The sequence below is a fragment of the Pinus tabuliformis genome, chromosome 7 (genome assembly GCF_031772625.1).
Source record: "Pinus tabuliformis cultivar Carrire ecotype Pingquan chromosome 7, CPIR1, whole genome shotgun sequence".
NCBI classification, from domain to species: Eukaryota; Viridiplantae; Streptophyta; class Pinopsida; order Pinales; family Pinaceae; genus Pinus; species Pinus tabuliformis.
Window position 1 is genome coordinate 14,571,013 of NC_142293.1, and position 72,089 is coordinate 14,643,101.

Sequence of the window (72,089 nt, forward strand, 5' to 3'; positions counted from 1 at the left end):
TATATATAGAAAGGAGGTCTTTTCATTTGTATCATCCAAGAATTGCTCATTTGTGTAATGTAAAGGAGGTTGCCCCCTCGAAGAGGTTGAATTCTAAGGCGTTGATCTCTCTTTTCTATCTTTTTGTGAGCTGGTTTCATAACAGAAGCTCATCTCATGGAATGTAAGAGGGCTAAACAGTCATGGGAAATACATAATGATAAAAAACATGATACATAATGAAAAACCACAAATCTTCTTCATGCAAGAAACAAAATGAAACAGTAAGACTTTGAGTTCTATATTATCCAAAGCTTGGCCAGGATGTCAAACAGTCACGGTGGATGCTTCTGGCACCTCGGGAGGACTTGCTATTGCTTGGAATACGCAAGCTATCATACTTACAGACTTTCATGCCTCCCATCATCTCATACAGGCCACTTTCCATATTATAGGAACCAACATACATGGGCATCTGTCAAATGTATATTTTCCTCAGGACTCACTACAAAAGATGGCGCTGCTAAATACGTTGGAAGCTCTCAACTCCACCAGGACCCACCCACTATGGATCACAGGCAGAGATTTCAACATGATTACCAAACTGAGGGAAAAAAAAGGGGGCAGAGTTAAACTGGACATTGAAAGCAGCCACTTCAGAGAATATATACAAACCAACTGGCTAATAGATCTGCCATTCAATAATGGCATCTATACTTGGAACAACAAAAGGATAGGATCCCAACAAATTGCATCTCGGCTAGACAGATTTCTCATTTCAGACAATGCCATTCACCTGGGAGGAGATATCACCACATCAATCTTGCCTCTGTCAGGTTCAGATCATTGGCCCATCTCACTCAAATGGCAAAGACCGGGAGATTCTACCAGAAGGTCGTTCAGATTTGAAGCTTTCTGGCTTTCACATCCAGACTTCAAAAATATTGTCAAAACAGCCTGGGAAAACTTCACCCCTCCAGTCGGCTCAACAATGTATCAATTCCAACAGCGATTAAAGAATCTCAAAAGGCAAATTAAACAATGGAATCACTCCACCTTCAGTAATATTTTCCAAGCTCAAAAAACGCTTGAGCACAACATGACTGAGCTCCAGTAGAGAATTATAGAGGAAGGGAGAACCAAGACACTAGCAAATCAAGAACAAGAACTTCTCACACAGCTAGATGACAGAAGGAAGCAAGAAGAGATACTTTGGAAACAAAAATCGAGAATTAGATGGTTAAAAGAGGGGGAAAGGAATACCAAATTCTTCCATCGAACAACCATCCAAAGAAGAATGCATAATAACATTGCACAGATTCAGAATCAACAGGGAGAAAGAATGGAGGAACATGCTGACATTGAGAGAGAACTCCTCACCCATTTTAAATTTGTTCATCAAGAGCCTCAAGTAAACAGGCAATCAACCATAAACAAAATTCTCCAGCATGTGCCAAAGATTATAACAGAAGAGCACAATCAGCTATTACTGCGACCGATCACTCCTCTGGAAGTAGAATCAGCACTAGCTCAACTGAAAGATGGGAAAGCCCCTGGACCTGATGGATTCACCTCCAACTTCTTCCATCACTTCTGGGATCTCATCAAACTAGAGGTTTGGAAAGTGGTGGAAGAATCTCGGACCATGCACTGGCTCCTTCCATCTCTAAATGCAACATTCATAGCTCTCATCCCCAAAGAAGAACAACCAAACACACCAGAGAAGTTCAGGCCCATCGCACTATGCAATGTTATATATAAAATCATCTCAAAAGTCATCACCAATAGACTCAAGCCACTGCTCCCCATTCTCATTTCGTAGGAACAATCATGATATGTGGAAGGACATCAAACCCTTGATGGCATAATTTTGACGCATGAGACCATTCACTCCCTGAAGCACAACAAACAGGCAGGTATGCTTCTAAAAATTGATTTATCAAAAGCTTTTGACAAATTAAGCTAGACATATATTAAACAAATGCTTACAGCCTTTGGCTTCAGCCCTACATGTGTTAGATGGGTCATGAATCTCATATCATCCACTTTTTTTTCCATCTTAGTAAATGGTGTCCCCTCTAGCCCTTTCTCCCCCTCTAGAGGCATTCGTCAAGGTGATCCTCTTTCCCCCTTTCTTTTCATACTCATGGCAGAAGGCCTAGGTTGCCTCATAAAGCATGCTCTTCACTCTCAAAATCTTAAAGGCATTTCTGTCCATGGAACCACTGCCATTACCCATCAACAATTTGTGGATGACAATATGCTGTTTGGGCACCCTTCAGTCCAAGAAGCTCATTCATTCAAATCCCTATTAGATACCTTCTTTGAAGCATCAGGAACCACCATAAACTTTGCTAAGTCTCAAATCTTCTTCTTTCACACTCCCCCAGTAACCCAAAGAAATATTGCCAGAATCCTCGGTTTTTCTGTTACCAATCTTCCCTCCAAATACCTGGGAGCACCATTGATAGATTCTTCTATAAAGCACACATCCTGGCATTTACTTCTAGAGAAACTGGAAGGTCGTCTATCTTCTTGGACTTATAGAGCCCTTAATATGGCAAGCAGACTTGTTCTGGTCAAAGCAGTACTACAAACTATGCCTCTATACCTTTTCTCTACTCTCGCAGTGCCGAAATGGGTTCTCAAAAAGATTAAGAATCTACAGTGCAACTTCCTATGGGGATCATCAGGGCACAATCAAAAATGGGCACTAGTGAAATGGTCGACAGTCTGTATGCCAAAAAAGCAGGGAGGCCTTGGATTACGGGATCCTCAGCATAGTAATGCAATGATGGGGGCAAAATTATGGTGGCAATGGGTATCTGCTCCACACGCACCATGGGCCAAAATATGGGCTGCAAAATATGAAAATAATCGACCGCAGGAAGAACTTATCAGACTCACAAATAATGATGCAGGCTCTCTAATTTGGAACGCAACAAAACAACACAGAGCAATGATACAACAACATAGTTTTTGGGAGATAAGAAATGGTGACACTGCCAAATTTTGGGCAAACTCCTGGAAACAACAACCCAAACTACTAGACGCTATCCCTCCCCAAAATCATGAGGAAAATGCTATTCATCGGAATGAAAAAGTATCTCAGCATTGGACTCAACATAACAATCAGGGCTATAGACAATGGAAAAGGCCGAGCAGATTATTCCTCAGGAAATGGCAGATTACTACAAAGCAATGCACGCAGAGCTAAACAATAGGAAAATCAGGTATTCAGGAGAAAAAGACATTTTAATATGGGGATACACTTCAAAGGTAATATTCTCTACAAAATAAGCATATGGATTGATGATTCAAGCCTAGGCCTCAGTAAACCCAGTTTGGGAACGCATATGGACCCCGATAATTTGGCCCAAATTATCTACTTTCATATGGCTACTTTGCCATAAAATAATTCTCACCTGGGACAATCTCATCAAAAGAGGATTCCAAGGACCCTCATATTGCCCCAATTGCAAGCAACAAAGCGAAACCATACAACACCTCATGGATTCATGTAACTTAGCAAACAAATTATGGGAAAAACTCAGCTTCAGATGCCAAAGAGCTTGCAAAATTTCAGGGGACATCATAAGCACCATCAGTAAATGGGAATCCGTTCCCTATAATAGCAAAATACTCAATTCCCTATGGCAGATCCTTCCGGGTCTGCTTCTTTGGACAATCTGGAAGGAACGAAATAAGCGAATCTTTAAGAACCAATGCACTCCCCTGGACACCATTTGGAACAATTTCTGCCAGAATATTCAAGAAACCTTGGCTCTCAAGAAATGGCAGGCAAATGATTTTCCCACTGAGGCACAGGAACGGAGCATTTGGGAGAATTGGAATATCCGGATCTCACAGGTTCTGGATGATCACAACATTTCTACCATCATTTCCAGGCCTCCCACTCAGTGGGTTCTCCCACTAGCAGGAGTAATCAAACTAAACTTTGATGGGGCCTCAGAAGGAAATCTGGGCAAGGCTGGTCATGGAGGTATCTTTAGAAATCATGAAGGCACCCCTCTTTTATTATATTATGGAACAATTGGCTGGGATACAAATAACTCAACAGAATTGGAAGGACTCTGGCAGGGACTATGTTTAGCTAACCAACACAATTTTCAACCTATCATAATCGAAGGGGATTCCCAAATCCTCATCAATAGGGCTATACAAATTCAACAAGGAACCCTAGCTACTAAAGTGGCGACTAGCTGGAGACTGGCAACTAGATTAGAACTCATAGAGCAATGATTAAAAAACAGAAGAGCTATCACCTTTAATCATATCAAAAGAGAAGGAAACAAGATAGCTGATATACTGGCAAATATAGGGGTAGATCATGATCAAACACTTAGATCAGGATCATTCAATATCCTTAATGATAGCACTCAATTACAGGAATGCACTGACCTGGTGCACAAAGAAGCAAAACTCCCGAATGTGGTTGTATGCAACGATTGAAAAGATGGCATAGGGACGGGTAGGCAAGTGGCATCGCCATAAAGCTGCCCGTAAGCTCGCATAGATAACAGTTAATCCGTCTTACAGCTAGCGTAATTGCCATTCAATGTGGCACTCAAACCAATTCAACAGTGTCATCCCGCCTTGGCTCTGCACCATGGAGGCCTCAGGTAATAATCTACCCACCTCCTCTGTTTTAGCTCCTCTGCCTTTGAACTACAATTTCCCTCTAGATGTTGTGAACCCTAGCATACGCACTACAACAGGCAGGCGTTGCAATCTTCAATGCTGCATTGATTTTGGAATGAACATCCATCACTCTCATAGCCTACTCTGCAATTTCATTCTCACCTTTGAGCCCACTGAGCCTTCCGCCCCCAATCTTTGCACAGAGCCGACCTCATTCAGGCAAGCCCCTCCTCCCCGAGGCATCATGCCGAGACTACGCCAGAGAATGCACAGCCGAAGAGGTAGCAGTAGAGGGAGACTGCAATGCTCCTCACCTTCCCCAGTCTCCTATTCTTCTTCCCCTTCATCAACTCCCATCTTAGGCCAATATCATGATACACGCAATGGCAGAAGCCGCAGAGGCCGCACTCAAGCTGTTCATCCCATGTCCCCGCATTTCTATCCTTTTTCTCAACTTCCCCTTCCAATTCATAGCCAACTCCTCATTCAACCCAATTCACCTACCAAGCACTCTAAATCAACCCCTTATCAGGGCGACCATCACAATTCTGTTTCAGGAGGAACCCTCCAGTGATGGAGGTCCTCCCACTCAAGCGACGAAGAACAAGGATGTTATCAGGAAAACTAGTGTCCATTCAGAGCTGCTAGTCCCACTAAGATGGGTAGCTATCTTAGAAACAAATAGATTAAAGTTACTTGTGTTTTCCTTTATGAGAGATAGATGAGAGAGAAGCAAAGAGCACCAACCTCAATCTTTCGCTAGTCTCCTTGCTTGTTTCCTCTCTCCTTTGATAGAGCTTTTGCCACTCCTTTCTCGCCTGTCCCACTTCAAAGAACACTTGTAGAGTCAAGGCAGAAAAATACCATCAAAGTATAGAGATGTATAACTATAAATAATGTAGGATCAGATCTACATTAACCATATAAATGCATACACAAACAAGAGATATACAAGCATATGGAGGAAAACTCAAATAGCTTTAATGATAGTAGTAGAAGAGAGGATTACAACCAAGTTTTCTGATCCAGCATCATCCTCCCAGCATGAAAGCCCTCTTCATCTCATACAAAGCAAGATCACCCAACAATGTCTTCAATGAGAAACCAACAACACTTCCTTGCAAATTACAAAATTCCAGCCTCCTTGGATCTCTAGGATGAGGGATCCATATATAGATGTTTGCAAGAGAGTGAGTCAACTTCTGGGATTTTGATTAGTGTCATTTCACTAATAGTTCTTGGTTCCACTTGGAGATTTCATTGATCTCTTACTCATCCCTGGGCGAATTCAGAGAGGCAAGTGTCCTGGAGAAGTTTCTAGAAGATTCCATGATCATCCACTTAGCAAACTGTCTCTACCATTTGTCTACTCTTGCCCATCGCACCCTACAGAAGGTATTTTCAATATGAATCACACCCCCTGTGTGTAATAGGTGAGATGCATTGCACCCTGACCATGGAGCAGGTGAGATGGTCCAGTTTTGACCAGTTCTGAGTAGTTTTTCAGGGAGAACTTCTGGGAAATGATGTAATCAGTTTACCTTGATCCTTTAGGATATGAAACAACACTTTTAGGGGTTTAGAAACCCTTGGTTTATGGACATATGTGATTGGGGTTGCAGTGCCCAAATATGTCTATAACAGTTGCCCCCTAAAGCATGAGGTCGTAAATCTTCTGATGTCGGGTGAAATGCTTTATCATGAGGATCCGAGGTTTTTCAAACTGGAAGGTGACATGTAATAAGATACAATACAATACATTATCTTCATAACATTTTCATGATCTAGCTGAGGCGAGCATTCCCATGCTCAACTTTATAAATTCATTTTCATGCACATAGGACAGACAATCGTCTGTGTGGCAGACTGATGATTCTGGTAGAGCCATCATCCCTTAGCTTGGATGATTATCTGTGCAGCTATAGAGTACATTTGATGTCTTTATTTTCCTGAATATATCGCATCTCGGATGGATGAAACTAGATCCAGGGTCTTCAAACTCGTTCAATCTTTGCCCAAAGTACAAGTCAATCCATGTGAAAAGATGTTCTGAGGTCAAACATGGAAAGACATCACCTGATTACCAGCCAATGATGTAAGCTATTAACAGGCGCGAGAGGAATCATCGATAATGATGATGACCCTCAAGGTACTGCAGTACAATTCACGTGGTGTGAATACATGAGTTGATGTCAAACACCACGTAAAATCTTTCGGTCGAAGGACATTGATGTAAACCTGTCGTCAGAAGTGAGAAACTTGTCATTGAGGTATGCAAGCTTCAAAGTACTGAAAGGGTTGTTCCAAAGTCAACTTCTTGGATAATGATCTGATGTCAACAAGAAGTGACCCATCGTAGGAGGGCCTTAATGAATCCAACATTTACGACACGGAATGGAGCAAATGATTTTGTGGAGGTGAAAACGATCTGATGATATAAGGTTCAGGGTGGCGGTCATGAAAAATGGAGAGTGAAGGTAGTGCAGTGGATGAGGCATTAGTTAGGTTGGTGAATTCTCTAAGCGACTTCTCTTGAACATATCAGCGACACTAAAATGGATTGGTAGTGTTAACCCCAAAATGGATGGTACGGCGGACCAATGGTGATATGACCGGTGAACGGAATAACCCAACCCGACTCAATCATGGTGATAGAGTGAAAGTGTCATGTTCAAGAGCGACCTACTACCAATGAAGCTATTCAAGTTTTCTTCCCTTTCCCCCAATCATTGCTGACTAGTACCTCTTTATTTTTGTCAAGCTTGAGGAGGATAACATATGCTTGTTCTATAATTTTCCCTTCGGGTAAACTTGTTGCTATGTTTTAACGAGCCTAGCGAAGGTGAAACTCGCTCTTGTCTGCATGGACAAGTTTGTTGCTATTGTTTTAACGAGTTTAACGATAAAGATAACTCGGTTCTTTTCAATTTTAGAGAGTCTAAAAAGAGACGTAAAGGCAACTCCAGTGGTCCTTTTTCGTAATGTAACCCTTGAGTCCAAAAAAGTGTAAAATAATATGAAAGGGATGACTTTTCGATAGTTTTAATGAGCCAAACAAGACAAGTGCTTGATCTTTTTGTGTAATGATCCCTCAGATCCAAAAAGATTAAAATCTAGAGGAGGGATGGCACTTCCGATCGCTTTAACGAGCTGAAGAGGCCAATTGCTCGGCAATATTTTCATATTTTACGAGTCAGATGAAAAGAGCTTAAAGGACACTCGTTTTTTGAGGAACGAGTGATGTTTTTTTGGGTATCAACTAGTTCCAGGTGAGGTTTGGAACTTTTCAATCACGGTAGTGCAAAGAAGGTGGCTAATAAAATCACTTGTCGCAGTTGTTCCTCAAAAGGGGTAAACAATCAAATGGAGTCGTATGATCAGCTAAAAAGGAGTGGAGGTGATGGTGAGAACATGACCAAGGTTCAAAAGGTGATAATTATGCGATCGCAATGGTTATTTACTGGAGGGGGGTTCATTTTTTAATGAGTTTAAACTTTGGGGAAACATTTGCTCATTGCTAGGTTTATTTTTTAACGAGCTTGAATTTTGCGTAAAACTGCTCATGGCTAGGTTTATTTTTTAACGAGCTTGAACTTCACGTAAAACTACTCATGGCTAGGTTTATTTTTTAACGAGCTTGAACTTTGCATAAAACTACTCGTGTTCATTTTTATGTAAGCTAGGAACAACCAAACTATAAAGCTAAAAAGCAAAAAAATGCTAAAAAGCTAAACAATGAAATTGGTCATTTTTTCTTGTATAAAAAGGTTTGCATGCCCCTAGCATAAAAAAAAAGAGAAAAAAAGCCTTCAGTAACCATATGGAAACTTACTGTGGTTAAGCGGGATGATTTTCTGTCAATACTTAGACAAAATACTTCCTACACTTTGTCTGCTAAATAGACAGGTGAAAGGTCACCCAGACCGATCACATAACTTACAGGGAAACTTATCTCTACATCTAGGTTTGTCTGCAAAATAGACAAGGGTGCATGCCCCCTAAGCTTCGTTACATTCACCGGACTACTCGTGGTAATTAGGTGGATGGAATGAAGGTTCCTTTATGAGATCAAGTGAAAGACTCGACTTGGAATTTTGCTCAGCCTTGTTTCATTTTTTAATGAGGTTGACAACAGTCAACGAACTATCCTCTGACGACCTTTGATCACAACCCATAAGGGGTCATGAAGGAAAGATCTAGTTCCAATTCCCCCAGTACATAATGTACAACATCACTGAATTGATCGTCAAATGATGTAGGTATGGTAGGGCTTGGGGGTAATACCTTGCGATGATCCACACTATCAAAATGGTCAGAGTTCTTCTTAATAATTGATGATGTAGAAGATATCATATGACAGGTTTCCACTGTGGCCACTTCCGCCAGATTACTCGGAGGTGGAAGGGAAAAAGTACCCATTAAGGAAGGGTCTTTTAGGAGACCTACTCCGATATTTTGAAGCGATATAGAGCTTCCATGGATTAATGGAATTCTTCTGGTAACGTGCGAACTGTTGGGGAGGAAGGCTAGTTGGTCAATGATTGTAATTCCGCCTTGGAAGGCGAATGCAATCTTTCTAAAATATGTTGACACAACAGCAGCCATAGCATAAATCTAAGGCCTTCCTAGCAAGATATTGTAGTCAAGGTTTCCATCAATGACCTCAAGTTACTTAATATCCCATATGGCATGTATGTTCTTCCATCGAACGTTTTTAATGTCGTTGATGATCGTGACAAGGGTGGAGAGCCTAAAGTTTTCCAGCGACTCATTGACATAATACAGATAGATGCCCCCTCATCAATGATTGTTCGACGAATAGTTTTGTTGAGGGCTTTTACCTGTATGAGGAAAGGGAGTTGGGCTAGTAACTCAGGTTCGTATCCTTTATGATTAAAGGCCACTAGATTGGAATCCGTTGGATCAATCCCACCTATCACTGATAACAAAGCCTGATTTTGGGAGGGGAAATTCTGTAGTACTTCAAGTGTCAACATAGCGGATGGCGATTAGGCAAGATCCTCCACTATATTATAATTCTATGCTGCTTGAGCACAAGGATTAAATGTCGATTTATGTACTACTCCCTTAGGCAGTTTTATTGTTAATTCAGGAATGATTGGTGGAACAACTTCTGATGAAGTTGTTGTCAAACTGCTTGGTTGATCTGTAGCCTTGCCATTCAACGATTGTGGATTTCCATAATCTTTATTCCTTGTTGATATCAAAGCATCAATTTGTTGTTTTGAGATGGATAGCATAAGCATTTGGGATGGGGAAGCACGATCACTAGCAACCAGGTTTGTTTCTAGGCTCGGAAATGGATTAGTCAACACCGCTGGGGTATTTGAAGTTTTTAAAAATTTCATAACCTTAGCTTTATGTGGACAATATTTTGTGAAATGCTCATCGTTGCATATGTAACATGGATAAAGAGGTTTCTTTTGCCCAGTACGGTTTTCAGAAGATTTTTCAGGAGGTGAATTTTCCTGTTTCTTCTTATTATTTTTCCCTTTCTTATTGCCCCCTAGTTGTTTTGGATTTTTTCCCTTGTCAGATGACATGGCATTAACCTTTGAGGCAAGAGGTTCTTCGTTTGCTTTTTGATTAGAAACTGCAAGGACTTTTTTAGATGTAGCCTTTGCAGTTTTCATGCTTGTTGTACCGATCACACCATCACCGGCATGAGAGTCCCGATTTGATTTAGGAGGGGGAGGAACGGAAAATTCTGGTCTAGGAGTGTCAAGAATTTTGTCGTAGAGCGTGCCAGACTGAGTATAGATCAAGTCTAAATATTGTGCATGGGAAATGACCTGCTCTTCAGTGACAACTCCTCCCTTAGCCACATCCTCTGTAATAGAGGGTAATAATGACTTTATAAACCATTCAGCTAAAAGTTGATCAAGAACGTATATCTTGACCATTCTTCGACGACACTGCCACTCATGAATATGATTAGATATGTGAGTGTCTGTCGTCTGTTTAAATTTGGTAAAGAGTTTTGTCTCTGTTTCGTACCTTATGGGTAACTGAAAATGGGTTAAAAAGGTAGTGGCAAGGGTGCTGAAGTTATCAAACGAAACTCTAGGCAATTCTATATACCATTTAGCTGCCAGACTAGTTAACATTCACTGAAAAAGGCAAAGCCTAATCAAATCATCATTCAGGGTCTTGGATGAACACCACAAATGGAATGTCATTTCATGATTCGATGGATCTTCACTTGGATTTCCATTGAACTTAGGAATATCTGACAGAAGTTTATGAGGAATCGCTAGCCACCAAGGGGCGTAAGCAATTGGATCATTTGTTAGCTGATTCAGATATGGTAATTCTAAAGTTTCTACGAAGGGAAACTGTTGATTTAGGTTTGGCAAAGCATACCCAAGATAAGATGGGATCGCCTAAGCAGTGGGTCTTTGCATACTAGCATAATGCATTTGATGCTGATAAATTTGATAAGGTTGATGGGCATAACCATTATAATATGGTTGTTGATAACCAATTTGGAAATGCGTTTGCCCATTACTTACAAATACTTGTTGCTCAGGTCCTTGGTATGATTGCTGGAATTGCGGTTGTTGATATTGAACCAACCATGGTTGTTGGACCATTTGCTGTTGTCTAATACTGGATGATTGACCAAGATGTGGAGTCATAGTACTTGTTTGAGCCTGAGTCGCTCCAGATGAGGAGGCACTAACCTGAGTTTGTGATTGAATCGCTGAGACAAGAGGTTGTTGTATTGAAACCTGACAAACTTGAGGTTGACATACAACAGGTAGCGCTTGTACTTGCAATACAGTCATAATAGCAGGTGTAGTGGGAATATTCGACACAGGATGGACTGGTTGCATTGAATATACAACCCTTGGTTGTTGAGGCAGTATTGGTACCCAACCGCTTGATGTAATTCCAATTTGACTTGAACTTTGTTGTAAACTCCCATATGGTTGTTCTCCAGGAGGGAACAATGAAAAGGCATACTACCCCCCATATGGTGGTAATCCAGTACTTAAAGGGTAGATTGGCCTTTGAATACACATTGGATTAACTTGTTGAGTTTCAACATGAAAAATACCATATGAGAGTCTGGATGAAGAAATGGGAACTAACCATGTCGTCGAAACAGTCCCTGATTGGACTTCGGCTTGTTGTTGATAACTTGCCGGGACAGATGGTATACCAATAATCATTGTAGGAATGGCAGCAGGAAGCTCCACCGTCGCTGTTTCAGTTGGCACAGTCCTAGATGTTAATGGTTGTTTAGACATGTTTAGTCTATCCAAAAGATTTCCTAACGATTCGATAGGAACTTGCGATGAAGAAGAACTAACTTTTGTAGTAGAAGGATATAAGTGGATACCAGTTCCAAAATGCACTGGAGCACTGGGTGGAAGATCCTCCACTATCTCTTCTATAGCAATCAAACCAGGTGGAAGAGGTAGACCGTCAGGTTCATAATTTCTGGTGCCAAAGAAGGTATAGACTCTGCAGTGACAGATGTTGGAGGGGTGACACCTTCCAAATCAACCCTAGGTGGAGTTGTTTCAGGAATAGAGGTGTCTACCGTTACACTAGGATTAGTTCTAATGTCCTCTTGTAACTATGAAACTTCTTCTGTAGAGGCAGGGATACCAGAAATAGTTGGAGTAACTGGAGTTTCTGAGGATGTTGAAACACAAGTTTCAAACAAACCAGGAGACTTTGACCTAGTTAAACGAGATCGCTCAGCTTGGAATGGTTTCATTTTCGGAGTCAAAGACGGTTGACTCGTTAATCTCCGCGAACGACGGGGTTTTGATTGACTTTCTTCCATGATTGTGGATTACTTGATCAACTCAAAATAAAAAGGGGAAATTGTTATTCCGAATTAAATGAATTTTATGACGCTTTGACACAACTTTCTTTTTCAATTTTTAAGAGTCGAGAAAAAGCTAAAGATGACTCTAGTTGCCTTCGATTTTTAATGAGCCTAAAGTGACAAGTTCTCAGATGGACCTTTTCTTTTAAGGAGTCTAAAAAGGAACGAAAGTGACTATTCTGGAAATCTAGACAGAGGGATTACCAAACCAATTGCAAATTTGCATAATACTTTTTATGGTGTGGCAGTCAATCTTCCCAAATGATGTGTTCAGTGCATTGCGATCGAGAGGGCGGCAGACATGGCTTCCTAAGGATAAAGGATGTAGCCTTCTGTGGTCTCCCAATATATACTCGACAGTACATGGGAACACAAGTTCGTACTAGCACTTTTCGTCTCAAAGAGGAGGAATCACACAACCTATGATGAAAGCGATAGTTACCAGGCTTTACGACGCTGGAATACGTCTCTAGCCTAGACTTCTAAATTTTGTGCGTTAGGTTCCAAAGCATTTTTATGTTCATTGAAGTTTATTTTACAGTTGATCTTTCTTAAGAAGTTTGCCTTTACGGTTCACCGTGTGATGTAGATATACAATTCCTAAATGTGCAATCTAAGATGATAAACAGTCGTTTACTTTCTTTTTGCAATTAAAATCCTAGCTACTAAAGAAAGAGAAATGAAATTCTTTCAACATAGAGCAGAGAGCACACACTAGATGCACTTTTCCTAAATCAACTTCAGCATGCAGTCTTAATGAAAATGTACACGCATGTATTGTTTTTCAGTTTCCTTAATGTGAGAATGACAAAAAGAAAACAAAGTATAGATCTGAACTATCTTCTTTCAAAGCGACAGTGCTAACAATTTTCTTTTCAAAAAACGAAAGTAAAGCCAAGACGACACTTTGTGATTTCGAATTTAAAATTGTTTTCGACACTTGAAATACTAATGATTCAAATCAAATACAATGGCAAAAGTGTAATTGACTATCTAAAAGAGGAATGCTTTGTGACACTCTTTTTCTTGACTGAAAACGACACTTGCGACACTTTCACATCAAAAGACGACAGTTTTATTAAGCTACTTCTTGCAAAGGAGAACTGTAAATGATGAAACATACATAAAAAAACATTCACAATTCTTCTGATGGAGGCTGAATAATGCAAAGGAAGATGGTTTCAACAGAGATATACTGATCACAGACAACAAAACTACTGAATAAAGCTAAAGACAATGAATCAAAAACCAAAATCTAGAGGCAGAAACAGTCTCATTCAATCATCACACCTATAACATAGGGAAACAGGGATGCATCTCACCTGCAACAAATGGCAGGTGCGACGCATCCAGATTTCCTAGAAGAGACAATGCGATGGTCCAGGGACGAGATTGTGCTTGGTTTTCACTCACAGTTTGCAACTAAGTTCAGGGATTTAGGCTGAGCTAATGATTGTTAGTAAACACAAAGTATAGGGGCCGATCTAATGAGGTTATTTGAGCTACCACCAAGGCACTTAGGATGTTTGCAAGCTAGATGTTCAGTTCATAAACCAACTCGGAGATTGACTGAAGCAGCGTTGATCTACTTTGTAGTTGCATAGCAAAATTAGTTCGAAGGCTAGCTGGCTTAACTTCAGGCTCTGTCTGTGGTTTATAAAGCAAACAACAGTGACAAGAAAAACAAACTATTCGCTCCCGAGCAGAGTCGCCATTTTGTTATCGAGAAAACTAGTGTCCATTCAGAGCTGCTAGTCCCACTAAGACAGGTAGCTATCTTAGAAACAAACATATTAAAGTTACTTGTGTTTTCCTTTATGAGAGATAGATGAGAGAGAAGCAAAGAGCACCAACCTCAATCTTTTGCTAATCTCCTTGCTTGTTTCCTCTCTCCTTTGATAGAGCTTTCACCACTCCTTTCTCGCTTGTCCCACTTCAAAGAACACCTGTAGAGTCAAGGCAACAAAATACCATCAAAGCATAGAGATGTATAACCATAAATAATGTAGGATCAGATGTACATTAACCATATAAATGCATACACAAACAAGAGATATACAAGCATATGGAGGAAAACTCAAATAGCTTTATTGATAGTAGTAGAAGAGAGGATTACAACCAAGTTGTCTGATCCAGCATCATCCTCCCAGCATGAAAACCCTCTTCACCTCATACAAAGCAAGATCACCCAACAATGTCTTCAATGAGAAATCAACAACACTTCCTTGCAACTTACAAATTCCAGCCTCCTTGGATCTCTAGGATGAGGGATCCATATATAGATGTTTGCAAGAGAGTGAGTAAGCTTCTGGGATTTTGATTAGTGACATTTCACTGAGAGTTCTTGGTTCCACATGGAGATTTCATTGATCTCTTACTCATCCCTGGGCGAATTCAGAGAGGAAAGTGTCCTGGAGAAGTTTCTGGAAGATTCCATGATCATCCACTTAGCAAAATGTCTCTGCCATTTGTCTACTCTCTCCCATCGCACCCTACAGAAGGGCTTTTCAGTATGCATCGCACCCCCCGTGTGTAATAGGTGAGATGCATCGCACCCTGACCATGGATCAGGTAAGATGGTCCAGCTTTGACTAGTTCTGAGTAGTTTTCAGGGAGAACTTCTGGGAAATGATGTAATCAGTTGACCTTGATCCTTTAGGGTATGAAACAACACTTTTAAGGGTTTAGACGCCCTTGGTTTATGGACATATGTGATTGGGGTTGCAATGCCCAAATATGTCTATAACAAGGGATACTGCACAAGGCAAGGCAGATGCAGTTCAAGGCGAGCCTTCCACTGCAAAGCATATTCAGGCACGTCAAATGCAGGAAGACATGAGTCGGATGCAGGAAGATGAGGAGGACATCAACGAATACAGATGTTTCATCGTCGAAGAGCAACCGGCCGTAGCAAATGAAAATTAGCACTACACGCGTGATCAGGCTCCAGGCTCCATGCCTCATCAGGTTCCACGCATCATATCGTTCCAGGTGCTAGGTTTCATTTTGATTTTTTAAAGAGAACAGTTAATTTTGAAAATGTTTTCATGCAAACATCGTCATATGCTTATATGTTGGTTTCCCCTGCGAGGGTAGCAAACTTATTACGGTTTGGACTGGTTTCCCATCTCTGGGCAGTGCTCATTTTGTTTGTAATGCAATATGCCATGAACTCTGGCTAGGAACTGCAGAGGCCAGAGCCTCCTTGTATTATTTTGTTAAAGTAATAGATTTTAGACTTAGAAAAAAAATAAATAATAAAATAGAATAAAATTATTTTGATCCTCTTTCCATTTGAGCTATCCATATGTTTTAGCTTAGTTGTCTCAACCCCTACTTTATTAAATTTAATCAATACTCTATCATCTTAATTATCTCAATTAATTTTTTTTATTTTATTTTTTAATTTTAATTTAAATATTATATTTAAGTTTAAATATATCAATTGATTTATTTTTATATGATTTTAATTTAAATAGGAACTGCAGAGGCGAGAGCCTCCTTGTATTATTTTGTTAAAGTAATAGATTTTAGACTTAGAAAAAAAAAATAATAAAATAGAATAAAATTATTTTGATCATCTTTCCATTTGAGCTATCCATATGTTTTAGCTTAGTTGTCTCAACCCCTACTTTATTAAATTTAATCAATACTCTATCATCTTAATTATCTCAATTAATTTTTTTTTATTTTAATTTAAATATTATATTTAAGTTTAAATATATCAATTGATTTATTTTTATATGATTTTAATTTAAATATCTTATTTTAATTTAAATTTAATAATAATTTCGGCATAGTATAACTTATAAATGAAAGAGTCTTTTTCACCATAATTGGACAATACGATTTCAACCAAGAATGTGATTTTTTGTTGTTTAATGTTTAAACAACTTGAACTCAAATTTTTAGAATTCCTACCAGATTTTTGCTAAAATTAACTAGAAAAAATAATGTGAAAAAATGCCATTTGTCTATAAATTAGGCTATGCCAATAATTTGTTTATTTATTATTAATGCATTTATTTTAGATATATCTTTTATTTTTATAATTGTAATTATTATGGAAATTCATTATCCTAACTAATTTTAAAATATTTTATTATTATTTTTCATTATTAATTATATTATATTTTGTATGTTTAACTCTTTTTTTAAACTTAAACAAATTTTTTAAAGTTTTGAAATTTAAAAATAAAATTAATTTACAAATTATATTTATATCATATTTAAAAAAAATAATTATATAAAAACATTAAAAAATCTTAATTAATCTCTTTCTTTTTTTAAAATTGTGATAAATTATATTAATTTTAATAAACTTTTAATATCATCATTATTAAAATAAAAAACCATCATTTTTTTAAAAAACAACCCTCCAATCCAAACATTTTAACAACTTTTATCATTTGTTGAATTGAGACTTCTATGATCCATAACAATTATAAGAAGAGCTTCGGCATAAATCACATATAGAAAGACTTTTGTCAACCAGTTTCGAACCAGCAAGTGTGGCTCATCGTCAGGACAAGTTGAAGAAATAGATCCAGCTTTGCATGTTAAATAGTCTGAGCAAGGCCTCCAACGGCTATCTAGATCTACGGCTAGCTTTGACTTAAGGACATTCAAAAAGTCAAATTGATCATTAAAAAGAAGATGACCATACCTATATATAAATATATAATTATATAAATGAAATAATTTTAGGAGGTGTTTACGTTATTAATTAGTTAAAAATGTATAATTTAATAATTAAAAATTTTAATTAAATGGGAATTAGTTAAATTGAAGACCTAACTTTTGTATAAAATATAAATAGAGTAAATGTAAGATGATAGTTAAATAAAACAAATAAATAAATAAATAATAATAATAAAAATAAGCAAATAAATACATAATAATAATAATAATATATCTTTGTTAATTAAAAAATATATAAAATTAAAAATAATATATAAATTAATTACAAAATAATATATATAATAATCATTTATCATATATAAGAAAATTAATATGGCCAAGGTTAGAACTAACTCTCATGAGCTCCATAGTGAAATGCGTCATTGCGCAAGAACACCATGGATGGAAAGGTTTTGCCATATCTGTGAAAATACATCGAGGATTAAAATCACTTCCTCTTAGAGTGCCCCGCATACAACCACATTAGATCTCAGTTTCAAAAACTTTGTTGCAATATTGACCTTCTTAGCCTTTTATGTTGTCAAAATTACAGTGAGCTCGGGAGGCTTCTCTCCCAGCGTGTTTTGAGGATAGGAATAAAATCTTAAATCAAACTAAATAATTCATTTCTTTAGGTCCAATAGACCAAAATTTGGTCTAAATAGACGTTACCCATCATCATCGTCATCAATATCATCATTATTAAAATAAAAAAACCATCATTTTATTAAAAAACAACCCTCCTATCCAAACATTTTAACAGCATTTATCATATATACATGATTAATAATTATTATTATTTAATAAATAAAAACATATTTAATTTACCCTACAAGGAAAAAATAAGTTTTATTTTAAAATAAGTAAATCAAAACAAACCTTTACCTGGTCAAAAAAAATAAAAATAAAAGAATTAATGTTGTTGACTGATTTAAACATTAAACATCCCCTATCAACGAGAGTAGTTACTGTTACCGGCTTCTTACCATGTCAACACTCACGCTTTTTATGTCACACTTGGAATAACGCCGCCGCCGGCAGAAAGCGGATGCATTAAAACAACGCCTCACTCTTCACCTAACCAAATTACTAAATCTTATAAACTAACCCACCCGCGAACTGCGACGCGCCTTTTAACTTGAGTTAAACCGCATCAGTTTCTCGTACGATATCATTGTATATTATCCTCAACGCGTATTTCCCAGGCGCTCTTTCATGGCGAGCTTCGGTGGTGTTTGGATTTTCTGCGTGCTTTTCGTGATATTTTCAACAAAATCTTCAGAGGATTCGAACGTGGGTTGTTTCGTTAAATTTAGTGCAAAACAGAGACAACCCGAGCGTTTTTATTAATAATAAATTGCACTCACATCTGGAGTGCAGAACAACGTGTGTTTGATATATTTTCGCGAACAATTAAGCATTTGGACATGTGGTAGGAAGCGTGGGTTCTCTCGTTAAATCTGGTGCAGTACGGAGCAAATTCAAGCACTTCTCTCGTTAAATCTGGCGCCGAACAGATCAAATTCAAGCATTTTTAAGAATATATATTGCACTACAATCCATGCAGTACAGATGAATGCGTGTTTCATATCTTTTAGTGAACAAATAAGCAAGTGGACATGTGCTACCACAACTTTTTCATTGGACAAAATTGGCACCAGAATCAAGTTAATATGACAAAATGCTTTGATTTTATAAATGTTATAATAATAGTGCAGAGGTTTTTATTTTAAATTAAATTATTATGAATGAGATATTTTATTTATAAAACTAAAATAATTTAATTTTAAAATGATTATCCAAAGTTTTGGTTTGGTGATTTGATTAGTAATTAGTTTTTTTGGATTTGAATATATGACTTTTTGCTATAAAAATACAATTTAGATATAGATACAGTGTTGTGTGTGTTTTTCGAAAAAAAAAGCTAGTATTTTTATTAATATAACCCTCTCATTATATATTCTATTCCAGGAAGCATTTTACATTTTAACTTTTATGTTTTGGATTTTCTTATAGTCATATTTTTTGGATTTTTTTTCCAATATTTAATAGAAATTTATTGAAATTATAAGTTTAATGTGTAATTGGTATCTTTGGAAGTAAGGATAGTGTCAAAGATACCATCTCCTCTAAATTTAAGGATAAGGTACGGGATGATAAGGAGATGGCTTTCTAGGTAAACGGAAGCTAAGATATCATAAGGAGGTAATCAACCCCACTCTTGAGAACCAGAATTATCTTTCGGCTTTCTAGGTAAACAGAAGCTAAGATATCATAAGGAGGTAATCAACCCCACTCTTGAGAACCAGAATTATCTTTCCGTTTTGACCAGCTCAAAGAAAAAGATGAACATCCCTAAGATCAGAACTAATTCTCATGAGCTTCGAAGTGAAATTGGTCTACTCCCAAGATTCCTCAGGACTATAGAATTTGTCAACTTTGGGATACTAAGAGGGTGGAGGATGAAAAACACTTTCCTTTAGATTACATCCACTCTGACTTCCCTAACATCTGTCACACTTCCAATCTTCTTGACTTATTAAGTCAGGGCGGCTATAGTGATCACACTTCCAATCTTCTTGACTTATTAAGTTAGGGTGGCTATACTAATCTTGGTGCGTTTCTTTCCCTTCTTTTTTAGCACAGAAATAAGATTCTAAAGAATTACAATTAGATTTTTCTTTTTTCTTAATGTCCATCATCATCATCATCTAAAAATTACCATTATTATATATTTAAATAATCATCATCATCTAAAAATTACCATTATTACATATTTAAATCATCATCACCATCATTTAAAAATTACTATTATTATATATTTAAATAGTTAAATTTATATAATTTAAATAGTTTTTAAATATTAAATTTATTAAATATTTAAAAATATATTTTAAATAATTAGATATCACAATTGTATGACTAATGATTATATATCACTAATAATTATATGGTCAGATGAGAGTAAAAAAGATTAAAATAATAATTGTATGATCAGATGATAGTGAAAAAGATTAAAATACAAATTGAGATGTCACAATTGTTATGAATAACAATGATGTATAACTAATAAGTATATGATCAGATGAGAGTGAAATAGATCAAAATATAAAATGTTCAAATAGATTAAACTCATTATCATCACCTAAAAATCACTATTATTATATATTAAATTATCATCATCTAAAAATTATTATTATTATATATTTAAATAATTAAATTTATATGATTTAAATAGTTTTTAAATATTAAATATTTAAAAATATATTTTAAATAATGAGATATCATAATTGTATGACTAATGATTATATAAATTAATAATTATATAGTTAAATGAGAGTAAAAAAATTAAAATAATAATTGTATTATTAAATAATAGTTAAAAAATCAAAATATAAGTTGAGATGTCACAATGGTTATGAATAACAATGATGTATAACTGATAAATATAAAATCAAAATATAAGTTGAGATGTCACAATTGTTATGAATAACAATGATATATAACATCATAACAATGATATATAACTGATAAGTATATAATTAGATGAGAGTGAAATGTATAACTAATGAGCATATGATCACATGAGAGTAAAATGGATTAAATATAAAACGTTCAGATAACTTAAACTCAAACCATATTTTATCAATCAAAATACCAGAAATAAAAATAATATTTTATATATTGAAATATCAGATACTCACAGATGATATAAAGATCATATTTTATGTATATATATACATATCTTTCTATGGTATGGTTATGTAGCCTGACCCATTTGAGGCTTTCTGAGATAAGTTTATGGGTTTTGTGTCTGTCTGAGCTTGCAGAGTGTATATAACGGTTTTATATTGTAAGAGCTTTCTGATAACAGAGTGAGTTGGGTGTATGATTGTGTGAGAAACATGGAAGAGTCTTCAAAGAATAGCTATGGTCTCCACTTAGACAACGAGATTGAAGTTCTGGGCACGTTTCCTTCTGCTTTGCAGGTAATTTTATGAGAGACTATATACAGTGGCTCAAATTTTTTTGATTGCACATCTATTTTGAATATAGATACTATAAGTATTAAATGTACATTTGTATCTTCGAAATTGTAATTGATTCTTTTGGAAATGCATTGCTATAGGGCATGCATTTTTTTAAAAGTGCATAAATTCAATGGAGAAATCTGTTGTAGAAGTGTAGGGTTTCCTTTTTTAGGGTCTCTTATTTGATCACTTCTGCCTTTCTATTGATTTCGGTATTGTTGCTGAAATTATGTTATCTTAGAGTTTAGGTTTTCTTGCTTCCTGGAGAATTTTGAATTTCTCCATGTTCTGAGTTCATTTGTGGGACTAGTTGGATACACCGCCATAGTTTTTGATTGATAATTTTGCCGAATAGACTATTACCTTGTTGTTAGTTTTATATCCTTTTTTGATTGATAATTTTGCAGAATAGACTATTACCTTGTTGTGAGTTTTATATCCTTTTGCAGAGGACTCTGAAAATATTCCATGAATTAAATTTTAAAAATCTCGGTAACTTCCGTGATTTGAGCTTATTTTCTAGCGGAAAACTAGTTGAAATTTTGAGATTGAGCCCGATTTATAGTCACTACAATCTTCTTTTCAAAGCAGATAAGCCTTTTTTTTGGAAGGCACTGATAACGGGTTTGTGTCACTGCAGATTATGAAGGAATTGGAGGAGCTTGGCAGGATTGTAGTCCCTGTGACAGCGATGAACTGTGTGGTATATATACGTGCAATGGTTTCGGTCCTGTGCTTGGGAAGATTGGGAAGTCAAGAATTGGCAGGAGGTGCACTTTCCATAGGTTTTACCAATATCACGGGCTATTCAGTTCTGTTTGGATTGGCATCAGGAATGGATCCTATTTGTAGCCAAGCATTTGGTTCTAAGAATTGGAATCTCATAGGCCTTTCTCTGCAAAGGACCATACTGATTCTTCTGACAGCTAGTGTGCCTATAGGCCTCTTATGGCTCAATTTGCAAAGTATCATGTTGTGGATGGGCCAAGATGCTACCATCACAAGAGTTGCAAGCACATACTGCCTATATTCTCTCCCTGATGTTCTTACAAACAGTCTCCTGCAGCCGCTTCGTGTATACTTTCGATCACAAGGCATCACCACACCTATGATGTGGTGCTCTGCTCTGGCAGTAGTTCTGCATGTACCTCTGAATATCGTCTTAGTTTTTGTTTTTAAATTGGGTGTGCCAGGGGTTGCAATTGCTGCAGTTCTAACCAACGTCAACATGGTGTTGCTCTTGGTTGGATACCTTTACTTCTCCAGAGTATACAAGAGGACATGGACTGGTTGGTCTGTTGATTCTTTCAGAGGGTGGTGGCCTCTCCTGAGCCTAGCCCTTCCAAGCTGCTTTGCAATATGCCTTGAATGGTGGTGGTATGAGATCATGATTTTGTTGGCTGGTTATCTTCCCAATCCAGAAAGTTCAGTGGCAACTACAGCAATCCTCATCCAAACAACAAGCCTGATGTACACTGTCCCTCTTGCACTTAATTCCTCAGTTTCGACTCGTGTTGGGAACGAGCTCGGTGCTTGTAGGCCTGCCAAGGCCAAGCTTGCTACCTTTGTAGCCCTTGGTTGTGCAGTGATCATAGCTCTGATCAATGTAACATGGACTACTGTTTTAAGAGACAAATGGGGAAAGTTCTTCACAAATGATGAGAATGTTTTGGCCTTAACTGCTGCAGCTATGCCTATTATGGGTCTATGCGAATTAGGAAACTGTCCTCAGACGACGGGCTGTGGTGTCCTAAGGGGTAGTGCTAGGCCGGCAATTGGGGCCAGAATTAATCTGGCATCATTTTACTTTTTGGGCACTCCTGTGGCTCTGGCCCTGGCCTTCTGGTTGAAGATTGGCTTCAGTGGTTTATGGTATGGTCTGTTGGTGGCTCAGTTTGCTTGTGCATTTTCAATCCTATTTGTCGTTTTCGGGACTGATTGGCAGTTTGAGGCAATGAAGGCCAAGCAACTAACAGGGGGGCAGATCAAAGGCCAGTTGCAGATGGTCTCTGGTGATCACCATAACAAAGTGGATGATGATGAAGAGCACGGCCTTCTTTCACAATGAAAAACATAATTAAAATTACAGCATTTGCAGCAGAAACCCATTGCACAGTTTTGTTAATTGTTGAGAGGTAGTGATAGTGAATAAGGCAGTAAGTAGGGGTACATTTTCAATCATTAACCTTTACCATAATGATGTGTTTTCCACATAAAAGACCACGAGTTGTGGCCCAACTGGGAAAGGACGGTTAGCTTTAACAAACCCCACAAAGTCTCAGTATCTCTCATGCTGTGATGACGACGACAATGACAATGATGCACACTGATGCTGCCTCTCTGTTTTAGGCCTAAAGTCCCTGGGAACCTGCTAATCTTATCAGGAGAATGAATGATACCATTGCTTTACACCTTCAGTTTTGGGAATTAAGGAGTTTGAGGACCCTGCTAATCTTATCAGGAGAATGAATGATACCATTGCTTTACACCTTCAGTTTTAGGAATTAAGGAGTTTGAGGACCACATTCAATGGTGGAAGTTGTTCCCAGAGAGGGATGGCACGTGTCTCATGATGTCTCTAAGCCCAGTGTTCAAGCAAATGATGATGAGGACCATAATGAAACTGTTCCAGTGACTTTTCTTTACCCTCTTTCTCCTACTGTGAGATTAGAGGCACTTAATTTGTCTACTGACATCCTGAAGGACCAATCATATAAATTCCCTCTTTTACAGAATTGGTGGATATGTACAGTTGAGCCTTTTCTAATGGTTTTGGATTGTGACTCTGTATTTCTGACTAAGCTTTAGGGCAAAACAACATGATTGTCTCAAAATTGCTTGGTAATGGCTTTGTGAGTGAAAAGCATAACTAATTATTGGATGTTTTGTTTTTTGTACTAATGGTTTTTGTGGGTGAAAAGCATAACTAATTAGTGGATGAATTTTTTTGTTGTGTAAGAAGGATTTCTAAAAATCATAAATTTCAGCTGTATAATTTACAAGAATGCCTCACAAAATTTTGAGAATGTTATTTAATTTACAGAATCAGGTTGTCTAAAAAAGTTTTGAGAATATTGATTTCATGAATGAATTGAAAAATAACTTGGTAAAGTCCTCCAATCCCATCATCTATGAGATTTCAAATTGGTTCCAGGTTTTTCTCATTGCTGCACTGATAGCAGCAAGTGCAGAGAGCAACTCAGGTCATTAAATAGCCTGCGCGGTTCAGTTTGGAGCAATTTCTCATAAGCTCGTACGAAAAAGCGAATTCCATTTTACGCTACGACCTGCCAATTCCTTTTTACCTTCCCACCTTTTGTTTTTCCTTTATGGGAGCCATGATTATTTTTTCCTGCAAGGAGCTGTTTTTAAACGGAATATAATTGCCTTCCCAGCAATGATTTGAAGGAGGAACACTTGTTTCCACTGAGGTGTCCTAGTATTCTGTGCAACTTGCGTAGTCACTGGCACCTTTTGCCTGTCATATTCATAATTTTCTGCCATAGGTGATATTGAGGAATAAATTCTCCCTAGAGGAATAGTTTAGGAAACAACCCGGGAAGACAGTTGCCTCAGAATACCATGACATGATTCACTGGCGTTAAAAATGATTGTTGCTTCTGTGTAAGAATTGAACACTCAATTATGTAAAGCCTATCTACATAAGGTTGTCATTTAATTACACCAATTTCTGGGGGGTTAAAATGCAGTGATATATATAGCTTAAAGAAAGATCAAATCTTTATGGGGTAAATTTATTTCATTTTTCTTGATATTTGATAGAAATGTTAAAAGAGCTAGTTTTGGTTGTGTTCAGTCACACAAAATTTGTTGAACATCTATTTATTTTAGTGATTTAAATTTTAAATTTATTTTATTATTTAGTTTGTTGAGATGACAAAGATTGTTAATACTTGAATGGTGAAAAATAATTAAATAAAAATTTTGAATGCAAAGTGACAACGTAACACCTTTGAATAATAGAGAATGTGTTAAATAAGAACGTAGTCAATTACAAATAGTTCATTATGATCAATTTCAAATTATTTTCGTCTATTGTGTTTGTTTTCCTTTTTTTTTATATCCAATCATATGAATATAAAAATGGTATTTGAAATCATAGACCATTCAAATCTTTAACTTGGTCTATTAGAATAAACGTTATACTTCGTCTCTTTTGCTCTCCAATGTTAATAGTAACTTTCTCCAATGTCAATGATTGTGACATTTGGAGTGTTAAACTCCAAGTTTCAATAGTAGTTGTTTTCTATTACAACTACTATTGTGACTTTTGTATTTAATTACTAATTTATAATTTCAAGAATCAAACATTTCAAGTAAGTGAACATTTTATTTAAGATGAAAATTCAAGTATTTTATTTATGGTTGAATAACTGTAGCATAGAAATCAATGCGTCAATAATTGTTTTGTGCTTACACTGAAATCAATGTACACTATTAATCTAATTACTTTGAAATTAATGTACATCATGCATCTAGTTACATCAAATCATAAATCAACGTCTATAATGAAATCAATGCATCTAGTGTAAACAATTAAATAGGATTAGAATTTAACATCTACATTGAAATAAATGCATCTAGTGCAAGCAATCAAATAAGATTAGAAAACAATTACACTAAAATCAATACATTCAGTGCAATCAATCAAATATGATTAGAAATCAACATCTACACTAGAATCAATGCATCTATTTAAGTGGAAAACCAAAATATTCATGGCTTTTTAAATCTAACTTCTTTTATTTTTTGTAAAAGCCTTAATGCTTTTAGTCTATAGTTAATAGTGTTCAATATTATATAACACTAGATAATATTTGTATTTGTCTCTATATATTTCTTTCTTCTTCCATCTCTCTCCCCTCCACCTCTTTGTTTATTTCTAATCTCTCTACCATTCTCTCTCCCCCCCTCTCTCCACCTATCCCTCCATATCTTTGTCTCTCTCTTCTTCCCACTCCTTCCCCCCACCATCTATATTTATATCTCCCTCCATCTCTCCTTTTGTCTCTCTATCTCACCCCCCTAAACACACAAACACACACATTCTCTCTATAGCTAGCTATCTCTCCCTCACTCCCTCCTCCTCCCTCTCTTCATTCCTCTCTCCCCCATCCATCTATATCTCTATGTCCTTTTTTCCTTCTTTATCTCTCTATCTCGCCCCCCAAAAATACATTCTCTCTCTCTTCATATATATTTGTCTCTCCCTCCCTCCCTCCTCTCCCTCTCTCCCCTTCTTGCTCTCTTCCCTCCTGCACTCCTCTCTCCATATCCCTTATCATTTCCTCTCTCTCTCTTCACCTTTCTCTCTTTATGTGTTTCTTCTCCCCTCTGTCTACCCCATCCTATTTTTCCTCTCATCCCTCCCTCTCCTTCTCTCTTTTCCTTCCTCTCTCTTCCTCCCTCTCTCCTCTTTTTTCCTTCCTTTTTCTCCCTTTCTCTCCCACCTCCCTCTGTCTCTCCCCTCCATCACACTCTCTCGCTTTGCCCTCCAACTATGTCACTATCTCCCCCCTCTCATTCTCTCGCTTTCTCTTCCCATTCTCTTCCTCTCCCTCTCCCTCTCCCTCTCCTCTCCTCTCCCTTCTCATTCTTTCCTCTCTCCCTCTCTATCCATCTCTCCTATAATACCCTTGTCATTATGATGTAACTAAATATACATTGATATTTAAGTTGGTGAGCTCTAATGATATTATGTGGTTTGCATGCTCATGTAAATATGCTAAATATACTTTAGACATAGTGTGCCCAAATTGATATGTCATTAGAGGTTGTGATGCCAAAGAACTTAAATTTGTAATTATGGCGTAATTAAATATTGTTTAAGGCTGAATGTGAAGCTCACTCCATGGAAAAAGTAGGGGGGTGTAACTCCAGAGAAAAAAGGCAACAATTGGGTTTTTTATGGGAAAAGTTCATATTGGGGCCCACGTGGATTTTGGGGAGTCCTAAGGGTTGGACTGATCTGAATGGGAGAATTAGTTTTGTTGTGCTAAATTATCTTCAGAATATGTAAAAGTTCTTAAGGATTCATGAGGTTAATTGCAAGTTTAAACATGAGTTTTTGAGTGATTTTATGTAAATTTCATGTACAAATTAACATAAACAAATCACTGAACAACAACATATAACAGACATGAACATCACCAAAATTGTATCACAACAGCACATGATGAAGGAGTTCACCCATCATGGGCTGCGTTTCCTTGGTCCAACTTCTAATGGGTTGGCCCTCTCTATTATGCTCAAAAGTGTGAATACATCAGTTCACATTGCTTAGATAGCTCTAAAACCTATTCCAATGGCTCTAGAATGCCCAAAAATGCCTGTCTAGCCTATTTTTGCTCCTGATTTGGTAAAAAAATAGAAGAAGTTACGGCGTCCCCAAGTCTTTCTGCTAATCGCACCTTAATTTTCCCAAAATCCGGCACCATCCTACAAATTCTCTCCCAATTCTGCTAACCGAGCACCGATTTCGCCTAATTCTGGGCGAAATTGTTGGATGGATTAAATGCCCTAGAAGGCCTTAAATCTGAAAATTTTGGGCCACATGGGGGCTACGTGCTAGGGGCTAAGGCCAACAGCTTGGCTTCATCGATTGGGCCCCCACTCCACTCCACCATGGCTCTGCGGGGTGGAACGCGCCCAAGGGCTAGCCCCCGTGGTTGGCCCTTTCCCCGGAATGCGCAACGCGTTGACTTTAAATAATTGTGCAACCATAGTTTATTAAGAACTAAAGATATGATGCATTGGCAATTGGTTTGGAATCGGTGTTTGGAGGTCGCAGGTTTGACCCCCACCGCTACTGCCCAGACCTTAAAAACAAATTTTTGGTGACCTTTGCGCTACCACGTGGCGGCCCCTCGCTGGGCCACATGGCAACCTATGGTTGGCCACCAACCATCCAATCAAACACATCCAAATCATCACCAATAACAACGTGCCACTTGGCACAACACCATTCCCAGCAGGTCAAACATCACTTGCATAGTCACCTTGCCACATAGGCATGCCCAGTCAGAGCCACATTAGCAGTATGGACTATTTACTACATTGTCTGCATTTTTTTTTAAATTCGCTTGTTTAGGAAAACGAACAGAACATGTTTCTAGGAGCATACAAACTCTGTTTTGCGCGAAATGAGATGCGTTAGATTCAAGATGACGAGCACTACGCGGTCGTTCAAGTTCCACACCGATCCGACAACTTTTATTTTTTAGCTATTTTTTGAGCCCCTGATCATTCCTCCCCAATGGAAGTCGTTTAGACCCCAAAAGATCACTTTCAATTATTCAACAGGTGAGGGTACAGTTCCCTCACCTTTCCAATCTTGATCCATTTGGACTTGGAAGGATTTTTTCATTTTAGCCCCGAAGGTAATCCACATTCCCTCATTTTGAAGACCTTGTTCTTATGTCAAAAATGGTGTCTTGTTGTAGTTCATCAAGGTATTCAGGAGAAAAATCCTCAATGGAAGGAATTTGAACATTTTCTCCTTGATCTTCAATCAAATGAGTGTCATACAACCTTAAGTTCTCAACATTAACAACAACATAAATTTGCATATATGAAAACAAATCCAACCTTAAGGCATTGCTACCAATCGTTTTCATAATTCTGAACTGACCATATTTAATTGGTTTCAGATTTTTACCTTCTCTTTGGAGCCTCTCTTTGCTAATGTGAAGCCAAATTTCATCACTGAATTGGAATTTGTGATCTACCCGATGTTTTTCGTGCCTTGCTTTGTACTTTCCTTGTTTCTTTTCCAGTTGTTATTGAACTGTTTGGTGTACCAATTGGATTTGTTCAATGAACCTTTTTGCTTTGTCTATGTCACTATGACTATTAATAGAAACATCCTTTTTACCAAGATGATACAACACATTATGATGCAAATGGTAAACAAATTCCTCTACTTGATTCCTTTGAATCAAACTTGAATGCACATCTTGAAAGTATGTATTTTGTTGATTATAACTTTCATGCAAAACAAAACGATGCTTGAGGAAAGTAGTTACACAAACAATAGCCCTAGAAAGTATATCAACAAACATGTTGCTTATACCTTTCTTATTCCTTTTGACCAAGTGTAATAGAAGAATGAAACCCATCCAATGAAAGTTCCTTTGTCACTGAAACTTAATCACTGCACCATTGAAAACTTCAGAATGAAATGAAATGGATTTACCATGTTTCATAAGGACTATGCCCATGGCATAGTCGCATACATCAACCTGAAACTCAAATGACTTTTTCAAATCTAGAAGAGCAAGTATAAGGGTTGAACTAATATTTTGTCTCAAAGAATCAAATGCCTCTTGTTGTTTATCTCCCCACTAGAGGACCTTTTGAACCACTGTCAATGAATGTATTAACACTCTGTAATTTTTGAGGTTTCTAAAGAAACTACAAAGGTGATCTAAAATGGATTTTAGATAGACTTCTAAGTCTAAGTGTTCCTCGCAGAGGAAAATGAAAGTCCAAGGATGCTCCTGGAAATAGTCCCATTTTGTAGATCTCTTCATTCTGAATCCACTGCAACTTGAATGGGCTAAAATAGACTTTAGATGCAGAAGTTATTGCAAAAAGAAGTTTGCCTTTGTCCTTTGAAAATGAGGCAAAAACTCCTAAAAATGGGCTTAAGGCCTTAATAAAGGGAGCAACCCTATATATATATATATATATATATATATATATATATATATATATATATGGGGTTTCATTATCGCATCGGAAAAACCCAAGTTTTATGTTAAACAACTGCGGCCTTTTAAAACATCGACAGTGATCAGTGCAAGTTAATGAGGGTCGTTGATCAAATGCGTAGATCAACGATCCAAATCAACCACCATATCGCATCAAACAATAGTTAAACCGTTTGCATGTTGGATACCTGTTGACCGTAGGATCTGGAGGCTGCATCATCCGACGGATATCAGGTGCAAAGATAATCGAGCGTTAATGCAAGGAGCAGACTCGAACTTTTATGGATTGGGAGTTTATAAACTCCATTGGGTCTGTAAGGATCATTAAGAGTCGGGCAAGTTGTCTGCTCGAAATCAACGCGGACTGTCAAATCTACTGCGTGTAGATCAACGACGGAGGACTGTCCCTTAGCTTTGTTTGAGCGAGGAAGATCTCAGTGGTCGATCTAGTGGCAGAAGACCAACCGCCGAGCTCTAATCACATTGCAACACGGCCAAAGGGAGACTTACCAGGGACTTGAGACCTTGTGACATATGATATGCCAATGCACCGATAGACGATAAGGCCAATCGGAGATCGAGGATCGGGGAGGACATGCGACATACGATAAAGCTAGACCCGAAAGGGTTTATGAATGCGAATATATATATCTTGGGTTCCGATATGAAGCCATTTGTCGGGTTTTTTGTGTATTTAGGGTTCTTCTATTATAAACCCAAATATAAAGGAACTCGTGGCCTGTGACTTGCGATAGCGATATAAAAGCGGACCTGACGGAATTGTAGGGTGGATTCAATAATATTTGAAGTCCGATAGAAAGCATTTTGGCAGATTTTTTAGCGTTTCTGTGTATTTCTTTGCATAAACAAAGAAATGAATTTTTGGGGATTTCAAACGTGCCAATGGTCCTTTCCATTTAAAAATAGGTGGCCACCATACTTGAAGGTTTTCCACAATGATTTTTTAACGATCAGAGGGGATTTGAACGAACAGAGGTCGGGAGCTAGAGAGCTCGAAAGGGGAAACGAACAGACAAGCGCCAATAAGCTGAAAAGCCACTCAATATCAGAGGTAGAGGAGACAGTGGCTAAGACAGAGAAAAAGCTGAAGGCAGAGCAGCCGAGGGAGTCTTGGAGTCGCTTGGAGGTCAAGTGTAAAAACCAGAGAGCTGAAAGTTTCCAAGTTATTCGCTTAGAGGTCAAGCGGACTGCTGAAAGCTCACAAAGCCAGAGCCGAGAGCCAGAGCGAACCGAGAGCTTCAGAGCCAGGGATGAGATGGTGTTATAAGCCCATTGTGTTCTGTGTAAACTAGTAGAGTTGAGCTTCGAGCTTGTAAAAGAACTGCTGCCATAATCTCAGAGAGCCTAGTTGAGTTGACTAGAGCTCAAGGAGATGTAGCCCAAGAGTTTTGGGTGAACTCCAAATTAATATTGTTGTTATGTGTGTTGTTTTATTGCTGCATCTACCTGCTATGCATGTGTTGCTTATTTGTTGCTTTACTCACTACCATCTGTATTTTATATCAGCATAAGCAAGTGAACTTAAACCACATAACCAGTGTTAAAACAAACATAAGCATACACCGATTTTCAAGCATTTTTAATTTTTCCTTTGGTTAATCATAATATCTTGGGAATATTTAAGCTTTGGAAGTGAGAGAGGTTCTTGTAAGTTTGAGAAGAAGCCTTTAGTGCCCCATTTTCAGATCAAAATGTAACCACAAAACCACTTTGGACGTTGGGATCTAGCCCTGCCAGCTTCAGAGAGAGATCTCTCTGTCAGATTTAGATTTTTTGGTTTTGGATATTATGCTAGTTATTAGAGTTCAAAGTTTGGTTTGAATTGTATGGTTGATTGATGTCTAGATTACCATTGGGCTATGAAGTCTGTTACTTAAAATATGGATCTATTTTAGTATTTTATAGATAGATTTCACGGGGCGAGGTAGCCAAACTAATTGGATTATTTAATTTTAAATGAAATGAATAAAAAGAAGAAAAATGATTTCCATTAAGTAAAGAGAAATTAATAACTCTTTTGATTAATATTAGTTGAAAACATTAAAATTATTCAAAGCCAAAAACAGAGTGTACATCTAAACAAATTCGGTTCTTCAACTTTTTATTGAATAATTTAGATTAAGAAACACATGAGTATGGTAAACAAAGAAATATAAACACATAAAACGATAGAGTCACTTTGCCAACAATTTGACACAAGAATCCTATGAATGATCTTTTTGTATCACTGATAAGTCCACTGAGGCTTGAAGAATATACAATAGCTTTCTTCTGTACAAAAACAAACCCACAATACTTCAAAACGAGAAGTATTTATAAGTTTATTTACTAAATATCCTATCAAAACTGGACAGGGTATAATTTAGGAATTTCTAAACTGAACATATCTCTAATTTACAAAAATATAGGAAAATTCAAACTACTTGGGTTGTTGGCACTATAGTTGTGGAATCTATGTTGAGGTAGCCTTTGACTTGACTTTTGTTGTGTTGTTTGTTTGGCTCGCTGCAAAAGAATTGCTTGTTTACTCAAGTAACTTGCATAACTTTTCCCACCTTTCTTCACTCGGAATTGACAATTTAAGTAACCTCCTATAAATTTCATCTACCTCTGTATACTTTGCAAAGATGGGCTTAGTAATGAAAATGTATTTGACTTCATGCTAAATGTAGAAATCAAATTATAATGCTTGTAAGAATGCTTTCCTTGTTATAGTTCCCTTTATTCCTGCAAATTTGGTGTTGTCCCTACCAATAACCATCAATTTATGGGTGTAATCAGGGAATGTCATTAACATGTCATTCAACACCACCAAACCTGGAAGTCCCTTTTGATTGAGGACCTTAAGCTTTTTAAAAAATCTTTGGACGCCAGTGTCCAGAACCTAACACTTCTTCTTTCACTACAACATACGATTTCTTTTGGTTAATACTTTCTTAATTTCCAATATGGTCTTGGTTCTGTCTTCTATTTTAAGTTCTTCCAACTCGTATCTGTTTTTAGAATTTAGAAATTTGATGAGATTTGTGGCTTCAGTTGGCTTGTCTCCCAACTTTCCTCTAATTTCCTGAATGGCTTCTTTGGATTTCTGAATCAACTCCTTCTGCTAAAAAATGATCTGTATCAATGGCTAGATCTCTGTCATTGATTGGTTGATATCTATCCATATATTCTCCTTAGCCTGAGCTAAGGTATGAGCCATGGAAGATTCCTTTTCCATTTGTTGTATCCTTTGCATCAATCTCTAGGATTTATGTATCTCTGTTGATTGAGAATTTTCAATTCTTTCTTTATGTTCCTATAGAATCTTGACCTATTCTTATAGTTTCTTGATTTCCTCCCCTTGTAGAGACATGTCTTCCATGGCTTTTACCAGTTTATTTGGGTCATCAGAAGTTTATGCAGGGGGTATTATAGGTGTAGAAACTCTCACTGTGGTTGTTGTAGCTGTTGTTGTTGTAGTTGATGTAGAAGCTCCTATTTGCACTATGGTTGCAAGGGGTACTGCATCAAGTGGGATAATAGCTAGTCATGCACTCTGTTCTTTCTCTTTGATCATCTTGTCCATTTCTGTTTCCATGTCCCTTATCTGTGCATTTTTCTCCATAATTAATCTGAGCATATCTTATTTTCGGCTCTCTGTTTCCCCTACTTATTTTGCTTGAGGATCCTTGGTTGCTGACATTTTTAATTGTTTTCTAAGTGTTGTTATGTCAACATTCTTCTTCTTGATTATTTCTGTTATCACTAAAAATTCTGTTGACTAAATTGTTCAGACTAGCTAAGGACAAAGTGTTTCAGCAGCGCATGAATCCTTTAGCAGTTTCGCAGCGCAACCTGTTTTAGTGATTTCGTAGCGAAAACACTGACCTTGCACTGGCTGCGCTGCGAAATTGGGAAATGACAGATATTTAAGGTGAATTGATGGAAACACTGCAGGAAACGAGGTTTATCAAACTGTTATATGTGGGCCTGTACTCCATTGAAGGAAGAGGATGATATGGTTCGTTTGCAATATGCATATTCTCATTGTTGTCACTTCATTGTTTCTGGCAAACGCTGGGGTTATAGCTTATGAGATTTCTGATTATATTGTCACTTCATACTGAGGAGATCATGGGACCTGTATTATTCCTTGCAGACTTGCCGTTGTCTACATATGCTTTGAAGGGGAACATTCCAGTGGTAGTTCTACTTTCTCACAGCTATTGTGGCAGGTTCTCATGATCACCAACGGAGGTCCATCAAAACTCTGTTTTATACCCAAGTCTCAAAATCGTGGTCCTTTTCGAAACCAATGCTCGATCAGAATCGGTTTATGAGAAGGTTGTCTTTGCAGCTCTTTATGACACATGGAAAGTTTCTGAGGGAGGATATATTGCTAATGTACATGTGCTGAGTGTTAATTAACTATTAGAATCGACTCTGGACACGGCATGTGGCAAGTAGTATATTCACCTCGACTACTCATGTACCTTACACCCAAATGACAAGCCAGCATGAAGCTCTTGTAACTTTCCTTTTTCCCTTTTACCAACGATTACACTTGTCAGGCTACATATTATCCTCGCCATCCTTTCAGTGTGTTGTCCGCTACCCGAATTCTTCAAAATCCAACTGGAATTGAAAACCGACTTCACAGAAGAAATCAAGAAACTAGGGCTCAACCGAGACTCTAGAGCGTTCACAGGCTTGAATCACTGTTTCGTGCATCAGTTGGAATTCTTTCTGGCATTTCATGTGGAAGTTTTCTTCACTGCATTCGATTTCTTTGTTCGTTGTGATCGCAGCAGAAAAAGAATGGGGAAGTGGAGACTGGTGATCCATCAAAGTTACATCAAGAAAGCGAAGAAGCGGGAGAAGGGGCATGTCATAGTTCAGCAGAGTCTCGAGGAACTTGTCGAGGATATGACCAAATTTCAGGACTTTGTGCATTGGCCCTCATACCGGCGCCCCCCTGCATTACAAAGTGCTTCCTTTCCATAGAGTTATCAAAGGTTTTATAATACAAGGTGGAGACATTTCAGTTCAAAATGGTACAGGGGGTGAATCAATATATGGATTAAAGTTTGATGATGAAAACGTTCAACTGAAACATGAGCGCAGAGGAATGTTGTCAATGGCAAACTCTGGACCTAATACAAATGTCTCTCAATTTTTCATCACAACAACAAGGACTTCCCATCTGGATGGAAAGCGTGTTGTCTTTGGGAAGGTAATTAAAGGCATGGGAGTTGTGCGTGGCAATGAGCATACTCCCACAGAAAGTAGTGACCGCCCTTCTCTAGATGTGGTAATTTCAGATTGTGGGGAGATCCAGAAGGATCAGATGATGGAATAGCTAATTTCTTCAAAGATGGAGATTTGTATCCAGACTGGCCAGCTGATCTTGATGAGAAATCTGCAGAAATTTCATGGTGGATGAATGCAGTAGATTCTGCGAAATGTTTTGGGAATGAAAATTACAAGAAAGGGGATTATAAGATGGCTTTAAGAAAATACAGAAAGGCATTGCGCTATCTTGACATTTGCTGGGAGAAAAAAGGCCGTGATGAAGTTGATATAAATGATGAAGTGCACTACCTGATTCGAGATCTGGTGATGCATATGCATGAACAGGAGCAAGACCTAAAGAATAACATTATTGGTTTTCTTACCAACATATCGGTCCCTGGAGCAGCAGTGACTGTTTGAACCAATAGAATGACATATGAATAAAGTTGCATCACCAAAGGTTGAACGGATCACTGTATAGGTCCTTCTATTGGTTCTGTTTGTTGCTTGTCGTTAGAATTCATGTTGGGTTTTCATTAGTGGCTGTTTGGAGGACACTGACATGAATACAGTCATCAATTACAACTACAGGATACCAATCATATTCATAAGCAGAGCTATGATTTTATGATGTTCGATCTTCTTTAAAATGATGATGATGATGGATCAATGATAATGCGGCAGTACATGACATCATTACAACACCCATACTACAACTGCAATGAAATTAAGTGAAAGTTATGTTTTGCAAGAACCTGTACCAGCCCCAGTGTTATGCAGAATATAGTAATGTTGTAAAGAGGAGGTTCAGTAATGAAGACTGTGAAGTGGAGCGAGCCCTGGTTTTGTAGGCCTGGGGAAGTAGATCAAGATAAGAAAATCAGAGTGTTACCTTCCTCATGCCACATTCTAGGATGTGTTTCAAGGTCCACGTTCTTCATAGTAGCATTGATATTGAACAAGTAACAAGAGAAACTACAGGTCAATTTGTTTTCTTTCTATTGAAAGTTGCAGCTTTAGAGGTGGTACGAAGGACTTCTGAAGCAAAATTTCCAGTAGTATGGAGGGGTATACAAGGACTTGGGTTGCTTAAATGCCCACCTTTTAGCTGGTTGCAGAGGTGGACTCCATTCAGACTTCTTGCTAAGAGCACACAGGAATTCTCAAGGCCAGTGTTGTTTTTTTCAATTGCTACCACATTTCTGGGTCAGTCCAAGGATTGTGACTTGTCTGCAGATTCTCAAGCAAATCATTTACCAACTACAGATTCATTTGCTACGGAACAAATAGAGGTTGTTAACAGCAGTTTCGTAGCGCGCTACGAAACTGCTGTAGGTGGTGATTTTAAACGCAGAGCATCTATTGTGATACTGTGAGCGAGATTTGTGGGAGAGAGACATCTGTCTATCAATATCACCTACAGCACATCAGAAACATGGCATCATTCCATACCTGGGGTTATTAAAAGAGCTGGGACATGTTGCTGAACTTTCGAAGGATGGTAGGACACAGGGACCTTAAAAATAGGTGTTTTGATTCTGATGATAAATGATCCATCAACGCTAACAGGTATCCAAAGTCAGCGTTCCTTGCATCTTTAGCTCAGCTATCTCAGCCTAACTGAAGGAGGACAGCTGTCAAGGATCCAAGAAGAATCAAGCATACGAGGAGAATGGAATTAGTGTTTTAGTTTGATTAGGATTTTGTGTAATTACAGTTCAGCACTTTGTAATTAATGAATTAGTTAAATAGCATGTAGGAGTAGTTAATAGGGCCTTCGAGCTCGCTCTAGAGAGGGAAGAATGTATTCCTATAAATGGATCAAATTAGGATGTAATAGGGGTTGGAAATTTTATACAAAAACAGAGTTTTATTTGGGCCAATGTAAAAGACTTATTACAGTAATAGTAAAACAGCTGTTGTTTCTTCTCAAGATTCTCAATGGATTATATTGTTCAAATGTGATGGTGGTTTATTCTCTTAATGTTCTTTTACAGCCTTGTTACAGCATAATCACTCAGAATTCATGTTTAATGCTCTGACTTCCTGTATGCTTGGCACGCTGTGGTTTATGTAAAGTATGTTTGAACATATGATGCAAAGAGCCTTGACTTCCATGAAATGACTGTGCTTTTGTTTACTAAATGTGTGAGACTCCATAGCCCAATGAAGACTAATTTGATATGTGTCCAACCAGCTTTGTTTTCATAAATGTGTGAAGAGTTAGCCATCTGTTGTTGTGATTGATTTTTATCAAAAGTCTGTGAGAGAGCCCTCTCTGACTAAGGAGGCTAATCCTTAGTCTAAAGTCTGGTTGAAAGAGTTACATGAAATCTTGCTTGGCTGCAGCCCTTAGTACTGATTTTGTGATAACATTTTGGTGCGTCTGCCGGGAGTCGAATGATTACTCATTCCCGAAGTTTTAAGATTGAATTTCTGAAGGTAGCAGGAGTTCAAAGTGGTTTTCGAGGCTGCAAAACTACCTTGGCGACTCCATTGTTGAAGAATTCGAAATTCATAGGTTCATGGTGATTCCACTGGAGTTATGAAGGACCCAGAAGCTGCCATTCTTAGTTCAAGGTATGCATGCATAGATTTCTCAGGAATTCATGGTTTCCCAAATCATTGTCCCAAAGATGCATATTTTCTAAGGAATGGTCCCAAATTCAACGGAGAAGATTTGAGTTTAACCTTGAAGCATATATCAGATTTTTGTGAATTTTTAGAGCTTCTTAGAGTTAAACATGAGGATGTTTGTATAAGGTTATTCTATGATTCACTTCAAGGGAAATGCAAACAGTGGGTTGAATGCTTTCCTGCCAAATCCATTAAGTCATTTCAAGACCTTTGGCTCATGTTTTTGGAGGAATGGATAGATAGGTCAGAGTTGGTGGCAGACTCTCCCTCAGTTGCAGATTTTAAGCAATGGAATAATGATTATAGCAAAGAATAAACAAATGAAAATTTTTCTTTGTCCTTGTCCTCATATCTAAAATCCTTTGACTACAAGGCAGAGGATAAGATGAAATTTTTTGATGAATTTGTCAAAGACATTGAGAAAGAAATTGAAGGTTTAGAAGGACAAATTTAGGCATACAGTTTTCATGATCATGATCATTATTCTCAGAAGTTTTCTATGGCAGAACGCAAGGAGACTATGCTGGTTCCTTTCTCTTTCACGATTGAGGAACTGAACACTGTGGTTGAAGATCAGTTTGCACAGCTGGAAAGTTACAAGGAAAAACAAGCTGATCATGTGTTCTGGGATCCTATAGCTGATTACATGGAAGAGTTTTACTCTCCAGTGTTTCAGTTTTCCTATAAAGATCAGAGGCAGTTTCAGTGGCAGCGGTCATCACACTGTCAGATTGGCTCTGAACTCCAATGCGGTCAAAGAAATCAAATATCAGATAAAGCAGAGGATTGGCTACATTGGAAATTTCATATTGATTGAGCAGAAGGAAATTGAAATTGTTAGGGTAGGTAGGTAGGTAAATTGCAAATAAGCTCAAGGTTGACTGAGCATTTATTTTTCAGTAGATGTAGTTTTCTTTCTCCTACAGTCATGCTGGTCAGGCAAATTTCTGTTTGTCAAATAAATTTTATAAGGCACTGGAACTGCAGGTTCTTAGTGTACCACAAGGGCACACTATCCCAAGTGGAGCCACTGTTATCACTAAAAATTCTGTTGACTAAATTGTTCAGACTAGCTAAGGACAAAGTGTTTCAGCAGCGCATGAATCCTTTAGCAGTTTCGCAGCGCAACCTGTTTTAGTGATTTCGTAGCGAAAACACTGACCTTGCACTGGCTGCGCTGCGAAATTGGGAAATGACAGATATTTAAGGTGAATTGATGGAAACACTGCAGGAAACGAGGTTTATCAAACTGTTATATGTGGGCTTGTACTCCATTGAAGGAAGAGGATGATATGGTTCGTTTGCAATATGCATATTCTCATTGTTGTCACTTCATTGTTTCTGGCAAACGCTGGGGTTATAGCTTATGAGATTTCTGATTATATTGTCACTTCATACTGAGGAGATCATGGGACCTGTATTATTCCTTGCAGACTTGCCATTGTCTGCATATGCTTTGAAGGGGAACATTCCAGTGGTAGTTCTACTTTCTCACAGCTGTTGTGGCAGGTTCTCATGATCACCAACGGAGGTCCATCAAAACTCTGTTTTATACCCAAGTCTCAAAATCGTGGTCCTTTTTGAAACCAATGCTCGATCAGAATCGGTTTATGAGAAGGTTGTCTTTGCAGCTCTTTATGACACATGGCAAGTTTCTGAGGGAGGATATATTGCTAATGTACATGTGCTGAGTGTTAATTAACTATTAGAATCGACTCTGGACACGGCATGTGGCAAGTAGTATATTCACCTCGACTACTCATGTACCTTACACCCAAATGACAAGCCAGCGTGAAGCTCTTGTAACTTTCCTTTTTCCCTTTTACCAACGATTACACTTGTCAGGCTACATATTATCCTCGCCATCCTTTCGGTGTGTTGTCCGCTACCCGAATTCTTCAAAATCCAACTGGAATTGAAAACTGACTTCACAGAAGAAATCAAGAAACTAGGGCTCAACCGAGACTCTAGAGCGTTCACAGGCTTGAATCACTGTTTCGTGCATCAGTTGGAATTCTTTCTGGCATTTCGTGTGGAAGTTTTCTTCACTGCATTCGATTTCTTTGTTCGTTGTGATCGCAGCAGAAAAAGAATGGGGAAGTGGAGACTGGTGATCCATCAAAGTTACATCAAGAAAGCGGAGAAGCGGGAGAAGGGGCATGTCATAGTTCAGCAGAGTCTCGAGGAACTTGTCGAGGATATGACCAAATTTCAGGACTTTGTGCATTGGCCCTCATACCGGCGCCCCCCTGCATTACAAAGTGCTTCCTTTCCATAGAGTTATCAAAGGTTTTATAATACAAGGTGGAGACATTTCAGTTCAAAATGGTACAGGGGGTGAATCAATATATGGATTAAAGTTTGATGATGAAAACGTTCAACTGAAACATGAGCGCAGAGGAATGTTGTCAATGGCAAACTCTGGACCTAATACAAATGTCTCTCAATTTTTCATCACAACAACAAGGACTTCCCATCTGGATGGAAAGCGTGTTGTCTTTGGGAAGGTAATTAAAGGCATGGGAGTTGTGCGTGGCAATGAGCATACTCCCACAGAAAGTAGTGACCGCCCTTCTCTAGATGTGGTAATTTCAGATTGTGGGGAGATCCCAGAAGGATCAGATGATGGAATAGCTAATTTCTTCAAAGATGGAGATTTGTATCCAAACTGGCCAGCTGATCTTGATGAGAAATCTGCAGAAATTTCATGGTGGATGAATGCAGTAGATTCTGCGAAATGTTTTGGGAATGAAAATTACAAGAAAGGGGATTATAAGATGGCTTTAAGAAAATACAGAAAGGCATTGCGCTATCTTGACATTTGCTGGGAGAAAAAAGGTCGTGATGAAGTTGATATAAATGATGAAGTGCACTACCTGATTCGAGATCTGGTGATGCATATGCATGAACAGGAGCAAGACCTAAAGAATAACATTATTGGTTTTCTTACCAACATATCGGTCCCTGGAGCAGCAGTGACTGTTTGAACCAATAGAATGACATATGAATAAAGTTGCATCACCAAAGGTTGAACGAATCACTGTATAGGTCCTTCTATTGGTTCTGTTTGTTGCTTGTCGTTAGAATTCATGTTGGGTTTTCATTAGTGGCTGTTTGTAGGACACTGACATGAATACAGTCATCAATTACAACTACAGGATACCAATCATATTCATAAGCAGAGCTATGATTTTATGATGTTCGATCTTCTTTAAAATGATGATGATGATGGATCAATGATAATGCGGCAGTACATGACATCATTACAACACCCATACTACAACTGCAATGAAATTAAGTGAAAGTTATGTTTTGCAAGAACCTGTACCAGCCCCAGTGTTATGCAGAATATAGTAATGTTGTAAAGAGGAGGTTCAGTAATGAAGACTGTGAAGTGGAGCGAGCCCTGGTTTTGTAGGCCTGGGGAAGTAGATCAAGATAAGAAAATCAGAGTGTTACCTTCCTCATGCCACATTCTACGATGTGTTTCAAGGTCCACGTTCTTCATAGTAGCATTGATATTGAACAAGTAACAAGAGAAACTACAGGTCAATTTGTTTTCTTTCTATTGAAAGTTGCAGCTTTAGAGGTGGTACGAAGGACTTCTGAAGAAAAATTTCCAGTAGTATGGAGGGGTATACAAGGACTTGGGTTGCTTAAATGCCCACCTTTTAGCTGGTTGCAGAGGTGGACTCCATTCAGACTTCTTGCTAAGAGCACACAGGAATTCTCAAGGCCAGTGTTGTTTTTTTTTTTTTTTTCAATTGCTACCACATTTCTGGGTCAGTCGAAGGATTTTGACTTGTCTGCAGATTCTCAAGCAAATCATTTACCAACTACAGATTCATTTGCTACGGAACAAATAGAGGTTGTTAACAGCAGTTTCGTAGCGCGCTACGAAACTGCTGTAGGTGGTGATTTTAAACGCAGAGCAGCTATTGTGATACTGTGAGCGAGATTTGTGGGAGAGAGACATCTGTCTATCAATATCACCTACAGCACATCAGAAACATGGCAGCATTCCATACCTGGGGTTATTAAAAGAGCTGGGACATGTTGCTGAACTTTCGAAGGATGGTAGGACACAGGGACCTTAAAAATAGGTGTTTTGATCCTGATGATAAATGATCCATCAGCGCTAACAGGTATCCAAAGTCAGCGTTCCTTGCATCTTTAGCTCAGCTATCTCAGCCTAACTGAAGGAGGACAGCTGTCAAGGATCCAAGAAGAATCAAGCATACGAGGAGAATGGAATTAGTGTTTTAGTTTGATTAGGATTTTGTGTAATTACAGTTCAGCACTTTGTAATTAATGAATTAGTTAAATAGCATGTAGGAGTAGTTAATAGGGCCTTCGAGCTCACTCTAGAGAGGGAAGAATGTATTCCTATAAATGGATCAAATTAGGATGTAATAGGGGTTGGAGATTTTATACAAAAACAGAGTTTTATTTGGGCCAATGTAAAAGACTTATTACAGTAATAGTAAAACAGCTGTTGTTTCTTCTCAAGATTCTCAATGGATTATATTGTTCAAATGTGATGGTGGTTTATTCTCTTAATGTTCTTTTACAGCCTTGTTACAGCATAATCACTCAGAATTCATGTTTAATGCTCTGACTTCCTGTATACTTGGCAAGCTGTGGTTTATGTAAAGTATGTTTGAACATCTGATGCAAAGAGCGTTGACTTCCATGAAATGACTGTGCTTTTGTTTACTAAATGTGTGAGACTCCATAGCCCAATGAAGACTAATTTGATATGTGTCCAACCAGCTTTGTTTTCATAAATGTGTGAAGAGTTAGCCATCTGTTGTTGTGATTGATTTTTATCAAAAGTCTGTGAGAGAGCCCTCTCTGACTAAGGAGGCTAATCCTTAGTCTAAAGTCTGGTTGAAAGAGTTACATGAAATCTTGCTTGGTTGCAGCCCTTAGTACTGATTTTGTGATAACAATTTCTTCTGCTTCTTTAGCATTACTTAGGTAATATCCTATCTTAATGACCAAGTCTTCCAAGGATTTTACCTTATTATCTTTTGCTAAAGAATAAGACTTTCCAACTTCAATTGGGATTGAATATTAGTAGGGGACACCTGCAGTTTGGAAGCAGTCATTGTAGTTTATCAATGTGGAATAGATCATCTCCCTAGTCTGCCTGTGCATGTCCATTTGATCTACAGGATGGACATCCTTTGTATCAAATTCAAATGTAGTATGCTTGTGGCCTATTGCAGATTGAGGGTTGAGGACCTGTGCCCGCAAGAATGCCATCTGCGTTCTTCCCTTCTCAATGTCAAAGGATGACAAAAGCTTATGCTCTGTAGAGGATGTTTGTTTATGAAATTGGTCATAAGCGTTGACCTTGAGAAGCTCATTCCTACGTTTTATTTCCTTAAACTTGTCAAAGATACTATTTTCACTTTGCCCTTGGACCAGTTCTAATGTTTGAGATGTATCTGGACTTTCTTGTGAAATTCAAGAGAACGAAGATCCTGTAAATATGTTATCCCTTGCTGAAAACAGTGGAGTCTTGAGTACTATAGGGGCTTGCCCTGCTCCTTCTTTTGAAAAATCTATCTTAGGATTAGTTCTTGCCTTCTTAACATACATTTTAAATTCTTTGGTCAAAACCTCTATGATTGAAAGAGAGTCTTCATCCCAAGGCCTTTTCTCTACTTTTTCCCAAGGTGTGGGAATTTGTGAAGTAGTAGTAGACAACAATTGCTCATCTACTTCCTGTAGAGTATTTTCTTCCCACTCAGCTTGGTTCATGTACTTCTCAATTTCAGGTCTCCGAGTGTGAATATATGGAGTGCTTTTTGTTCCACTCTTAATTTAATGATTATACCAAATGGGTCATATGACCAAGTAAAATCCAAGGGAAAATTCATCTATTTTAGGAGGATATCTTCCTCCTCTCCTGCTTTCCTGTTGTTACAAATAAATGGTCCTACTTGAACCTTTATCCTGAACTGTGATTTCTTTTTCGCTGATACAAAGTGGACGTCATCTTAGTATATAATATGCCTGATGTATTCTAAAGGAGAAATCCTCATTGGGTGATACTTGCGTAGTTTATAAGGTGATATATCGTACCCATATACTCTTATCTCGATGTAATTCTGTTATAAATACGAGTGACCTGTTCTAGTCTGCTCACTCAGGTGTAAAATCTTTTTAATGTCTGCACTCACCCTGGGTACTGTATCATTTCTCAACAAACATGTGGCTAGATTTATAAACTGATCAATAAAATCTTTGAATTTGTATTCTTATCAATTTCCTCTTAGCATGAAAGTCCAAAATATGACTGAGTGTGGATCTCCCTATTCATTCAACTTTTGTATTGCAAATGGGAATTTGCCTGCTTGAAAAGAATAGAGGCATATTTGAACATTCCTTCAGTTGGAAGCTTAAGGAATTGTTCATGAATGCTGTCAACAAGGAAGTGGCTAAAACTGAAAATTACTAAGGGTTTTTCTTCAGTGGAAAAAATGGAAAAAAAACCTAAGATAGATTCATCTACCCATTCATCTTAATAATACCCTAGTAAACATGAAAGTATTGGAATAATTGGTTTATATTTGTTTGGAAAAATGGAGGAGGGATAAGGTGGATTCTTTTTTGGGAGTTGTGCATCTTTATGTAGGAAGATTTCGAAGATCTTGGACCTCTGAGAAAAGGTTAATTTCTGATATAGTTCATTAAGGGATTCCACTCAGAAAGGGATAGTGGAATCACTCTGAGGGATCTGCAATATCTAGTTAATTATCTGAGAGGTAATTGTGAATAAAATTTCACGATTAGGGGCCATCACGGCTCTCTGGTCTGGTCGGTAGTAAGCTTGGCATTTGAGGACAAATTCAGGGAAGTGATGGGTTTGGGGAAACATATAGAGGGGTAAATTAGATTCTCAGAGGCTAATTTCATCACTTTGGTCAAGGAAGATGTCTTTGAGCCAAATGTGTAATTCAAATAAATCAAATTCACATTTGGGCTATGAGATTTTATAATCTGTGTTTGCTAAGGGGACATGGTCAAGGTCAACTAGTGGAGGAACCATCATATTTTTAGTATTGACAAAGGTTTTTCTCTTGGGATCCATATCAGAAATTTTGCAGAAATCTGGAACAGGTTGATGAGTGATATGATTTACCCGATAAAGCTTGTAACTTGTAGTTGGTGATGATGAGAATTGGTACTATAGCATCCTGGTTTCTTGCTCAGGGTTTGGAGAATTCACTTGCATGAGATGGAATCAAATTGAGTGAATTTTTTTCTAGAGATCAGACAGAGCAAAAGGCATAACCAAAGTTGATGACAGGATGTTATAAGCTCGTGGAATAGTCCGTTGGAGGCGCGGGGTCGTTGGTGGTTAAATGGTAATTCAGCAGGGAAATTTAATATATAACGGGTAGGGGTAATGATCAGACAGGTATCGGGGATGGATTAGCAGTGTAGGCGCAGGGAGTTTTAGCGAGAATGGGGGAGTTAGGCTATTTTCGAGGGGGGGGGGAGGTTAGTATGTAGTATTGAGAGGGGGGGAGCGAAAGAATGTGGGGATGACATGTTAAGTGGGGTTAGCAAAAGGAAACCACCTTTTCAGACCCCCCTCCGCCAATAAAGGTGGGGGGGTGAAAGTCTTGATCGACCGTCGATCATGATCTTGACTCGGCACGTTACATTCCTTGGGCCCGTCGTTTATCCGCTACACGAAAACCAATTTTTTGTTTTTCACTTTTTTTTTTGTAAGCACTAAACTTAGGCTAAAGACCATATGGCTTTAAAACCTTCAAAATACCATTTCAATACCCTTTTTTCTAACTTTAAAAACCAAGAAGCCTCCTCTACTAACTCAAGGTGAATTTTAATGAGCAAACCCTTATTATTTTCATTTGAAGGAGAGATTTTATCCTAATCTAAGTTCTAACCTACAACTTAAATTATTGATCCAATTTAAACTATTGGATCAATTTCTTCACTTATCTACCTACTTTTAACCAAGTTTAAACAGTTTGGTTAAATTATTCTCTATTCTGACAACATAAATTCAAATGTGTTTGACCATGATTATATTGTATGATTAAAAACAAAATTATTTTTCTCCTAGTGGCATTTGAATTTGCATTGCTTTCACTATTTTTCTTATCATGAGGTTCTTTTCGTTCTTTTTTTATTCTTTTATTATTTTTATATACCCTCTTTTCATTTTTTATTTTTATTTATATTTTTTTGGAAATCATTTGCAACATGCAATATTATCTACAATTTGATATAGTGAAAGAAAATATTCAATCATCATTTTATCCTATTAATCATAGGACCCTGACAATTTCTCTCGCTGGGGATGACACTCTCCTTGTGAGGGTTCAAGAATTGTTGACTAGTAGCCTTGAATCATCTCCTTCAATGTTTTCCAGCATCTTATCTTTTATTATTGTTATAGTTATGGTGGAAAACATGACTAAAATAATAGGGCATTCTCTTCAGGCTTCAACTTTATGACATGAGCTACACAATCATAATAGTACAAATAAAATGGTATTTACAATTATTTTGGTGAGAAATTCTTCTATTCTTGGAAGACATAATGTTTCAACATTCTGCCATTGACAGGTCCACCAGGCAGCTTTGTTCCATCCATGTCCTTCAGAAAAGGCACATTATTTCCCTTGTAAGCATGGATTATGTAAGGCCCCATCCATAAATGATCAAATTTTCCATGCTTACCTTTTTCTTCTCTTCTTGAATCCCATTTCAAGACATTTTTCCCTATCTGAAATTCATCGGCCTTAATTCTTCTATCATAAATCTTCTTGATGTTTTCCTAGACCAACTAGGTTCTATTGTCAACTTCTTCTCTTGATTGCTACAGTTGAATTGTTTGATTTATTATTCTTTGAAGATCATTAGGTTCCACTTTCAATTCCCACATAATTTTCAAAACAGGGATACCTAATAAAGTTGGAAAAACAACGTCCATTCCATAAACCAATTGGTATGGATACATGCCAGTTGATTTCTTCGTGGTGATTTTGTCAGCCCATAATACATTTACTAGTTTGTTATGCCATGATTTCTTGTTATCTTGAAACAATGTTTTGATGATATTAACCAAAATTTTGTTGGAAGACTATGCTAATCCATTCCCTTGGGTGTAATAGGGAATATAGTTTCCTAAGGTTATTTTATTTTGTCACAAAATTCCACCATCTTCTTTGATTTGAATGCTCCTGCATTATCTGTGATGATTTTCCCGGGACATCCAAATCTTGAAAGAATATTATTTTCTAAGAATTTAATAATCACTGCATCAGAGGCTTACCTAGCAGGTGTAGCTTCAATCTATTTGGTAAAATAATCGGTGGCTGTAAGAATCCATTTGTGTTGGGCTGAGGAGGAAGGATGAATTTCTCCGATTAAATCCAAACCCCTTGTTGAAAAGAAGTTTCAGTTGATATGGGATTCAAGGGTAAAGGCAACAATTTCCTTTTTCCTTCAAATATATGCATTGGTGACATGAAGTGACTTTCTTATGGACATTAGCAAATAAGGTTGGCCAGTAAAAACAAGCTCTTAGGATCTTGTTGGCAGTGGTCTTCCAATACAAGTGTCCTCCACAATCTCCTTCATGAAATTCCTGCATTACTTTATCTTCTTCATCTTTCAACAAGAAATTTAGTAAAACTCCTCAGACATTTTTCCAATACAAGTTATTATCTAGAATACAAAATTTCATAACTTTGAGTTTAAGAAATCTAGCTTTAGTTTTGGTCAAACTAGGAGGATCTTGTAAATGATGTAAAACAAAAATAAGGTCTGCATACTAGGGAGAGGTTTCAAAATCCTCTGCTACTTGTGGAGTCACATACTCTTCTTGTTTGTAAAGTATAGCTAGAAAATTTATATCCAAAGCATACAAATTAGATTCAACCATCAATTTAACTAACCCCTGATCCTTAATGAGTTTGGTAGGTCTGATTTCAATGTCATATTACAGGGTAATGGCAATCCATTTACCTATTTTCCCATCAGGATCATTTTGGGTCAGTATGTCTTTTACCACGACATTTGGAACAAAATAAATTATATGTGAATGAAGAATATAAAATCTAAAATATTTAATTGCTTTCACTAAATAAATTTCTTTCTTGTTGAATTGAGGCTTCTGTGATCCATATCAAGTTTATGAGAGATTTTTCGGCATAAATCACATGATATTTTGGCGTAAATATCATGTGATTTACGCCGAAAAATCATTCATAAAAATTCTTTCTTTTTCATGATGTTGTATTTCAATGCATCATCTCTTAAGGTTTTGCTAAAGAAAGAAATAGGCTATTCATGTCCTTCATTATTTTTTCGTAAGAGAACTGTTGCAATAGTATGTTCATAAGCAAATGAGAAAATATTTTTTTTTTTTTATGAAATCAGGGTTGATTAACACAAGAGCTTGGGTTAAGGTTTGTTTTACATGATCAAATGATTGTTTGGCTTCATTTTTCCACTTTACCTCAGTGTCCTTTCTCAACATATTTGTTATATTTCTTAGAAGCTCTGCTAAATTAGGAATAAATCTCAGAAAATTGATTTGGCCAATGAAGGATTGGAATTCCTTTACCTTTCTAGGGGGGTTTATTTTTAAAATATCTTTAATTATGTTAGGGTCTATTATAATTCCATCTTTTGAAATGATATATCCTAGCAATTTTCCTTCTTTTAAGCCAAACAACATTTTCTTTGGGTTCAGGGAAATACCAAATCTCTTACTTTTTTCGAAGACCCTTCTTAGGTGAAGCAAATGTTCATCATCTGTTTTTGAAAAAATAGTGATATCATCTAGATATATGACTATGAATCTGCCCATTTCATCTACAAAGGTAAATTCCATTGCTCTTTGAAATGTAATGCCAACATTCATTAGGCCAAAAGGAATCTTCATGATCCAAAATGTATCTTAAACCCTCTAAAAATGTAAGTCTTCATATATATTAAACTATCGGAAAACACTATCACAGAACAAAACACTAAAGAATGGCAGAAACCCAAGTAAAGTGAAGATTGGAGTCACGTTGCATCGAAGCTGTCAGATCGGCCACATCAACGACCCAGATCAAATTGGGATATCGCATTGGGAGCAGGCCAGTAGAGTGTATCGAAGGCAACCTTATGGGAAATGTGATTGTGACCCAACAACACAACGTGGACCATTGATTGAGCGCACAGATAAATGGTCGAGATTACATTATCGCATCGCAGATTCCAAATGGGAAAGGCCCAAACCACAAGCCCAAAGACCATGCGACATGCGATTGTGATTATCGCATCACACATAACCAAAGGGGAAAGGACCCGTGGCATTACGAAGGGCCGATATGTGATGCACCGATATTAGTGATCGGCGATCAGGTAGCGAAATACAAAGGGCCATTGACATGCGACTTGCAATTGCGATTAAGGTGGACCCGATAGGGTTTATAGATGCGGCACTATAAAATTTGAAATCTGATATGCAGCGTTTTGTCGGGTTTTTTTGTGTTTTGGTGTACTTCCATTATAAAACCGAAATACAAAGGAGACCATAACATATGGGCACTGTGACTTGCGACAACGATATAACACAGACCCGATAGGATTATAGGTTGGATTCAATATCATTTGAAGTCCGGATTGGCAGAAATTTTCATTGTTTTGTTGTATTTCCTGTGTATTTCTTTGTGTAAATAGAGAAGCGATTCTTTGGGATTTTCACCCGCATTGGTCCTTTCCGTTTGAAAACAGGTGGCCACCATACCTTAGAGCATTTTGCAATGATTATTTAACGCTCAAAAGGGATTTTAATGGACATCAGCTGGGATCCAGAAAGCCCAAGAATGGAGTTGAACAAGCAACGCTGATAGGCTTAAAAGCCATTCAATGGTAGCACAGAGGGGCAGTTAGGTAGAGACAGAGGGGAGATAGAGAGTTAGAGAAAATGCACATCTACGAACAGTTGATCAGAGGCACTAAGAGGGAGACTCTGTGCACTCTTTAGACTCAAAGTTTTCAAGTGAAATCCCTGTGTAATATCACTGTTGTTGTGTTATGGCTCTGATTGAGCTCACACCTGTAAAATCTATTCTTGAAGACATAATATAGAGGTTGACAATGAAAGCTGGACCAAGAGACATAGCCAGGAAGTCTGGTGAACTCCTTGATTATTTTTGTGTTGATGTGTGTGTCTGTTATGTTTTCTGACTGTTAAATGTTTGTATTATTCACAATCTTTTCGATCCATTGCACTAAATAATATAGGCATTCACGCACATGAGTCTATAATACCTTTTCTTCTTGATTTAATATCCATTTCAGATCACTTCACATACATGAAAGTGCCCCCAAGGTGTAGTAAATGTCTTTTCTTGGTCTTCAGGATGCACTAGGACTTAATTGTAACTAGAAAAACCATCTAATAAAGAAATTTTACTGGATCCAACCACCTAATGCAAAATTTGATTCAATTTAGGCAAAGGGTAGTTATATTTGAGGAAGGCTTTATTAAGATTTCGGAAATCAATACAAAGTCTAATTTCCCCAGTATTTTTCCTTGTTAGAACTAAGTTTGATATCCACTTAAAATATCTCAATGGTACAATGATCTTGGCATCATACATCTTTTTGACCTCCTTTTCAATTAGAGGCATCAACTTGGGGTTGAGCCTCCTAAGTTTCTATTTAAAATTCTTTTGGTCTTCCTTTATGGGAACCATATGCTATATAATGTTGTTGTCATAAGATTTCAAATCTTCATAACTGCATGCAAACAGATCTATGAATTATTTGAATAAGTTTATGTACTTTTTCTTTTCAACTGGGGGTAAAGATTTGGATGATTTAATCATATTGGGTTCTTGTTTAGTTCCTATGTTACAGTGTTCAGCTTCAGCTCTAGTAGGTTCGATTTTAGGCTTTTTGGATACGTCATTAAAATCAAAAAAATACTCTAAGGGGACTAACCCTCTAGGTAGAACATTGTATTTCAATTGTAAGATTTATAATTCTTCTTTTTCTTGATCCATTTCTTTCAATTCTAATTTAGTGCCACTATTATGTACACTATCTTCTATGTCAACATCTACATCTATATGAGCACACTCAAACTCATCCTTTCATTGTAAAAAACTTTCAATTTTTTCATCGTTTCCAAAGACTTGCCAATATTTGATATTGTCTGGTACAGTTGGTTTATTTTTTACTTCAATAGTGTATTGGTGACTAGGACGATATGGCATTTTGCAGGTACTATCTGAAGTAGCCAGACCATCAGCTAGGATATTTTGACCTCTGGGGACCACAAACAAGTTATACTCAATGAAATATTCAAGAAAATCCAAAAAAACATTCCTATAGGCCCTTAACCTTGGGTTTTTGGCAGAGTATTCCCCTTTAATATGTTTTATTATTAGTTCAGAGTCCCCATGAATTGAAATTCTCTTGGCACCTAGCTTCTTTAAAAGTTGTAACCCTAAAATTAAGGCTTCATATTCAGCTATGTTGTTAGTACATTGAAAGTTTAGCTTATATGAATGGCCTTCTGAGTGATGAGTTTGTGAATTTGAAACCCATACACCTGCCCCTGATCCCTCTTTACTGACAACCCCATCAAAACCCAAATTCCATAGAGGTTCATTTTGTTTGTCATGTTCTATCACAACTGTTTTTCTTTCCTCCATTTAACACAAATCAGTTTCTACACTAGAAATTTGTTCATTTATGTTTCCACCATTGTACAAAATAAAAGAATCAAGGTTTGAATGGACTAAATATAAGGGATAATTGTGGGGTTTATCTTGACTGGTAACCATAAATTTCATTATTTTTTACCTATATAATCTCCTCTACTAACCAAACACTGGAATAGTAGCATAGGTCATATCCATTTGAACGGTACCTTGCAGCTTAGCGACCCATGATCGAGATAGTAACATGCCGTATTTAGGAGGTATGTCAGCAACAACTATGTCCATTACCAAGCTCTTGGATGGTATTTGTGCTAAATTGACACATAAATCCTTAATGAGACTTAGGCATTTTACTTTAATTGAATCAAAAGAATACAGATCTTTGTATCTTCTAGTGATATCCAATCCCAATTTTTCCATGACAACCTTAGGCATGAGATTGTGAGAAGAACCTGAGTTAAGAATTGCATTGTGCAAAATTTTAGCATGAATTTTTAAACTGATGTAGAATGGAGGTACATCTCCATCTTGGAGTTTTCCATCAACTTCAGGCCAAACAATATTTCTGGTTGATCATTAGATACATTCACTATATCTATATCTTCCCATATATTTAAAGCTTTCATCACTTGTGATATGTATGCATTTTTATTCATAAGTTATGTTAGAGGAATGGATATTTTAAGTTTTGCCAATTCATGTTCTATACTAAATGATGTTTGAGTTTTACTTAGATTGAGGGCATCTTGTTTCTCAGCAACATCCTTTTGGGAAATATCTTTTTGTTGGCTAGTAGAGGGACTATCAGTTTGAGTTGCTTTGAAGAAAGTATTAGATATCTTTTGGGTTGGAACATTTGCATTCTTTTTAGTAAAAATGTCAATATTTTTCTTAGCAGGGGCATCAGCTACCTTTTTATTGGGAATATTAACATTCTTCTTAGTAGGATCATCAGTTCTTTTCCTACTCCTTAGGTTATATTGTCTATGGAATTCCATAATAGAATTTTCATACCCTTGCTTGTAATCTTCAGACTCCTTGGGATCTACTTCATCTTGTGAAACTAGGAAAAGTTCTTGTTTCTCTTGAGTAAGAAATGTAGAATCATTATCATTTACTCCCATTAAATTTATATGGGTATCATTAAGGTCTTCGGCTAATTCAACCTCCTCATCTGTATAATTATCTTGAAATGGAGGTCTGATCTATTGATCTGGTCTTTTTTGTTCCCTTTTTGATCTGGGGTGGATTTATCTTAAAATTAGGATTTCTGATTTGGGGAGTAGGTTGGTTTCTCTAGGAGGGTCCCTATCAGTTATACTTATCATATCCATCATCCTCTCCATTGTTCTGAGAAGATTATCTATTTTATAATCAGATGGAGAGGAGGAGGAAGGTTCCTCATTGATAGTAACCCTTCATTTAGTTTTTAATTTTTCCTTTTTGGCTAATAAATTAGCTTAAAATTTAAAGGCATTAGCTTGCATTTCCTCTAACGTAGTAGGGTCTCTCTCTCTTAGTTGATATGCCATGTCCACATCAAATCCTTTAGGGAAATGGATAAGGGCCAAGCCTGGAGGAGGTTTAATAGTAGCTGGAATTGCATTATAAGATTTATTAAGCCTATCACAATATTCTTCCACAGTTTCATTAGGTCCTCTTTTTAGGTTTTTATATTCATTCAGAATTTGAAGAGGATTCTTTTTGGTTTCCCACCTATTTAAGAAAGCTAAATGAAAGGCATCATGATCGACTATACTATCTTCTGTTAAATTTTTGAACCATTTTCTTACCTCTTCACCCAAACTTTGGGCAAAAAGTCTGACCTTTACATCACTTTCATCCACCTCCTGAAGATCAAGGAAATCAATCATTTTGTCTACATGTTGTGCAATGATGGCACCACTGGCATCAAATTGAGGAATTTGGGTTTGATAATCTAGGGGCATGGGATGAAATTTCCCAGGTAAGACCAAGGGAGCATAACGAGCTGCCATGTTGGGTTGAATAATATGTGAGCTTATGGGAGGTATAGATATAGGAGTTATTAAAATAGGTCGGGTCACTGTCTGTAATACTATTGGAGAAGTAGTGGAGATTATGGAAGAAGTGGGACTAATTGATGCAGGATGGACAAATTGAGAGGAAATAGAAGACGCTGCAATTGTCAGGGTAGAAAATTCAATAGATTGTTGAACATAAGCTTCATTTACAGCTTGATCAAATACTAATACTAGGCCTTGTAACCTATTGAAGTTTTGGAGGACTTGCTGATCTAAATCTGGTTCCACAGATTGACCTTCAGAAATATAGGGTTGTAGCACGGATTGATTAAGAATTGTTTCATTCATAAAACTTTCAGACTTAACCCTAAATAAACTATGTTCAAATGGTAAGTCAAACTAAATATCTTGTATAGTGACCAATTTCTCTGGGAGAGAGTTTTCCCTAGGTAGGGGACTATTAATTCCTTGACTTTCAACTAAACTTCTTTTTCTAATCAATTTTCCATTGTCATCTAAAATCTTGGGGGGTTCTAGATTAGGATGTGATCTAGTGTGAACTCTTTTTAGAGCCAGATCTTAGATGTTAAACACACAACTCAATTATTTACACAATTTACAACCTATAAACATTTATTTCTAAAATTTGAACCTTTACTTTTCCTGAAATAAAGTTTTTTGAACTAGGGAAATGAATCTTGTAAAACTGAAAGTTTGTTTTGTCCCCAATATGGTCCCCACTATGTTAGCACTTTGTAATTTCTAAGGTTTGTAGATAAACTACAAAGGTACCACAAAACCACTTTGGAAGCTGGAATCTAGCCCTGCCAGCTTTAGAGAGGAATCTCTTTGTCAAGTTTAGATTCGTTGGTTTTAGATATTAGGCTAGTTATTAGAGTTCAATGTTTGGTTTGAATTGTATGGTTGATTGATGTCTATATTACCATGGGGCTATGGAGTATGTTACTTAAAATATAGATCTATTTCAGTATTTTACAAATAGATTTCACAGGGAGAGGTAGTCAAACTAATTGGATTCTTTAATTTTAAATGAAATGAATAAGAAGAAGAGAATGATTTCCATTAACTAAAGAGAAATTATGAATTACATTACTTAATATCAGTTAAAAACATTAAAATTATTCAAATCCAGAATAAGAGTATACATCTAAACAAATTTTGTTCTTCAACTTTTTATTGAATAATTCAGGTTAAGAAACAAGAGTATGGTAAACAAAGAAATATAAACACATAAAATGATAGAGGCACTTCACCAACAAGTTGACACAAGAATCCTGTGAAAGTGCTTTCTGTATTACTGATAAGTCCACTGAGGCTTGAAAAATATACAATAGCTTCCTTCTGTACAAAACCAACCCACAATAATTCAAAATGAGAAGTATTTATAAGTTTATTTACAAAATATCCTATCAAAATTGAACAAGATATAATTCAGGAATTTCTAAACTGAACATATCTCTAATTTACAAAAATATAGCAAAACTCAAACTACTTGGGTTGCTGGCACTATAGTTGTGGAATCTGTGTTGAGGTGGCCTTTGACTTTTGCTGCGCTGTTTTTCCTGCTGGCTGGAGAAGAATTGATTGTTTACTTAATTAACTCGCATAACTTTTCCCACCTTTTGTTTTGGGAAGTTTTAGTGTCTATGGATAAATGCCTAAACCCCTAGACTAGTAGCTAAGTCTAGAACAACAGTGCAAAGCAGTCTCTACTTTTTCTATAACCAATGGATTAAATAAGACAGTAAGGAGGCCTACCTAAAGCTTTCACTTACTCCTTATCTGCCTTTACCAATTATGTCACTCCTTTCCATACTTAATCCGCTTGAAAAGTACCTACACAGAGATAGAAGACAAAAACCGATCAAAGCATATGATAATGATCTATTGATTAAACATAAAATGGAATCAAGTGTATAATACACATATGAAAGCATCAATAAACAATACAAACATATGGAAAAATCTTTGAACATTTTATTAGTAAAAGGAAGAGTTACAACCCAATTTGCTTGATTCAATGCCACTCCTCCAGTTCAATTCCATCCTCTCCTCATAACAAGAAAGACATTTTGACATTATTACAATACTCAAAACCAACTCAAGTCTCATACTAACAACATCTCCCTATAATTCAATAATTTCCAGCCCCTGATCGCTTAGATGAGTGGTCTTTTTATACGTGAATGAAGGAATTTATGCCATAAATGGTGACAATGAATGCCCTCCCAAACTTAGGATTTAGTTCCATGGAGGAAGGGATAAAGGGATTGATTTTCCTTAACTTCCTTCCTCATCCAATTTCGAGCCCAAAGGAGTGGATAGCCTTGGGAAACTTCTAGAAGGATCTTATGGATAAGAATATTCCAAACCCCAATGCATATTTTGCTCAAATTCGCCCAGTGCAAGCCAAAGAGGGCTCAAGTGCGCTACAATGCACTATGACAGTGCACTGGGTTGCACTACAGTGCACCCTGATAAAGGCCTTCCTACACTGATCTTCGTAGAGGCAGTTTTTGGATGGTTTCAGTCATGGAATCTCTTGGGAAGGAGGCATTCTGATGGTTTACTTCATTAGGGAATGTAACAACTGAATTAGGGTTTGATGGGCCCTAGTAGTACTAATCTGTAAGTCGGGGTTAATGTGCCCAAATGGATCTGTAACAGTTCCCCCCTAAAGCATGAAGTCATAAATATGTATGTCGAATGAAATACTTTACTATGTGGAGAGGAAGTTTCAAAGTGGAAGGTGACCTACATCAATTACAATGCATATATCATGATAATTTTATTTTGTCTCATGAACTTGTTGAGGGAAGGCATACCCATGCTCAAATTATAAAATTTCATTACATGTAAACCTATAGTCGTCTACAGATATAGACCCATAAATGGAAGACCGTGAATGTAAGGCCATTGTACATTTGATTTAGTACTCCTGAAAATATCGCAACCTAGATGGATGAAACTAGATCCGGGGTCTTCAATCTCATTCAATATTTCGCTCAAGTACAAGTCTAACCACGTGAATATATGATCTGGAGTCGAACATGGGAATACATCATTTGGTTACCAGCCAATGATGTAAGCCGTTAATAGACGCGAGAGGAATCACTGATAATGATAATGACCCTCAAGGTACTATAATACATTTTGCATGGTGTGAATAAATGATTTGATGTCGAACACCATACAAAGTGTTTCGGTCAAAGGCCAGTGATGTCAACTTGTCGCCAGAAGTGAGAAACCTATCATTGATGTATGCAAGCTTCAAGGTATTGAAGGGGTGTTTCTAAGTCAACTTCTTTGATAATGTGTTGATGTCGATAAGAAGCGACTCGTCGCAGGAGGGTCTTGATGTATCCAACATCAAAGACACGAAACGAGGTAAATGATTTTGGAGATGAAAATTGACTAACAACAGAAGGTTCAGAATGGTGGTCATGAAAATGAAGGTTTACGGTATTGCAAAGGATGAAGGTTAAACTAAATGGCTTCTCTTGAACATGTCGGGGACACTAAAATGAATTGGTAGCATTGACCCAAAAAAAAGTAATGGATGGTATGATAGACCAATGGTGTGATAACCATCAAGCTGAATGACCCAACCCACATAGTCATGATGATGAGGTGAAAGTGTCATGTTCAAGAGCGACTTGCTACCATAAAGTGTTCTCCCATTTTTCCCATTTTCCCCAGTGATTGCTGACGAGTACCTGTTTATTTTTATCAAGCTTGAGGAGGATAACATATGCTGCTTGTATAATTCCACCCTTCGGGTGAATCCATCTCTATTTGATGCTTTAACGAGTCTAGCGAATGTGAAACTCGGTCTTGTCTAGATGGACAAGTTTGTCACTATTTGATGTTTTTAACGAGTTTAACGACAAAGATAACTCGGTCCTTTTCATGTTTATAGAGTTTGAAAAGCGACGAAAAGGAAACTCCAAAAGTTATTTTTCATATATTTGTCTCTCATGTTCGAAAAAGCATAAAACAATACGAGAGAGAAATCTTTTCCAATCTGTTAACGAGCTGGAAAGGACAAGTGCTCAATAATATTTTAATGCTTAGAGAGTCTGAAAAGATATTAAAGAGGACTTAATTTTTAGGAACGAGTGGTGTCTAGGGTAGCAACTAGTTCCGATGATGTTGGAACTTAATGGAGTTTAGGCTTCTGTGATCCATATTATGTTAGAGAAAGATTTCGGCGAAAATCACATGGAAAATCATTTGTCGACGCGTTTCGAACCAACTAGTGTGGTTCATCGTCAGGACAAGTTGAAGAACAGATCTAGCGAAGCACGTTAAATAGACCGAGTAGAGCCTCCAACGGCTAGTTGACCAGCCGCTAATATGACCAAGGGACCAGGATCAAAAAATTAGTTGCAACAGATTACTAAATTAAGGGAGAATGAAATAAAAGTTAAAACGCTCATGGATCAATGGAATAAAACACCTACCAATAGTAAAAATAAAATAAAACAAATTAATTAATTAATTAATTAATAAATTAAAACTTAGTAATGCAAAATAATTCTAAGAATAATGAAACCAAATAATAACTAAAGGGGGAATAATGACCAAAGGTAAAGAATAAATAAAAATAAATAATAAAATAATTAAAGTAATAATAATATTAATAATAATGAATTAATTAATTCAAACTAAAAATTAATAATAAATTAATAAGTGAATAAAAATAATGCCAAATAATACTAAAGCTCTAAGAATAATGAAAAAATAATAAATAAAGGGGGAATAATGACCAAAGGTAAAGAATAAATAAATAATAAAATAATTAAAGTAATAATAATATTAATAATAATGAATTAATTAATTCAAACTAAAAGTTAATAATAAATTAATAAGTGAATAAAAATGAAAACTAATAAAATAAAACTAAATTGAATAACCAAAGGGGATAAAACAAAACTGAAAATAAAGGTATAAATAAATAAATAAATAATAAAAATAAATTAAAATAACTATATTAATAATAATAATAATAATAATAATACTAATAATACAAACAAATAAAGTAATCCAGTAATAAATAAAGGGGGAGTAAAACCTAACTGAAGGGCCAAAGGTAAAGAATAAATACCTAAATGAAAATAAATTAATTAATAAAAAGGTAATAATAATATTAATAATAGTAATAATAATAATAAAATTAATTAGTTAAAACTAAAAATTAATAAGTGAATTAAAATAAAATAATACGAAAAATAAAAAGAATAAAATAAAATGAATAACCCATGGGGACAAAATTAAAAATAATAGTATGAATAAATAAATAAATAAATAAATAAAAATAATAATAAAATAAATAAAAATTACTAATAATAGTAATAATAATAATAACAAATAAAGTAAGAAAATAAAAGGAAAAATAGGTGAAGGGAATAATGAATACAGTTAAATAAAATAAAAATAACGAGTTAAATAGTAAAATAGAAAAGCAATATAAGAAGAAAAAAGCTATACCGAGGTCCATAAATAAAATTAGGAGAGGCGAAATAATGACGATAACATAAAAAGGAGAACAATAAAAACAATGAGGACGGAAACCACTAGGAGGAGAGGGCAGGGACCCAACACCTGCTGACTTTCCAACCATCATCTCTATTGAGATTACTAGGTCTCTTTTCAATCTCTAGCGCTTCCCTGAATTTACGATGATGGAAATGCGGAATCCTAGCAATAACACTCGCTTCTTCAATACAAATATGATGACTGGTTTTCTCTGCATGCTCAGCTAAAGCGGAAGACTTAAATCTCCTATGCCTCAGATCCGCAGCGTGCTCACTAATCCTCTGATTAATGGAACGACCAGTCTCCCCAATGTAGGGGGACCCGCACGAACAAGGGATCAAATAAACCCCTTTCATATCCTTAGGGTCGATGGGATCCTTCACCGATCTGAGAGACGAACGGATGGTGTTCAAGGGCCTGAAGGAAACCGGGATACTATGTCTCTTGAGAATCCTACTAATTCTATCCGTGGTCCCTTGGACATAAGGAAGAAGGACACCAGGAACACGATCTCTTGGCTCTCTTTTCACCAGAGAATTCTTGGAAGCTTTAAGGAAAGCCCTATGACCCAAGTATCTACTGTAACCATTCTCCACAAAGACATCCAGCAGATGGGATTTTTCTTTCTCAAAGCTCTTCTTGTCCGAGATCCTCAGGGCCCGAGTAGCAAGGGTACTAAGAACCCCCATCTTCTGAGCTGGGAAATGGTGGGAACTGGCATGAAGATACTGCTCCGTATGAGTTTTCTTTCGAAAAACTTGATGGGCCAGAGAGCCATCCTCATTCCTAGAAATAAGAATATCCAGGAAAGGAAGGCATCCATCAACTTCCTGTTCCTTAGTGAACTTAATGGCTGAGGACTGCTTGTTAAGATGATCAAAGAAGAGATCAAGCTCATCCTGGCCATGAGACCAAATGACATTGGTGTCATCCACAAACCTCTTCCATAGCTTAGGAAGGAGTCGGGAACTTCTCAAAACATGTTGATTTATGTGAAGAGGCTGGCTAATAAGACCACCCATTTCAATTGTTCCTCAAAAAAGGTAAAACAACTAAGTGAAAGCTTATGATCAACCAAAGAGATGGTGGTGATGGAATGAAACAACCAAGGTTCATCTGATAGAAAAGGCTGATAGAATGGCAATCACAAGGGTTAAAATGGAAATGGGTTCATTTTTACATAAGCTTGAACCATAGGGAACTATGCTTGGATTCAGTTTCATGTTTACACAAGCTTGAAACGAAAAACTATGCTTGGATTCAATTTTATTTTACACAAGCTTAAAATGAAGAACTATGCTTGAATTCAGTTTCATTTTTACACGAGCTTGAAATGAAGAACTATGCTTGATATTGGTTTACATTCCCCTAACATGATAAAAGAGAGAGTCTCTTGTAACCAGATGGAAGTCACTGCGGTGAAGCAGGACAATTATCCAACACCTTTTTGGCTTCATCCAGATAGGGACAAAAGGTGAATGGGGTGATTTCCTTCACATAACCTACAAGGAAACTTAACTTTACCACTAGGTGCATGCCCCCCAAGCTTCATTGCATTCACCTAAGTAGACTACTTGTGGCCATCAGGTGGATGGAATGAAGGTTCCTATATGAGATCAACTGAAAGACTCGACTGGGATTTTACGAGATCTAATCAAAGACTCAACTCAGAACTTGGGACCTTGTTTCATTTTTTAATGAGCTTGACACAAGACAAGGAACTATGCTCATATTCCTTGTTTCATTTTTTAACGAGCTTGAAACATGACAAGGAACTATGCTCATACTCCTTGTTTCATTTTTTAACTAGGTTGACACAAGACCAAGAATTATCCTCATATTCCTTGTTTCAATTTTTAAGGAGGTTGACACAAGACAAGGAATTACCCTCATATCCTTTGTTTAATTTTTTAATGAGGTTGACACAAGACAAGGAACTATCCTCATATCCTTGGATCACAACCCATAAGAGGTCATGAAGGAGAGATATGGTTCCAATGCCCCCAGTACATGATGTACAACATCACTGAAATGATCATCGTGGATGTAGGTATGGAATGGGTTGCCACATAATTAACCCATGGCGGGGATGATACCACTGGTACAAAAGAACCATTTAGGGAAGATGGTTGAATGGAAGCCATATTTGGACCGGGAAATGAAAGCTGGTCAATGGTGACAATTCTGCCTTCATGCGGGAAACAAATCACTCGAAAGAGTGTTGAAACAATAGCTCCCATGCCATAAACATAGTCCCGCCCCAGAAGTAAGTTGTAATCTAAAGGGCCAGGACTACCATCACATTTAGAGAAACAATTTTTCCTCCTAAAGTAATAGGCAACTGAGGGAGGATCCATAACAGTTGACTGGTTCCTTTGTTAAAAGCCAACAAATTCTGGGTAACAGGTACAAGCGGCGGTGAACCAAGCGCTTTCCAAGAAGTTGAGGAAAGGATACTCATAGATGCACCTTCATTTATAATAGTGCAAGATAAAATCATATTACAAACTTGTACTGTGATCTAGAAAGGCACATAAGAAGGAAGGCAGAATCCTATCAGTCGATTCCAATCAAAGGAAGTGACCAGACTACCTGGAGGGGGTACCGTAGAAGCGGGAGAATTAACACCTTGAGTTACGAGAGTGGGAGGATTTTCCTCTTGTCTTAATGGAACAGGTGGATTTCCCCCAAGCTCATTTGAATTTGAAGACACAAAAAGAACTTGACTGGTATCATATTCACTCTCTTCGGGAAAGGTACAATTAGCTGAAGGTGAAATTGGGTCAACCGTTACCTCGACTTGTTGATTTGGGTCAGGTATAGACTCATAGGATTCACTTTCAGAGAGAGTGGGTTTGACCGACGGTTGAATTGAGTTAGTCAATTCATCAACTAGTGAAGGATTTAGGGAGAGTTTCCTGTAACTAGATGGAAGGCGTTGCGGTGAAGTAGGATGGTTATCCAACACTTTTTTGGATTCATCAAGATAGGGACAAAGGTGAATGGGGTGATTCCCTTCACATAAACTATAGGGAAACTTAACTTTACCCTTATTTCCATGAAATTTACTGCCACTAGTTGATGTTGTGTCACCAACATGATCTCCAAAAGTTAATGACACAGGATGATGTGAACGAGAAGACTACTCTTCTAATATTTGAGGAATATTAGGACAATTTCGATGAAGATGGTCTCCCGCACAAAGTTTGCATGGGTATTGAACTTTGTGAGGCTTAATGGACGGTTTCTCATTAGATGTTGTATTCAAAGAAATGGGTGCTTGATTGCCCCTCTGCTGAATTTACTTCTTATTTTTCTTCTTCCCTTTCTTCTTCTTCTTAGCCACTTGGTTACTAGTACCAATACTTTCACCAGGCAAAGAGGAAGAAGAGGAGGAAGGAACAACCGAGGAAGAAGGCAAAGGGTCAACCTTAGGATCAACTAGAGGTTGATTTTTTCCAGTTGGAGGTGTACTCAATTATGGAGAAATCATGACATTTTGAACCAAGGACGTTGAAAACGACCATACTAGCAAGCCAATGGTAAATCCTAGAAGGGACAATGTAGCCATATAAGGAGCACCAATATTTCCAAAAGGAGGAAAAGGACTAGGATTCCCATCAAAAGGAATTCCTTGGTCGATGGACTTCAGATTTGTCGCCATATGTTTCAACATAAGATCAACTAAGGAGTGAGCATGGAAAATGTTATACGTGGTTAATTAATTTTATTTTAATCAAAGTAACATAACAAAAAAAAAGAGGGATAATCTAGGCAAAAGGTTTACCAAACAACTGTGAACTGCAGAATACCTCCTGGCGAACCAAGAAGTACAGGCAAGAAATCTCCCCGAATGTTGTGTTCGGTGTATCACAGTTTACAAGGTGGCTGACTCGGTTACTTAAGGATGGATAAAAAACTACAGTTTTCCTCCCATATATACCCGAAAGTACATGGAGGCCCAATTCGTATAAGCATTGTCTAATGCAAAACCACACAGTGAGAGGATTCCCATATACTTTATGTACTGTAACACTGCCCTATATACTCGAAGGTACGTGTATGAGATATGATATACTCTCGTACGTGGAATGAGGTATCACACTAGGGATGTATTGCAGACAAGTTAACGATAGCTGCTTTGTTTTACAATGTCGGCACATGTCTCTAGCCTAGACCTCTAAATGTTTTTTGTTAAGTGACAATGCTCCATTAGGTAAATTCAGATAAATTTTAAGTTGATCTTCTTTAGAATTTTCCTTTCAAGGTTCACCATGTGATGTATGTTTGCAATTCCTAAAATGCAACTAATATGATAAGAATTCTTTCCATTCAATTTAACAATCAAAATCCTTAGCTACTTAGGGATAGAGCAATCAAATTCCTTTTGATCAAGGAGCAAAGAGCACAATCTAAATGAAAATTCCCTACACTATTCCTATTAGCACACACAAACTTTTTCAATGCAACATGCATGTATTTCTTTTGGATTTCCCTAATGTGAATGAATAAAAAGGAAAACTAATGCACAATCGATCAATAAACTCTTTTCATAAAAATGACGATTTTGCGACAATTTATTTTCAAGGAAAGGAAGACTTTACGACACTTTCGTTTTCAAAGAAATGAGGAATTACGACACTTCCAATGAAAATACTAATCATATGCACACATCAATCAATCTATCTTTCATGAACGAAGAGTTTACGACAATTCAATTTTCGAAGGAAAAGATGGATTTACAACACTTCTTTCGACAAATATCAATCAACCAAAAAAAAACTAACTTTCAACTATAGATTGAAAATGACAAAGTAAGTACATAAGAAACATTTATCAACCCTAGTCTAAGTAGGGCTAGCTAAGGAGATGAAAAAACTATTTTCAGAGACAAGACATCATTGACATTCAGCAAATCATTCAAACATGAGAAAATTGGCAAAAACATTTAGCTCCTAGATGGGAAACTAACCCTCAAGGGATTAGCGCAGGTTGCAAAGAGGGACCTTGTGCTTCAGTGCACTGGATCTATGCAGGAAGTGCATTGTAGTGCACTATGTCCTTCACTGGGTTGTGCTGGTGATAGTAAGCCATTTTTGAAGGTAATTTGACACAATTTTGACTCAATTTTCAATGAAATAAGACTGAAATTCAATCAACGACCAAAAGTACAGTATGTAAAAATGTCTTAAGAGGCTGATAAGCTACTAATATGGATAACTGATCCCCAACGGAGTCACTAATTTTTTTTGGGAAGTTTTAGTGTCTATGGATAAACCCCTAAACCCCTAGACTAGCAGCTAAGTCTAGAAAAACAATGCAAAGTATTCTCTACTTTTTCTATAACCAATGGATTAAATAAGATACTAAGGAGGCCTACCTAAAGCTCTCACTTACTCCTTATCTCCCTTGACCAATTCTTCCGCTCCTTTCCGTACTTAATCCACTTGAAAAGTACCTACACACAGACAGAAGACAAAAATTGATCAAAGCATATGATAATGATCTATTGATTAAACAAAAAATGGAATCAAGTGCATAATACACATATGAAAGCATCAATAAACAATATAAACATATGGAAAAATCTTTGAACACTTTATTAGTAAAAGGAAGAGTTATAACCCAATTTGCTTGATTCAGTGCCACTCCTCCAATTCAATCCCATCCACTCCTCATAACAAGCAAGACATTTTGACATCATTACAATACTTGAAACCAACTCAAGTCTCATACTAACATCATCTCCCTATAATTCAATGATTTCCAGCCCTTGATCACTTATATGAATGGTCTTTCTATAGGTGAATGAAGGAAGTTATGCCATAAATGGTGACAAGAATGCCCTCCCAAACTTAGGATTTAGCTCCATGGAGGAAGGGATAAAGGGATTGATGTTCCTTAACTTCCTTCCTCATCCAATTTTGAGCCCAAAGGAGTGGATAGCCTTAGGAAACTTCTAGAAGCATCCTATGGATAAGAATATTCCCCAATGCATATTTCACTCAAATTCACCCAGCGCAGGCCAAAGAGGGCCCAAATGCACTGCAATGCACTCTGGTAGTGTACTGGGCTGCATTGCAGTGCACCTTGATAAAGGCCTACTTGCACTGATCTTCTTAGAGGCAGTTTTTGGATGATTTTAGTCATGGAATCTCTTGGGAAGGAGGCATTCTGATGGTTGAATTCATTAGGGCATGTAACAATTGAATTAGGGTTTGATGGGCCCTAATAGTAATGATCTGTAAATCGGGGTTGATGTGCCCAATGGATCTGTAACACCTTTGTTCACTCGTAATTGACAACTTAAGTAACATCCTGTAAATTTCATCTTCCTTTGTATATCTGACAAAGGTGGGCTTGGTATGAAAATGTATTTGACTTCATGCTGAATGTAGAAATCAAATTCTAATGCATGTAAGAAGGCTTTCCCTATTATAGTCCCCTTTATTCCTGCAAATTTGGTGTTGTCCCTGCCAATAGCCATCAATTTTTGGGTGTAATCATCAATTTCATTAACATGTCATTCAACACCAACAAACCTGGAAGTCCCTTTTGATTGAGGACATTAAGCTTGTTAAAAAATCTTTGGACACTAGTCTCTAGAACCTAACACTTCTTATTTAACCACAACATAATATTTCTTTTGGTTAATGCTTTCTTAATTCCAATACAGTCTTGGTTTTGTCTTCTATTTTCAGTTATTCTAACTCATATCTATTTTTATAATTTAGAAATTTGATGAGCTTTGTGGCTTTAGTTGACTTGTCTCCTAGCTTTCCTCTAATTTCCTGAATGGATTCTTTGGATTTCTGAATCAACTCCTTCTGCTAAAAATGATTTGTATAAATGACCAGATCTCTATCATTGATTGGTTGATATTTATCCATATATTCTCCTTAGCTTGAGCTAAGGTATGAGCCATGGCAGATTCCTTTTCCAATTATTATATCCTTTGCATCAATCTATGGGATTTCTGTATCTATGTTGATTGAGAATTTTCAATTCTTTGTTTATGTTCCTGTAGAATCCTGACCTGTGCTTGTAGTTTCTTGATTTCCTCCCCTTGTAAAGACATGTCTTCCATGGCCTTTACCAGTTTATTTGGTCATTAGAAGTTTGTGCATGGGGTACAGTAGGTGTAGAAATGCTCACTGTGGTTGTTGTAGTCGTTGCTACTGTAGTTGATGTAGAAGCTCGTGTTTGTACTATGGTTGCAAGGGGTACTACATCAAGTGGGATAATATCAAGTTGTGCACTCTGTCTTTCTCTTTGATCAGCTTGTCCATTTCTACTTCCATGTCTCTTATCTGTGCATTTTGCTCCATAATTAATCTGATCATATCTTCTTTTTGGATCTATGTTTCCCCTACTTCTTTCGCTTGAGGATCCTTAGTTGCTGACATTTTTAATTGTTTTCTAAGTGCTGCTATGTCAGCATTCTTCTTCTTGACTATTTCTTCTGCTGCTTTAACATTACTTGGGTCATATATTATCTTAATGACCAAGGCTTCCAAGGATTTTATCTTATCAAATTTTGCTAAAGAGGAAGTCTTTTCCAGCTTTAATTGGGATTGAATATTAGTAAGGGACACCTACAATTTGGAAGTAGTCATTGCAATACTTGTCAATGTAGAATAGATCATCTCCCCAGTCTGCATGTGCATGGCCATTTGATCTACTAGATGGACATACTTTTGTTGGTAAAAATACGAGGGGGGGGGGGTGAATCAATATTTAAACTCTCAATAATAATTTTCCCTTTTTCAAACTATATACACGATTTTACAGAAACCAAACAACATATGTCCGCGACTGTAATGAATGGAACCAACGTATAGATAATAAACTTATAAAACAAATAATTACTTCCCAGTTGAACTTAAATCAAAGTGTGATGCGTTTACTAAGCAGTAAGAAGATGCATTAAAAACAAAATAAATTAACACACATAAGAAACACACATGAGCACTAGGATTTTTTAGGTGGAAACCCAATGTGGGAAAGAACCACCACTGTTGTCATCTCAGTCTTCAATCTTCTTATTATAAAAAGTGTTTACAAGTTTTGTATTGATGCAGGATTTTTCCAGTACGCAGGAAACTACATACTGAAGGCTACAACCTTCAGTCGTTTTACAGCTTCTACTGGAAGGGAGCTCCAACCCCCTAGCTCCTGTATCAGCTGATATGTTTACCAGTATGTAGGCACTGACCTACAGAAGGCTGCAACCTTCACTCGTTCTCCAGATTCTGCTGGAAGGGAGCTCCGCCCCCTAGCTCTTGTACTGGTTTATATGTTTACCAATACGTAGGCGATGGCCTACAGAAGGTTACCACCTTCATTCTTCGTTCGGGGACCATATTTCATAAATTTTCAGACTAGATACTCCTGGTACACATCAACACAATATGTAGGCCACATTTCATCAAATTTTTATACTAGACCCATCAGTAACATTGAAGCTCAAAATCAATCACCACAATTGTAGTATAACCATCAAATACAACTGCATCAACTAATCACTAAAAATCATCAAATCTGAAGCAAAACACAATCATTCAATCTAAACAGTTAGATCACTATCACCAGAACACATATCTGAACCTAGAACACTGCATCAACAATCAGAACAAACTGCAACATCAAAAATCATATGTCAAAATGTATACGCTACTTTAATGAGGCCAACCTGCGTGTATACACCTTTGTAACCCAACCTACGTATACCTCTAAAGATACTGAATCATAAAATTTCTGAATCACATACTGTACTAACCGAAGACATTCTGAAGATCTATTGTCATATTACAAAGTTCTAAACAGACAACAACAAATATCACCTTTCTTACTCAATCAATTAGTCAACCAGACTCAATCTCCTTATAAAATTGGTTTTACATCAGATCTAATGAAGACATCATTGACAAAGAACAATAAAACAACAACACTAATAATATAGATCAGTAATTTATGAACAAGAAGCCCTTCCTCTACATACGCAACTTGGAAGTGCCGAACCAGCGTGTATACGCGCCTTTACCGAGGAGAACCAGCGTATAGATCTACAAATAATGATTTATAACTTCGTAGCCTTTCAAGACTTCAAATATATCCAGATCATAGCATATAAAGGATTAAACATGTGTTAACAATCATATCTAAATTATCCATTATCAGATCATACAATGATAAGTCATTTAAGGTCTCATGACCCTGATCCAACATTGTATCCAAGGGTGCACAAGATATTTGAGATCTATATCATAACCATAGCCCTTGCAACAAAAAATATACTTCAAATAGAAGTATTCATGAAAAAACCTTTCACTTGCACACCTAACCCTTTTGATCTTCTCCTCCTTATATACTAGAGTCTTTCTCAATACCTCGGGTCAAAACCATAGTTATGCCGATGGTATTCTTTGAGGGGATAAATATTCTTTGCCGCGCTCATTATTATGGGCCAATACCATGATAGGAACCCCTGATATTCTTTAACCTTAATTTCCCATCCCATACACGCTTTTCCTTCTATGAAACTGCATGCATACGTATACGCTCCTTTTATTCTGTTTACCCACGTGTATACACTACTTGAACTAGGGTAAAGAGTGTATACAACTTAAACAATTCTCTTTCCTTACTTTCTTGATTCTGATTAGTAATCCTTTGTCCCATCATCCTGTGCTTATGTACCATTACTATGTTACCTCTAAATAGACCTGTTACAATGTGAGTTTCCCTTTATCATTTCTGAACTGACCAGTAAGTGGATTTCCATCAAGTACAACACATGTACAATAATGCCAGCAATCACCCCCTTTGGACTTGATGGAAACCATATTGGTGTTGATCACTTCAAGTGGTAGATCCTATTAGATATATCAAACAACACTAAGATACTCTCTCCATTTGACATCAAGGGAAAAGGGTAAACCAAGATATTCTCCCCCTTAGTACTTGCTGAGATGCACTATACTATCTATGCTACCCCTGAACACATGCAGAGTCTGCATAAATAGTTTTCAAAAGAATAACATGACTCTATAACTCAACTATGTGAGTATGACCTTCCTATCACCAATGACTCATACATGACTGAAGATTGAAATTATTACATCATCCTTCCCATTACATCATATGTTCAAAAGGACTCATTCATAATAGACTATGACAGAAAGAGACATATTATTACACCATAGGTATTTACATGGCCTTTTCAGCAAATGACATTAATAACTGATACAATAACTGAATTCAACAACCATGATGCCAACAATGCATAGTATATTGAAGGCTAATTCTCCCTTGAACTTGTGCTACTTGAGTATTATCAACAATTCATTCATCAAGGCATCTTCATCAATCAACATCAATGAGAAAATCACATCAGCAGACTGTATCCATCAACATCAGTGTCGACAAGCATGTCAGAAACTAATTTTGAGTCCGACCTAATATTTTTCTATCAGAAAAACACATACACTACTGTCAGCATAGAAACTCGCGTATATACGTGACTCTGCTTCATGAAATATGCATATATGAAACATTCCTCTGAATCTGAATAAAATGGTTTTAACAACAGGATGAGGTAGAAATAACTCCCATCTTTTGTCTGATATATTCAAATGCTTCTCTGGGAAGAGGTTTGGTAAATATATTAGCAACCTGTTCTTTGGACGGAACATACTCCAATTTAACCTTGTCCAATAACTTGTTCACGTAGAAAGTGGTACTTAATGGGTATTTTCTTGGTATTGGAGTGCATGAATGGATTTTTTGAAATACTAATAGCACTTGTTTTATCACATAGGATGGATATGGGTGGAGAACATGCGATTTGAATATCTTGTAATGTTTGCATCATCTAGAGTAGTTGTGTGAAGCAAGATGTAGTAGCCACATATTCTTCTTTAGCTTTAGATAAGGCAATTGAACTTTGTTTCTTGCTGAACCAGGATAATAATCATGATCCCATATAAAATGCACCTCCACTAGTGCTTTTTTGGTCATCAACATTTCCAACCCAATCCAAATCCGTATATGCATGAAGGGTGAGATCTGTATCTTTAGGATACCATAGACCAAAGTCTTGAGTTCCTTGGAGATATTTGAATATTCTTTTTACTGCCTGAAGATGCGATTTCTTCAGATTGTATTGGAATCTTCCAACAATTCCCACTGCATGCATGATATCTGGTCTGGTACATGTTAGATAAAGTAGACTTCCAATCATAGATCTGTACTCTACTTGATTCAGTGTAGGAGATTCATCATTAGAAGTGAGAGCACATCCTGTTACCATTGGAGTACATACTGGTTTGGAATTTTCCATTCCGTACTTCTTCAGAATTTGCTTGAGATATTTAGTTTGTGAAAGAAAGATGCCATCTTTTGTTTGTTTCACTTTTAGACCAAGAAAATAGGTTAGTTTTGACTCATAGATTTTTCGTTACTTCCAAAGATGATATCATCAACATAAACAACAATAATTAGCAGTTTATCATTCTCAATTTTTGTATATAATTTGTTGTATACAGATCCTTTTGTGAAACCTTGTTGTTGAAGATATTTGTCAAGACAATAATACCATGCCCTCAGAGCTTGTTTTAGTCCATATAAAACCTTTTTGAGTTTCCATACAATATTTGCATCATTTCCCAGAATGAATCCTTCTGGTTGTTTAGCGTATACTTCTTCTTCTAAATCTCCATTAAGAAATGCAGATTTTACATCCATTTGATAAACTTTGAATTTTCAAAAACTTGAAAGAAGAAGAAACATTCTTATGGCTTCAAGTCTAGCAATAGGTGCAAAAGTTTCTTCAAAGTATATACCTTCTTGTTGAGCATACCCTTTACAAAAAGGCCTTGATTTATTCCTAATAACCTATCCATTTTCATTGAACGTATTCTTGAATATCCATTTTATTCTTATAACATTTTTATCATGAGGTCTAGGAACTAATTCCCAAGTATCATTCTTTTCAATCTGGTCAAGTTCTTCACCCATGGCCTTAATCCAACATTCATCTTTACTAGCTTCATTTACATTTTGTGTTTCTATGGAGGATAATAATGCTAGATAAATAGAAGATCCTACGCGAGTTCTTCTTATCTGTTCTCCAAACCCTTTTTCTCCTAGAATTTGAGATTCTGGATGATTCTTTTGAACATACCTACATGGAGCCTCTTCCTTGTCAAATGTATCTTCTTCTGATGCTTTATTGGTTTCTTCCTCTATATCATTTTGATTTGATACGAGAAAGCATTCACTGTCTTCATTATTATCATATTCCTTTGCTGATGTCTCCTGTTTCGGATTTCTTGATGCTTCATCGATTACAACATCAATGCATTCAACAAATTTTCGAAGTCTGTTATTATAACATTTGTATCCTTTAATTCTAGATGAATAACCAAGAAATATTCCTTTATCTGCTCTGGGTTCAAACTTACCAAGTTTTTCATCAGTATTTTTGATGAAACATTTGCTTCCAAAAACTATGAAGTGTTTTACAATGGGAGGCTTACTGTACCAAAGTTCATATGGAGTTTGATCACTATTTACATATACATGAGCTTTGTTGAGAATATTTACTGCAATATGTTCAGCTTCACCCCAGAAGGTGTCAGGAGTTCCAGACTCATCAAGCATAGCTCGAACCATTTGTTAAATTGTTCTATTCATTCTTTCCACCACACCATTTTGTTGGGGAGTTATGGCAATAGAGAACCATCTCTTTATTCCATCTTGTTCACAAAATTCAAAAAATTCATCTAATATGAATTCTCCTCCCTGATCAAACCTGAGACATTTGATTTTTAGATCTAATTCATTTTCAACCAAAGCTTTGAGGACTTTAAACTTTTCAAATGCTTCATCTTTATGTTTTAGTAAACCAATCGAGAACATTCTAGAAA

The 72,089-nt window shown here is 36.9% G+C and overlaps 1 protein-coding gene and 2 pseudogenes across 1 annotated transcript; all 3 read left to right on the forward strand.

The window, feature by feature from the left end:
• The first annotated feature begins 20,960 nt into the window (after positions 1–20,960).
• LOC149244899 (protein DETOXIFICATION 54-like) lies at positions 20,961–23,764 on the forward strand. The gene is made up of 2 exons (XM_089457596.1): positions 20,961–21,174; positions 21,857–23,764. Exons 1-2 carry the CDS (start codon positions 21,091–21,093, stop codon positions 23,282–23,284), a joined length of 1,512 nt encoding a protein of 503 aa, XP_089313722.1. The 5' UTR covers positions 20,961–21,090; the 3' UTR covers positions 23,285–23,764.
• Positions 23,765–33,322: 9,558 nt separating this feature from the next.
• LOC149244900 (peptidyl-prolyl cis-trans isomerase CYP40 pseudogene) lies at positions 33,323–35,663 on the forward strand (annotated as a pseudogene).
• A 494-nt stretch (positions 35,664–36,157) lies between these two features.
• Positions 36,158–40,867, forward strand: LOC149244901 (peptidyl-prolyl cis-trans isomerase CYP40 pseudogene; annotated as a pseudogene).
• Positions 40,868–72,089: the final 31,222 nt, after the last annotated feature.

What these genes read in the sequence shown, in the direction of transcription:
- LOC149244899 (XM_089457596.1), top strand. Translation starts at nt 21,091, where the DNA reads ATGGAAGAGTCTTCAAAGAATAGCTATGGTCTCCACTTAGACAACGAG. An exon ending in CGTTTCCTTCTGCTTTGCAG is followed by an intron (nt 21,175 to 21,856) that starts GTAATTTTATGA and finishes GTGTCACTGCAG; the next exon opens with ATTATGAAGGAATTGGAGGA.